We start from the raw sequence: 70,723 nt of genomic DNA, 5'->3' as shown, positions 1-70,723 counted from the left end.
GGCAAACGTACAATACAAACAATACTGAACGAAGTCTCAACTTACTCAGAAAATAGTGTCTCTAGATGAATGCCAAGGTTTTTTTATAGTCGTGTTTGTTAGCCTGCGACATTAGTATGCGGAAACAAAGTGTAGGAGAAGGGAAAATGCGAACGCGCATGGACGTCAGAGTATCGAGCTCAGGTTTGATTCATTACTGGGTAGTGTCATAGCCAGCTGCCCGCATAGTCCCTGACCGAATGAGAAAGGCGAGGTGTGTCTTTCGAACGCCTGGTTCAAACGCCCGGCTGCACGCGGGCGGTCAAGGTGCTGATACGAGACGCCGAAACGCTGAAGGCCGGATTCCTAAAGGACATCCCTGCCGTTCTCAAGTTGTTTGAGACTATACACCTTACAAGTGCGCTCATTTTACACCGAAGCTATATACGGGGCTTGTTGGTCCTGTTTTTTTCATGTCTGTCGACAGAGCAGTAGTCGACAGAATTATCAACACAATTTTCGACAGAAAACAATCGCGATCACCTTAGCACCGCTCGCGGGTGCCTTACCTGTTATCATGTGGATTGGACACTTGTTTCAATAAGAAAACCACAAAACAAGTGTCAAACCAACGTGTAAGATGATAAGCACACACAGCTTCCCGCTTGCGTTTCGCGGCAACGTTTGCGGTTTCATATGCTGCCGCGGCAACGTCAGCCGTACCAGGTCGTTCCTATATAAAAACAAAATTTTTGTACAGTGCATTTTTTTTTGCCAACTATTTGGTATAGACCCTTTTGCTCTTTACATAACTGAATTGCCGCTCGCGTCCCAAGCTACTTCCGGTCGCACCGTCCACGCAAGCCAGTTGATCTCGCTTATGTCACCAGTGCTAGAAAGCATTATTGCTACGCGGACCACAAAGTTAGAGATTTACTGAGGACCTTAGGCTGTACCATAGTACATCTTGGAGGAGGCAAGGTGGGTTACAAGAATACTTGCAAGTTTTTAAGAGATCTCACACTTCTTCGTTCTTTTGGCGTTCGCCTGGACTATTGGTGGTTAAACGTTTTATCAACATTTCAAGCAGCAGTGTTAAGGTGGCTTTATTAATTCTTTTTATAAACCGGAAGTTCTCTGGGACGGCTAAGACTGTACCACCTGGTGGCGTTTGTCTCAAGAAAGGCCTATAGTGCATTAAGCAATCGTTAGAGGTGATACCACAGCTTGGTTGTCCCACCACCTTCACAGCGTGGGTTGGAGTCTTAATGTTTTGTCTTCTGCGCATGGGAAAGGAGACGCGAAGGCGACAGAGGAGCTTGATGATTCTGACTAGGCTCCGCTCTCGCACATGTCGGGAGGGAGGCTGTCGGTAAACGAACACCGGCCTCCGTAATGGCGGCTGTGCCGTAGCAGCGTCCGGGAGCCTTTTGTTTATTTTAGCCCTGTTAAAAGTTGCCGAATTCACAAGATCAAGCCGCTTTGTCCACCTTACGATTCCTCCGTCATATGCTCCAGGAACTTCGAATATTTCAGTATAAAAACGAAGAAGAGCATAAAAAAGAATGCATTTGCCAAGCCTAGCGATTGAAACGCCGGTTCCACCGGTGGCTACAAGACCGTTCTCTGATTCTGCAGGTCATCTGCCTTTTATCAGGTGCTTAGCTTAAAACCACAACGCATTTTGACTTCCAGCAGGGCCTTGTAAATCTCGCATCACGCAGTCAATTGGGTCTTACTTGTACAACAGCTCAGAAGGCGGATTTTTGCGATACTACAAGCCCCATGTTCGCATGTTATATTTTATAATACTCTCAATTTTGACTCGCAACTGCACGGATGCTGCTTAAACCATACTCCGTTTCATTTTAAATACGACCGAAGTCAAACTACGTGTGCGTGTCCCGACCTTTGATCACAGCTGCGATGCTTGTGCGTTCGTGCAGTGCAAGCGCTGTTCGCACCCTCTCATATCTAATTTTCGCTTCGTTATCACTTAGGTTAGACGCAGTATAGTTAAACATCGTACGTTGTATAGTAGTTGCACTCCACGGTTGTAATCATAGCACTAAAAGAGCGGAGAGCTCAAACTTTGCCACAAAAGCATGATCGTTTTTGTCCTAAGGTAAGGAGGGCTGGCAGTCGAACTTCGCGTACGGGTTCCAACCTTTTTACACATGCTTGCGCGCTTGCCAGGTTCACAATTTTGTAGTGCACATAAATTTTATTAAGATTATCAGTATTAACGTGTTTCTTTAGGTTTTACTTTAAGAATGAAATCTGAATGGCGTTACGTGAAATACAGTGAACCAACTCCGCGAGTGCAATTTGGCGTTTCATATTACCTAGTGCGAGTGATCTGCCAAAGAATTACCGATGCCGTCTTTCGTGCAAAATCTGTCTCGCAGTGTATCTTCAAACCAGCCATATCCAGCTAACCATTTGGGGATTGCGCACTGTCTATGCCTAGCCCAAGCCTATAGCTAATGAGTGCCCCATGGAATTGGCATGGTAGTAAACAATGACTTACATGTCTGTACAAGATATCTGGGAAAATATCTGCAGTACTTTTAATATTGTAAAAATAACTACGCATTGCCGAAAGCTTGATCTCCGCCAAAAGGTAGTGCTGGAGGTCAGAACCAAATGCCAACGTTTCAGCACCGAGCGATATATTATTCAATAGTTATTAGTGATTGTCTGAAAATTTCCCTGAGAAAATGGGGCCGATTTTCGTCCCTTTTCGGTTTGTGGTGCCACAGAGCTCCACCCATTGGAAAGCTTTGTCTGGCGTCATTTTCCCAATAAACATTTCATAAAACCACGATTAATTTTAATATATGACATCGGTTCGTGCTAAAACTCTGGCGCCTAGTTCGGAGATCTAGCGCTATTTTTGGGCGGATAATGAGCGTTCGGCGATAAGTAGTTTACTGTTGTGCTAAAACAAAACTCTGTAACATTATTGGGGGACATTAAATATTTTTTTTTGTTGTTTGTTCAGCAGACTCTGTGAAACAAAATCCAGTCTACAATTGACGAACACTAACTTTCCAATGTCGTTCGTCACTTCTAGGTCCCAGATGGGCAGTTGAAATCCAGAAACACACTCCAGCAGATTGTGGCTACCAGGGTTATAAAAGTTACTTCAAAATCTACCGAAGAGAGAGTTACAGTTACTCATAAAAACAAGCACCTTGGTACTCGCTTAAACCGCACCTAGGTACAGGCACAGTTACTTCAAAGATACTTTTTTTATTTATTTTCCCATATTTGGTACAATATTTTGGAAGGAAAGCTTTTCATACTAAGGATACACACAAGAACGAGTTCGATAAAAGTGCTTTATTGGTTTCGATCCGATAAAAAGAAAATCCGCATTCCCATGAGCGTTCCAGGACACTCTATATTTTTTTAATGCAATGCTCTATTTGAGTTTAGAATCAGGAAACTCCTCAAAATTTTTATCTGACAACTTCGATCGCAGTTTAGTAGGGATTGTTTCTCCTGCGCTAAAAGTGGGTTCTACCGCCGCATTTCATGGAATCCCACATTTTCCAGAGACAGGAATTTTAACCGAAACTGCTCCACATCTTTAAGTTATCTCCTCCCTTGTATAGTTGTCAGAGGAGCTTAAAACACGCAATGAATTCGATTACGCTTTGGGATGATGGAAGCAAGTCGGTATTGTCACCTAAACGGAGTTCCGAAGCGATTCGATAGAGTGGTGTCGCTTTAACGGCATCGCTAGACCACCGTTCGATCAAATGAACACCGCCATTCGCTAAAGTGTCGTTCAGTGAAACATCACGGGTGGGGCTTCGTTCGCTAAAATGTCGTTCAATCAAGTCAGTGCCTCCCAAATCGTATCCAGATCAACGTTAATCACGGCACATGGTAGTGTGTTAATGCTCGAAGCTTTACAGTTTTTACCATTTTAACGGAGCGAATAGAAAAGTACCTGTAAAAAGTAACCTTACTTAGTCACAACGTACAAAGAAAATGTACTTAAGATACAGATACGGATAGCGAGAAATGAAAGTGCTTAGATTAGTACCTCAGGTACAACAGAAGTACCTATACCGAGTTCCTGTTACTTTTACCTAGGTACTTACAGCCCTGGTGCTCACTCAGGTATCTTGAAGAATACCGAGAGACAATCTCATATCGATCCATATTTCTAACCCACTGATTGAGGATCTTTTCTGGCTTCATAAACGCCTGAGTATGCCAACGACTGAGTTACTACTCGCAATATGTGTTAGTGACGTTACATGTGAGGTTTCAGTATTGTCGCTGCAGGGCTCACCCTCACACCAAAGCTCGTCGTGCTATGCCTTTTTATGGAAGAATTTGGTTGATTCCAATTTCCTAGAAACTACAATATTTCTTTTGGTGCGCTTAGCGGCTACAGTGGATTTGTGAAGGGTGTTTCATCTCTTTTCCGGGGGGTGGTACCACCTCAGTACGAACCACTTAGAAGCTGCCTGGACCTCTGTGAACATCTGAAATTAACCATACCTTCCTTATATTGCCATGTCCTTTCTAGTGCTATAATGTAACAAGTCCACTGAGCCTATTTTTACTAATAAACAAACACAATGCGTAGAAAGGTTTAATAGCTTTTTGTTTTCCCAGTCTTTTCTTTGTTTCATCAATAATACATGACGCTGCCACAGCTACTTGAACCAACCCACAACTTAGACTGGAGTCCTACCTGCGCACGCTATAAAACAAATGAGCTGCCAGGTGTAGCCGCTTTCAGAGCAGTAACCTTTATATTACTGCTTTATGTGGTTCGTATGGAACAGTATTTAATGGTACAAATTTAGATTTTAAATGAAAACAGTTTACATACCCTAATCTAATGTTTTGCATTGTAGTACTTTATGGAAATAAAAGCACCAATCCTGAACACCAACATGTGCCTCTAAATTATTCTTTGCCAAAATGGCAAATCAATGCACAGTGTACGTGAATCCCTACAATGTCAAACAGGTTTAAGAAGAGACATAAATATAAAAAAAATATTTCACTGTAATACAGAATCTTGAAAGCAAAAAAGTTTGTGTTATTCGTCGTTACTAACTCAGAGCTCCCGGCAGCTTCTTTTCAGGACGCCATGTTTATTTACAATGCTTCGTCTTCCTCCTCTACCAGCAAAGCCCAAAAGTGCAACTCACCTTTTTAAGACTGAAGTTTATTTACGGGTTTCAATCGTCGTTCACTGCGTGTAGTGTACGCAGTTGACTCGATGATGAGTACCGAAGTTTCTTTCATGACTTCAGTATCTCGCATCGGCCTGAGATGAAAGCTCTTTCTTCGAAGTGTAGTTGTGTCGGTGTCCACTAAGTACGATCTCAGAATCTCAGTAGGACACAGTACAATGCCTCATTTTTCGTTGATCGGTAGCCCAGAAAACGTCACCTCTTCTCAGTGGCTTGCGCTGTCGTACACCACGTCGTCTGTCGTAGTTAGTGTTCTGTCCATCTATTCTTCCCTTACCCAATTTTCGGAGTCGTTGGGTATCCACAAATCTTGGTTCCAAACAAGAAGAAACCGTTGGCAGTGACGTCCTCAACTTGCGGCCCATAAGCAATTCTGTGGGACTATATCCATTGCCTAATGGTGTTGCACGATAAGACTGCAACGCAATGTAGCTCTCTGATGTCTTCTTAAGGTTTTCCCTAATAATCCCGATAGCAACTTCCACAAATCCGTTACTCTACAGATATCTTGGACTGGACGTTTTATGCTCGAAACCCCATTCTTGGGCAAACTGGTAAAACTCACTTCCGACAATTCTCTGGAATTGTGTTCCGTTGTCGCTGAACAAAACTTCAGGAGTTTCATGTCGTGCGAAAATTGACTTTAGGTGTGTTATGACACGAGTATCAGTCACACTGGTAAGAAGTGCCATTTCTGGATATCTCGAGTAATAATCTATCACCAGACTTAATTCTTTCCTGACAGTAGAACCGATCCTTTGCAACTTTCAGCCACGGACGCTCCGGGAACTTTGGTGGGGCATCAACGGTTTATGATGGTTGGAGGTTTCCTTGGTGCATTCAGGACACCTGCGTACCCTGCTTTCGATGGCCACTGAAATTCCTGGCCACAATACGGATTCCCGTGCTCAAGCTCTGCACTTCGTTATTCCATGGTGTCCTTGGTAGACCCTCTGTACAATATTAGAGCGCATGGAACTTGGGATAATAAGCCTTGATACTTTCATGAGTAGTCCAGCTTGAACTGCAATATCTGACCGGTGTTGCAAGTACCCTTTACAGTTCGTAAAGGCTTCTTTTTGATTGGGCCAGCCCTCTTTGCTGTACCATACAAACTGGTTACATGTGGTGTCCTCGGCCTGTTTTTCTCTGACCTCTTCTAATTACTCTTCAGCCGCTGGAAGATCAGCAATCATCTCCTTGACGTATACAACCACTTCTTGTTCTAGGTCTTCGTCTCCTGTTTCTTTCAGAGGCTGTCTGTGTCAGCTGCAATCAGCGCCTTTTCTAGGATGTGTTTTATCACGTAAGAGAAGCGCATCATTCTCATTTTTATTCTTTGAAGTCTAGGAGTGATATTGGCCAGGTTCCTCGACATGAAAATTGGTACAAGCGGCTTGTGGTCGGGTTTGATTTTCGTGTGAAGACCACTAACAAAATCTTGAAATATCTTGCATGCCCAAACTACTGCTAGGCCTTCTTTTTCTACCTGTACATACACCCTTTCCGTGTCTGTTAGTGTCCGTGATGCCTTCGCAACCAGTTTGAGGGTTCCATCTTCCTGATGTTGACGAAGCACAGCTCCCAAACCGTAAGATGACGCATCGGCTGGGACTACTGTGTGCTTTTTAGGGTTAAACAGTTAAGTCACGACCCTGTTGGGAGCGCACCCTTGAGCTGATAAAGCTTCGCTGTTGGTCCGTAGCCAAATCCAGTGGCTCTTCGCACTCAATAGAAAATTAAGCGGATAGGCGATGTGTGATATGTTCGGTATAAACTTTGTCTCCTTTGAAGCTCTCTGAGCTCAAACTCATTCAAACACTGCCATCATATAAGATTATCGAGAACAGCTCACTAAACGCGGAGATTACATGCTTGTCTCTTTATTCTTCCTACTCCTGGCTTTTGAACCTTGCAAGTTATGGCTTTGGTTTTTGTTATCGCTTGGTTTCTGGAGGAAGCTCATACTATTACTCTGAAGCGTCAAGTTTAGAAATTTAGCACTAACTTGCATTAATTTTTGGATTATGAAGCTAGATTTGTCACTTCAAGGTGGTTTGCAACAGGTAGTTTTCAGTGTTTCGAGCAACCTTGTTGAAATCACATGACACTTTCTTGTCAAGGCCTGCAAAATAGAGATTCATACCCCATAAAATAACTAAAAATGTAATTTTTGCTTGAGATATCACTATCTGTATTCGGCTTCCACTACTTCTGAACGCCGTATCTAAATGAATGAAGTGGTTTCTTTCTTAACGTTACACCGATGGAGAACTTCTCAGCTGGTGAAGGGTTATGAAACGCAGAACCTCTAGAAGCCGCAGGGGGGCAGGACCGTTACAGAGGGTCTAACAAAGGGCTTGCAGCATGCACTCCTAGCAAAGGGCGTTTTCAGTAACCCGGCAGCCGGTGAATACTGTTAGAATGATGGGGTAAGGGGAACTGAAGCACTTGAAAATATGGAACCAAGAAAACTTGTATGCTGGTACGAAAACATACTGTTCGCCCCAGCATCGTCTACCTCACTTTCCTTTTAGGCTGAAAAAAATCGGCAACGAGCGACTGATGAAACACAGGTGAGAATAAAAGTGCGTATCGAGTTTAACACCTTAAAACTGTGCTGGATTGCGCCTGATCGCCAGCTTCAAAAAATGTTTGGGAATGGTTTTAGTATACATCGCAACCAATATTGAACAATGACGTGGAGTTTGATGGTGGTGTTTTATTAATATGGATCGTGGCGAACGTTAGACCAACTCAATTTGACTTGGCAGGGGCACATCTGACGTGACTGCCGAAGTCGTCAAAATTGAAGCGAACGAAACTCTACTCTGCTTTGCTGAAGTCGAGTCCCTGTTACAGCAAAGGACCAAAATCCATGTTTTGAACAGCTGGGTAATCATGAGATATCTGACACCCGCTTATATAGGATCACATTAGAGCGGTGTTCATGATTTTATCCAACAATGGCATGCCGGTAAACGAAACTCCCCGCGGAAAGTTTCTGCATCCGTTTACACTGCAAAGCCCCATATTAGTATTGGGAATGCCATGCACTTTCGTTTACTCAAACTGCTCAGCGGGCTCGACCTTACACAGTGGTTCATCGTTGCCCATCAGGGTCTCTCCGATATCGCTTTCACGCCGGACGGAGAGGAGGCCGTTGTTGTTGTTACAACATTTTTTTTTTATTTTCTTGTTTTATAGATATATACGGACCACTGCTTCCTGCATCTGTGCGGACCTCAGGTTCCACCATTCTCGTCAAGGTGGTCTGTGTGGGTGTTGGTCAGAGCGCCCTCGGCTGCTGCCGAGTCGTCCGCCGGGGCCGTCGTTGTCGTAGACGAACTCCGCCAGCTTTGTCCACAGCAGGGAGACGGTCGCCTTGTCACGATTGGTAGGCAGAATCCAATCGACATATGTTGCCGGACGGACTCCGTCTGCTAGTTCTTCCAGCTTAATTTTTAGAAGGCGCTCGCACTACCAGCCAACATGGGCAGCCGTCGCTGATCCTGTCGCTCAGTCGACACGCCTCCTCGTCGGGGTCGTCGCTGAAGAACCTATGGCGCAGCGCCAGGGATAGGACAATTTTGGTCGCGAGGCGGAGGACGACGGTCTGAGTGCTCCTTGGTAGGTCATTCGGCATCGGAGGAACGGGACGCAACTGTTCGTCCGGGCGTACCTCCCGTTCCTCACGGAGGTGCCGTAGGGTTCTTTGCCTTCTCTGGTTAGCAATTTCCTTGACGGCAGACGGGTCGGCCGGGCCGGCTACATTGCCAACTGAGTTCTGGAATGCGTTCGGCGCGGATGCCATCTGGCGAATTGCTGCTCGCGCCTTGCTATGGGCCCCCCTCGTTGGCGTCAATGCCCGCATGCGCGGGCACCCAGGAAACAATAGCTTGGATGTTGGGCCTGTTTCGAAGTTCTAGCAACGTAGCGAGCAACCCGCCCACTACTCCCGTGTACGCTGAGGGGCTCCCCCTTGTCCGCCTGCAAGTTTTGTACGCGCGGGTTTAGTCGGTGAACAGTAGGATATATGTGTTAGTGCATCAGTTTGCGAAACCAACTGGAATGCTCGGAGGAGGGCCGCGAGTTCCGCTTGCGCAGTGTCGACGTCTTCAGTGGTCGAAAGATCAGCAGCGTTCGGAATTCCATGGGCGGCGTTGACACACGCGAACGCCTGAACGTGCTTGGTGGTTCTGTCCTCTCTTTTGCCGTGGTCGCCGGCAGTCGACAACAAGGTCTCTGCCATGTCAGTGTAGATGATGGTGTGCGTAGCCGGTGATTTGTTCGCGACGCTATGTGCGTGCGCTTTGGTAAAGCGTATGCGTCGTTCTGAGGTGCTTGATCCAGTTCCCATATTTCGTGTCAGGAGTTTTTCATTTGGTAAGCGTGACCGGGGCGGCCCATGGAGGGGACGAGAGCGCGTCTGCCGGGCGGACGTCATCGCTGGGAGACTCGCAGAGCACTTCCAATATGAAGAGGACAGATGTCGAGCTGCTGAAGCGGTCTCTCTAGGCGAGGAGTGCGTGTTCGGCGAATTCCTACAGGAGGTTCATGCCGCCTTGTGCTAGAACTCCTGGAGGGAGCGTGTGCTTAGGCAATCCGGTAACGATGGGCGGATGTCTTCGAGATTCAGTTTCTCGAGTTTTTCCGCCTGCCTGGGCGTGACGACGTGATAGTTATAGCCGTAGAGGATACGAGATTCAAGGAGTGCAGTGACGAGCTGGCGCGTTTCTCTCTCCCGCTTGCCCCACTGGAGGTGTGTCAGTCTACGCTTGAGTTGGAGGAGGGATCTTCACTGCGAGGCGACGTTCGTCAACCAGGTGGTGCCTTTTCCACCTTGATCTATGTAGGCTGTCAGGATCGGAACGTACGGTTTTTGTCATATTCTTTGGCCAGCCATGCTGAGGGCCCGACGCGCAAAGCTGGCACATCCCGCACCGCGTCCGCTCCTCGAGTGTTGTTTTAGCAAAACTTACGGGGCGCTCTATGAAACGCGATGAGATGCTGATCGCAGTCCGTCGTTTGCTTTGTCTGCTCCTCGGGGTCACGCCGCCTCCGCCTCAAACAGCCTCACCTTTTCTTCTCTAACGTAACACCTACCGGGTGGAAGCGAGCGCAATGCTACGGTCACATTGTATATAACAAACCACCCAACTCGCATATGACAGGATCACGTGCACCGCTCGTGGGTGGAAGTATTGTTTAAACGTTTCATGGCTGGGCATCAAAAAAGTCACGTGGTGCCAGCCCCGTGAGCGCGACGATAGCACGCGGCGACGAAAGACCAGTCTTGTACACGTTATTTGATAAAAAGTATAATATTACAATTACAATTAAATTTCTTTCAGAAGTACCCAATGGAAATAATTTATTACAGGAGAAAAAAAGTACTTGGCCTTTACTTGAAAAAGTAACGGTTACTTTGTCGATTACTTAAACTTTTTTTTTCAAATCGACTGGTTTCTCGCCGGTTCGATAAATGAACTTTCGTACCGTTCATTCTTGGACTAGGATCGCCGAATTACGAACTACTTATCATCTAGATCTCCCCGAAAATTTCGGTAAACCACCTTCATGACGGAGATAATTCAATCGATGATTTCTTGCAGTCAACATGTACAACCAAAATCAGGGTGATAAATATTGTAACGGTTACAAATTATTTAAGTGGTTTCTAAAGTTACAAGATTACTCTCGTGATTACTTCCTATTAAATGCATTCAGATATTTACATAACCGCTTACAAAAAGGTTAAAGCTTCAATCCACGCAGTAAAGGTGGTTGGAAAGTGAAACCGTAGTATCACCTGCAACCACTGCCCTGCTGTACTATAGACCCTTTTTATGACAAACGCCACCATGTGGTACTGCAGTCTGTGACGTCCCAGAGAACATACGGTTTATAAAAAAAGAATGAACAAAGGCCACCTTAGCACCCCTGCCTGAAATGTAGATGAAACATTCAACTGTCGATTCTCCAGGTGAACTTCAAAAAAAAAAGGAATGCGAGACCCTTTTAAATGTTTCGAGTATTCTTCAACTTGCCTCATCAAAAATGTAGTATTGTGCAGCTCAAGGCCATCGTTAAATCTCCAAGTTTGTTGTCCGTGTTGCATTTATGCTTTGTAGCACTGGTGACATAAGCATGCTCTACAGGCTTGCAAAAACTGTGCGAGCGAATGTCGCTTAGAACGCAAGCGGCAGTTCATGTCAGTAAACAGCAAAATGGTATATACCAAATGGTTTACGAAAAGAAGGTAAATGCACTGCATCAAAACTTGTTTTTAATGAAAGACTTCGTACGTTGCCTTTGCGACGGCAGCTTATGCAACGGCAATTTTCATCGAAAAACATATGCGGGCAGCGGTACGTGCTGATCATCTATCACATGGTCTGGACGCTTGTTTAGTGGTTTTCTTATTGAAATAAGTGTCAAAACCGCATGATAAAAGATAAGGCACGCGAGAACGGTGATAGGGCGAGCGCGATGTTTTTCGTCCACTATTTCGACGAGTACTGTTCTGTCGACGGACACACAAAAAAAAAAAAAGACCAATTAGTACTATATGGCTTGTCTGTTTTAATGAAAGGTTACATGTAATTTGATTACCTGTATAGAGCACCGTACACGCGTGCGCCACACGCGCGCTTCTGCTGTATAATGATCTGATCCCCGATCCACGCCAAGCAAAAGAGAGAACGACGAGAGTACCGCGCAAACCCGCAGACGCATTCAGCTGGCGTCGCCGGGTGCTCTCGACGCTCTCGTTGTGACGTTGGTCGTGACGCTGACGCAATCTAGGTGAAGCAGCCTGGATCCTCTGGTGATGATCTTTGAAAGGACAAAGGCGGACTTTCTGTTTTCTAATGCTGTATTCTTGACGTGCTTCCTTTTGGGGTCCCGTAAAACACCCCGAACGTGAAACTCCTTTGCGATCGCGGAAGCCACAATTTCCGCAAATTCATGTAAGCTTGCAAAATACAGCGTTCCACCCTTATCTCCTGTCTGGAGGCACGAATTTCGTAAGTTCTCTTTACTAAAGGGACCATGAAGTGGATGTATATAGGGCTGGGATATCTGTGATTTTACTAATCACATATCGCTTTGAAGCTAAGAGCAGACTATACGCCTCGCAAGTGGGCTCATTTATGTCTTCTGCGCATGAGAAAGGAAGTAGCGGTGACATCAGAACGCCGAGCCCCGATTGGCTGATCGCGACCCCCTATCTGAGCGTCGTCTGCTCCTTTGCAACGTCGTCTGCTCGCAACGTCGTCTGCGTCTGTCTTACCTTTCCTGCGACTTTCGGAAGCGAAATGATCTTACGCCAAAAATGTGCGTAAGACAAAACTTAAAAACAAGTTCGTATTCACGAAACGAAATTTTCGTAAGTTTTGCGCAGGTTACGATGAAATCCTACGGCAGCTCCGAAGCTAGCTCTCTTACGCACTTCTTACGATCAAATCGGCATGGCCGACAGCGTCGCGGTCGCGACGACCCACGGACGTTTATTTTCTACCTGCGCTTCTGACGCGTCCCGACTTTAAGCAGCAAGAAAAAATTAAGAAGTGCTTGAAACAGACCACGACGAACAAAAACGCTGGATCCACAAACACCCGGGAAAAGCTCCAACGGCCAGGATTCCACCGAACGCGACCGAACGAGCTTCGGCAGTTAGGCCTAGCAGGTACTCCGCGACTCGGCGACCGTCTGCCCACGACCGGCTGGCGTGCTGAATGGAATATGCCCGCGCGACCCTTGTGAACCCTTCCCGTATTATACTTTGATCGCTGACCTCAATTTTAGATTAAGAGGTCAATTTCTTCCTCTTGTTATCTCCTTGTTTCCCGAGGCAACGGTGACTCTCGCCGGTGAAAGAGCGGTGAATCTCCGGCAGACGCAAAGAAGGTAAAGCAGTCATCGCTTTGACTAGCAGACGTAAAGCAGACGACGTTAACTGCGCCAACCCGCCGACGCCGTTAAAGAATGAGGGGTCTCTCTGCACACGAAAGGAGGGAAAAAGTATTTGGGAGGGAACTTGCGGACACTAGCACGCTCACTCTCGGTTCTTAGCAAAGAAACCTCGGCGCCTCAGGACACCTCGCCAGTGAGTCCTTTGACTTCCCTCCTTGATGCGTGTCTGCTAGTTGTTAGACAAAAACAACGTACCGCTCGAGTTATTTCGTCTGCCCTCTCTGAAAGGCGAAGTTGAGCTCGCTCGTAAAGACCTGCACTTCCGAAAGTCGCAGGAAAGGTAAGACAGACGCAGACGACATTGCAAAGGAGCAGACGACGTTGTAGAGGAGCAGACGACGCTCAGATAGGGGGTCGCGATCAGCCAATCAGGGCTCGGCGTTCTGACGTCACCGCTACCCCCTGCGCAAGAAGCAGACGAACTTGCCCTCCGCATTAAACGATGGTAGAATGCCAAAAACCTACTTTTCAGAACCAAATTAAAAAAAAAAATAGCGGATTCTTTAAAATCATTTTTTGGGGAATTGTTTTTGCCTGTTCACAGTGATTCATCCTAGGTGCTGAAGGATGTCAGCCGAATGCAGCTCACGCATTGGCCACGACCATTGCGTCAATCTGACGTATGCACTCGTGAACAGCCTACCCGTCAACGAATATTTGAATTCGCGTTCGTGGCAAATACATGCGTTGACAGCACTTATCATCACTTTCGAATGACGAGTTTCATGGTGTGCTTAAAATGCAATGTCGAAGCTAGTAGTCCTCATGTTCGGTGCCCAAGGATGCCACAACCACGTTATTTCTCATCTAGCTTTTCGGTTATGGGTTAAAGCTAAGGAGTAAGAAGTTGAAATATTATTTTGTGCTTCCTCTAAGTGAACATAAAAAATATATAATTAAAACCATTTTAAGATAAATACCATTATTAAGAGCGAAACGGCAAGTTACAAGGAATACCTCCAACAGCTCGGTATTTACAAATGACAAAACGCCAAGGTTTGGACCACAACTTCAGCAGCGTTCGAATAAGCTCAACTAAGAATCGAGTTCTTCTGAGAGGAACAAAAAGCCCGCTTAGAACAGCGTTTTTGTTCGTCACAATCATCATTAGGTATCGCTGTTATAATACATGACCAGGCCAAGCTATATAATTACTGCAAACGTGTCGGTCATTTTGCCCGAGCAACTTAGGGTCATCGACAGGATAAGAACGACAAGGTCTCTCGCGGATGCCCGGCCTCGTTTCTTGCCTTCCGCAGTGCTTCCGCTGCGCCTGCACGTTTGGGGATCTCACGACACCGAATTGTTTCTAAATAAAGATACCTCGTTACCGGAGCTGGGAAAACTTAAGGGCCGTCCTTCCATTCGCATTGCGTTAGAGACTGCAGAAAACAATGCAGGAATCTTTCCTCCTCTAATGGCGAAATCGCGTGGTCATTTCCCGGCAAAATATTTTGCCATATCTAGGCCAAGGGCGTTCGCGTGGTCAAAGGCTGGCGAGTGCGCGCCGTTCGGGTGGCAGTTCTCAGGCGTGTGCTGGCAATTTACCGGCACAATTTTTGCCCGAGCTCCAAGAGGTCGGGCAGCTTGTCTGCCAGACTGTATCCGGTATCGTCATATCCGAATCGGGAAAGGGAACCAAACGAAACAATGGTCGCCGAGAGCGTGTTCTAGTAGAAAACGAAGCCACTGAGACAGACACCCCTCTGTGGTCCGAGAAAGACAGCAAAAACAACGGAGATAAAGATAAAATATTTTAAAGGAAGCTTCCGCAAGATCAGCTTCCTATGGGACACAGCGTGTTATTACACCGCTGTAAAAAATGTGTTGATAGTGCTGCAGCGCGACACTTGAACGCGCATTACTATTTTAGAGGGCTGGGTCAAATCAAAATGCTGAAGATTCCAGCAAAAAGGTAATAACAAGAAAATGGAATATAAAATGGCGACGCTGGTGAGCCTTCTGGGATCCTTGTAAGATGGCAACAGTTCCTCGAGAATCTAAACAAAATATATTACAATTTGTTTACCCACATCTCAGAGTCCGAATATATGTTGCTGATGCCTACAGCGTGCCTATTATATCATAAAATAATCGAGGAAGAAGTTAACGAAGTTCACGCGCGACCCAGGCAGACGAAAACGCCAGTTGCAGGCGCTTTGTGTTCGGGTGGAGAGGGTCACGTGGTGCGCCGCTGGCGCGGTTTTCGTTGCCTGTGCCGCCGGCGTGAGCTCGCCGGCGATTGACCACCCGAATTTGCCATAGGGCCCGCTTCAGACGGGGCAATTTCTCCCACCAATTTTACGTCGCAAGAGCAGCAACACGGGCCGCCCGCGCTCAAACGCAGCAACAAATTGCTGCAACTTGCCATCATTAATATTACATTTTAGTTTTTCGTGCACTACTTATACATAGTGCTACACATTATAAACGTGTTTTTATATATTTAATTGGCATTAAGCTTACTAACTCATCTTTCTGTAACGGTTTATCTCCAGAAATGATTTTTTTTATTTATTTCAAATACTCCCAGGGCCCGAGTGCATTTCAGAGGGAAGTGGGTTACAAGGAGACATTAAAAGCAAACAAACAATCCTAAGAATGAAAAAATACATAATAATGAAATACTAAAAGTTAACACTGTTAAGGCATTGTTTAAAAGCGATGGAATCGGATATGGATGCCACAGACGCTGGAAGGTGGTTCCATAAGACCGTGGTCTGAGGTATAAATGAATTACAAAAAAATTGTAGTGTTACATTGAAGAATGCCTATCTTCTGTAGATGATCGAGAGGTGTTGATATATAAAGGGGGGTGTTAGTAACTTGTCACGTAGCAGGGCATTATGATAATAAAGTTTGTAGAACAGACAGAAACTGTTAAGATTTCGACGTAATGCAAGGTTAGGAAGGTTCAAAATTAATTTTCATTGATGTTACTCTGGCAGTGCGCTGATAATTAGTAAGAGTGAAACGAGCACATCTGTTCTGAATTGCTTCAAGAGCCGATATCAATGCGTTAGTGGCCGGGTTCCAAATTGAACAGGCATATTCCAGCTGAGAGCCCACGAGCGTTTTGTAAAAAAAAAGCAGCTTGAGAGATAAGGGAGAGGATAAAAAGATTCGTATCATGAACCCTAACGAACGATTAGCATTATTCGGTATATACTGAATATGAGTTTCCCAAGATAAGTTAGAGGAAATATTAACGCTCAAATATTCGTAAGACGATACTTGTTCTAGAGAAGTGTGATAAAGGTAGTAGGATGAGACATTAGCAGTCATTCGGGAGACCCTCATTACTTTACATTCGCTAGTGTTAAGCTTCATATTTCACTTGTTACACCATTCAGATATCCGGTTAAAATCAGATTGAACACAAGACACATCATGATCAGTAGTCCCTTCACGATATAAAACACAGTCATCGGCGAACAAACTAATCGAAGGTGTAACACAGGAGGGTAAGTCGTTGATAAATATCAGAAAAAGAAGAGGGCCCAATGCAGATCATTGTGGGAGTCCGGATGTTACAGGTACTAAAGGGGAGGAACAGTCGTTTACATATACATATTGGGAGCGATTAGATAAGAAAACACGAATCCAGAAAGTAACGAAGGATCATTGTTAAGGGTACTTAACTTATGAAGTATATGCTTTATGCGATTCTTGATCAAATGCTTTGGCGAAATCCAAGAATATACCATCAGCACGTGAACTACGATCAAGAATAAGGTGAAGATAATGACTGAACGTTAGTAACTGCGTTTCACACGAAGCGAATTTACGAAAACCGTGTTGCTCGGCTGAAAAAAAGGTATTTGATTCCAGGAATTTTACAAGTTGTGAATAAATGATATGCTCAAGAATTTGGCATGGGATACTTGTTAAGGATATGGGACGATAGTTAAGAGGACAGTGTTTATTTCCAGCGTTTAGTATCGGTATTATTTTCACCACCTTCCAGTCGTCGGGTAAACATCCTTGTTCAAGAGATTGCTGAAATATTTTAGCCAGTATTATAAAAGAATATTCTTTAGTGTTTTTCAGAAATTTTAAATTAATAGCGTCTACCCCAGATGAGCAAGATGCTTTTAGGTTATCAATTGCAGAAACAATGCCATTAACATAAATAAAAATAGGGTTTATTTAAATAGTCATATTGCTCTAATGAAGGTGAGGGTAAGGTTGTTGATAAAACGTCTGAAAATGACGAGACGAATGTGGAATTCAAAATAGATGCACATTCACTAAGAAGCACAGGGTCGTCAGAGGAGGTACACAATGCTATAGGGGCCTTTTCTTCGTTAGTAACTACTTTCCAAAACTGTTTCGGGTTGTTTGTTAGTAGTGAGGGTAGAGTTACCGAAAAATAGGTAGCTTTTGCAACATGAATAGCAGTTTTTTTTTAATTTTGTAAGTAATATAGTAATCATCCCATTTTTCAGGGAGGTTTGTAAATATCGCTACACGAAATTTACGCTTCTTTTTGTTGGAAAGCCTTTTTAATGTGGCGTTATACCAGGGAGAGTCAAAGAACACCGAAATGTTACGTAATGGTATATATACGTTTGTAAGATATGTCACCTGGTTTTTAAATGATTTCCAATTTTCATTGTTAGAGCGACCTTCAAATTTTTGTAAAAAGTCGTCTAGAAAAATGCGAAGTTCAATGTTTATTGCCTCAATTTACCCTTTAGCATAATCACGTAATTCTTTAGTATACTTTGGTGAGATTCTAACAGGCACATCGATAAAAAATGTACTAAGGAATGGTCACTGAGATCCTGCATGTAGCTCATTGACGAGATTAAAGCAGGTGACGTTGTGAGGATTAAATCTAATATGTTAACGGAGGTTGTAGTGACTCTCGTGGGAACTCTGACCAACTGAGTGAAACTAAAGTCGCTGCACAAATCTATAAACTCAAGCGCGTCTCACAAGAATGGTTGACTGTGGGAATTAACATTTGTGCATACCATATTAAAATAGTTGAAATCGCCAAGAAGGATAATTGGAGAAGATGGAAACCGCACTAGCAAGGAGTTAATGGCGTCATAAAGATTCGCAACGAAAGAAGTGTTACAAGACGGTGCACGGTAACCCCCATACGCCCAAAACAATCTTATAGTGGTTCAAATGCAAACAAACGCACACTATTTCTAAGTCGCAACTCAAACGCACACAAAATGATTCGATATGATTTGCTACACCTATCAGTACACCACCACCTGATTTTTCACCCCTATCGCAACGCTAAATATTAAACCTTTTTTCACAACAAAAAACTTCAGAATTTCTAAAGGCCCGTTCACACTCTTGCGACCGAGTAAGACCGAAAGAAACCAGACCGGTTTTTAAGCCTTTTGCAACTTCTTAGGACCGGATGCGCTGCAGCGGAGCTGGTCCTAAGAAGTCACACAAGGCTTAAAAACCGGTCTGCTCTCTCTCGGTCTTACTCGGTCGCAAGAGTGTGAACGGGCCTTAACGCTCAAAGATAACCACGTTTCTGTTAAGACAACGATATCAGCAAAACAAGAATCAATTACAGAACTCAAGTCATCCTTGTGACGTACAACACTTCTTATATTAGTAAAAAGTAGGGACACGTGTCGGCCATTATCAGAACAGCCGTCACCCCTCACGACTTGTTACGATGATAGTGATGTTTGCTGTTGATTAGAAAGAGGTTCCATATTGCCGTCAGCCACGCGCTCATCGGAGCCGCTACTAAGCTCAAATACAGGATCAGTTGTTGCGTTGTATATATAGCACCTTTGACTGACGTACAGTTTGCTGTATTGTAATTGATAAAGACTATTTATAGTTCTTTCGAAATCGACCAGTTTCCTTCTTGCGAGGTGCGTTGCCGGTGAGAATATTTCGCTGATATACGTTTGGCTCCCTTGTAACTTCACCCCTGAATAGTATATTTTATCTTTTACCTTTGATGACGAAATTTTAATACGATGGGCCGACATTTGGTGGCACTAAAAGAGCCGATGCGATGCGCGTTCAATGCACTTGGGGGGATTTGAAGCTGCAGAGAATTCTAGACCAGATCGAGCGCTTTCTTTTCGCTTCCCGTCCAAGTTTCAGAAGAGGCATCAAGAATACCATTGATGATCAAATTGTCTCTCCGTGAACGATCTTTGAACTCATTGAGCTGACTATGTAAATGTGTGTTGTCGTTTCGCAAAGCATCAGTAAGGTCGCGAGACATTTGCGGCTGGTGGTTAGCCACCTCAAGGGCGGAAACCTTAGTTTCGACTGGTGCAAGACGATTGCCTATTGTGTTAATTTTTGTTTAAATATTTTGCTGAGTTTGTTTTATTTCGTTCACTGTTTTGATTATGTCATTTTGACCTTCCTCAGATTTCAGAAATCGCGCATTGAGGCTTTGCAAACGTTGAAACATCTCCGGGAACAGTCTGGCTTGGGTACTAGACATGGGGCTGTGGTTGGTCTCTATGTCGCCCGACAGTAGCAGCAGTGCCCCCAAAACATCAAAACACTCGACAAGTACATCCGCAATAACACTTGGGCACGGAAGCATCCGAAGAAAAAAATTGTTACTTTTTCTTGCGTATAAGGATCAACCAGCACCAACCTGCACAAAAATGCACGCAGCATGGTTAGATGAAGGCATTCTTAGGCTGCTACCGTTCCCACTGAAGAGAAGGCAGTCGCTCCCAGGTTTTAAAGCCAGGCAACGTTACTAAAACACTCAGTTGGGAAACTCGCCGTCGAAACCAGGGCCGCTGGCGTCCACCGAGACCGAGCTAAATGCGACAACAGCGCCACTCTTTTTCGTTTGTCCGTACTATGGTCACCTCGAGCTTTTTGAAAGCCTGTTTTTGCGTAAAAACAAACGGAAAAGACTCTTTTTGTATTAAATTCATTGGAGTTTAGTACCAAATGATGGGCGCGTGATGCTTTTATCATCTTTAGTTCGCAAGATTTTGCGGAACAATTAATATTGTTTTTATACAACCATGCCTCAGCGGGCCTTTCAGGTAGCGTGTCCCGACCTAGGTGCATTTTAACTTCGCTAGTTGAACGCGGCGCGTCCGCTGGGGAGACGGGGGTGGCATCCCTGTAACCTCTACCGCTGTATCTGCTCTTAAAGCCATAATGGAAGTCACGTGCAGTTTCTCGAGTGGCCGCTGCGGGAGAAATGGTGGCGTTGTGTTCGTCATTGGGCGCGTTAAGTTAGTGAGCTCCAGACTCCGCACATATGCGCTCGAGCGCGCGTGTTCGGAGCGTAGCTTAACGACGCACTTTGGTACCGAGGCGACATCTAACGCCTATTTTTTTAACGTTTCCGGTCCCGGCTTTCCGGCGCGCGCTTAAACATGGCTCCAGTCTCGTCGAAACGTCGAAGAAGTGTTTGTTCGTCGAAGAAGTGCTTGTTCGACGACGACTTCGATGAAATAACTGCGCAAAGACTGCAGCAACAGCAAGAGCTTGTATTTGTGCTGCACGCTGTTGGTGAGGCGATTAAAAGTACGCCGAACGCCTTCTAAATACCCAAAAGCCTTAAAGAATGACGGCTGAATGGCCGAATTTATGGACTCGCCTTATCCTGAAATTGCGGAAAGGTCCAGGAAGAACTTTGACAAGCATTTGAAGGATGTATGCATACCTTTCTACACCAGCACCATGCTTTTTTTATTTTCCACGATGACCGAACGATCGCACGAGTTGCCCAGCGATCGCCGTCGAAGTATCCACGCATCCAAGCAGCGCGACTTGCGCGTCCGAGGGAGTCGCTAAAGGCTTCGGCACAAGCACGAACGACGCCGAGAGCTCCGAGCACTGCATGGCAGCGCAGAACGAGCAGCTCCTACCCATGACCGGCCTATTTCGGTGCCGTTCCTGGCTATGCCGGAGCCTTTCGGCCGCGAGGATTGGTTGGTGCGGTCGCGGTCGGCGAGGTTTGGCGAAGCGAGCACGGTGGCATCTTCGGAGCGTTCGGAAGCGAACTCGCTCGCCGGATATTGCTCACACCCGACGCCTCTGGTCCAGAGTGGCCCGGCGGCCCGGCCCGGAGCCCAAAACGCTTGGGTTTTGATGATTCTTCCGTCTCGTGCGAGACCACCGCACCACCACAACCACCGTTCGAAACGGTGAAACCACCGCGTGTAACCGCGAGACTGGCCGCGAGAGCGGAAACGCCGTCATCTCACCGGAAACCAACCTGTGCGAGCTCTCGCGCACCATCTCCGACGACGGAGCGCGCGGAGCGCGCTCCGCCACCGTGCACCGGAAGTGAGAAAGTGTCGTTTAGTTTAGCTCAAGTGCACTCTGACCGCTGGAGCGCGCTCGAGCGCGTTAACTTAACGCGCCCATTAGCTCGGTGTTCGGAGACAGATTGGGGACATTTTTTTAAAGCTGTCTCTATGGGAGTTTCCCAACTGAGTGTTTTAGTAACGTTGAAGCCAGGCCACAGACGAATGACAATGGCGATGTTGATCCTGTTGCCTTCTCAAACGGTGTGGTGAAGACCCGCTGAGTCCTATCGGCGGGACCGCCGAAACGCCCAGGCATTTCTTTCGGAATGACATATACCTGCTGGACGATCGGTGCACGCGTGGCGATGACCGGGGACGATAGCTGATGTGGCGAGACGAGAAGACATGCCGGAATCTGCACAAAGATGCACGCAGCATGGTTAGAGGAAGGCAACCTTAGGCTGCTTCCGCGCCCACTTCTCGAAATGATCAATTTCAAATCAGAACCAATTTATTGGTTATCATCATCACTGGAATTCGGTATCACGTGAACACATCACCCCCCTGATTGACTGCTGCCGCTTCAAACGTCTTCCGATTGCTCCGAGTTGCTCGCTTGTTTCGAGCCAGACCCGATCTTATCAGTTCTTATTGATCTAGGGAAAGCTATGGAACGAACAGCCGGACCCGATCTACTCAGGTTTATCGATCTAGGGAAAGCTAAGGTACGAACCGCTAGCAACCCCAAAATTACTGAAAGAGTTTCCCCGCCTAAAGCGGGACTAACATTGTCGCTAGGAAATCCGAGCAGCATCCCCTACATTGCGACTGCATGAACGTGAGCGTGTGTTGCAGCGTGTCACAATGAGCAAGAGGCTAGGGCACGGCGACGCCAAGATGCACGCGCGTACCGAGTCTACCGCTTTGTTGCCTACTCACGTTCAGCACCAGCATTCTTGCCGCGTGGGCGAACCTACAAAATATCACTGCGATCCCTGAAACGCGTTTTCGGCTGTCGTGTTCACCCATCTCATCCCGCCCATTTATCAAAAGTGGTCCCACAGTGTGAACATATTATGTCACAGGAGCCGATGTATCGTGCTGTCGGATGTTCATAACCATGTGATTGGTCGCAGAAGGCAATTGGACGCACTGGTCGCTGTCCAATCGTTACGTCCCCATCGCGTGTTTTCTGCACTATCCTTTGACTCTGGTTGAAGTGCAACTCTACAGCAGGAGAGGCGTCCATTCCATCGGCTTCTGCTGCTGTGCCGCCTCCAGCATGGCGTCAGGCGACAGCGGGACACTTTTACGACGTCATCTGGCAGAAATTGAGGGATCACATTTGAGGACGTGGTAGGTGCAGCAGTTGGAGGCGCGCTCCAGGCAGCAATGAACGCTGCTTCCACGAGCAGTACCCCTCTCCCCCCCTCCTCCTCCCCCTCTTCTCCCCACAGACCGGCTCCCGTCGTTCGACGCGTCAGCATTCTGGGGTCAAGTGCTTTGGAAATCGCAGTGCGTTCTACGGAATAATTGCGCTAGGAAGATTCTCGATGCGACATGACGCAACATAGGTGAAGCCGGTAAAGATTTCCAGCTTGAAGGGACACCCCAACCAGCACGGAACTTGGCCAAGCACTGGCGAATGACTGGTTATGGTCTTTTGGCCAAAGGCAAAAAAATGGCCATTCATCGGCCAATGCTTGGCCGATGGCTGATGGGAAGTGGTCATTGGCGAATGGCCAGAGAAAAGCCAGTCGTTAACTAATCGCTGGCCACTGTATGGCCACTGGCCAAAGGACCATTTCCGGCCATTGGCCAATGCTTGGCCAAATCTGTGCTGCTTGGGACGCCTGCAACGATAACCGAAAAGAAAAACGCTATAAGACAGAAAGGGCACACTAAAGCCGTGCTCCCACTGCTTATACATCATACAAAGGAAATTCAGCATGCAAATTCGAACGCGAGTCAACACGAGATCCATGCTTCGAATGCCACACGGCAATCAGTTCGAGGTTTAAATTTCGCACATGGCATTCGAATCACAAATACTGAGGTGACACGTGTTTGCATACTGTTTTTTGTACGGTGTTTGAGCAGTATGACCCCGGCGTTAGGCACCCTTGGTGAGGCTGCCGCCGACCACGACCTCTACTTCCGGCTTCAGTTGGGATTTTCTCACTTGGCTGGCTTGGGCCGGTATGTCCCCTCTTCTTTTCATTTTTATGTGCCGAATATATATGTCTTTAGGTGCAGCATCTAGATGGGGTTGCACCGTACCCTATGGAGCACACAGTTTTACAACGATAAATTAGATGGCATTTTATATAATGGGAGGAGGACTGAAGGGAGTTGGAGATAATATCCCTACGCTGAAAGTTCTACAATTGAGCTAAACTAGTAACCTTGGCTGAAGACATCATAACGATGAAGTAATTCCCATGCAGTCCTTACCTTGTGTACTAAGTGGTATAGCAGAACGAACTCGCAGATGCACGATTGCTTGAACGTGTTTTATCTTTTCTTTCTATGACCTCAGATTGCTCGGCGACCGTCTAGTACTTTCTATGGGTGATTTCCTCAAGCAGACTTGGGACATTCGATGGCTCGTCCTAAAGGAAGTGCCAGCGACGTTTGACCGTTCATTCGCCCGGTTCGGCAAAGTTCGTCTGGCTGAGATAAACAATGCAACCGCTCAGACAGTCGGCCAAATATTGACGACTATCACCTCAATTCCTTTCGGCGATCTCAATATGAATTTGAGTACCAACTCGGTAAATACACAACTTTGATTTTCTTAGTCCTTGAATGGCTACATCAAATATGCTTGATTCATTCCGCCATAAATGGGAGAACAGTTATATAATGGAATATTAATACTTTATTTAAGATAATGTCGGACTTTGAGAAATTCGAGAGGCCTCGTTGCCGACAGCTTTTTTGTAGTTGGAATGGCCGAAAACGCACGATGAATGCCGCCATCTATTCTCGTGGAGAGCCTTGGAGACATCCAAGACAGCCGTGTCCACAGTCTTGGCGAATTCGGTCTCTCAGTGCATCGGCGGCAACCCTCCCTCTCTGCCCGATGTGAAAGCGTGGACAACGTGACCGAGCTAAGAGTTAGTGCAGTGTAAAGTGCAGCCTGTGTGCACACATGCTCCCAGACAGGACTGCCAACAAGGGAAGTCAAAATTCCCATTTTTCTTCCTACATTCCCTATTTATTATATAATAAAAATATTTGTTGTGTTCTGTATAACCTTTATTTTAATTATGAGAAATAAAATTATATCTCAAGTGCAAGTTTGTTTGCCTCTTCCGGTAGGGTTGCGATGATGGCAGAGCGCAAAGCTCTTATTGCCTGATTGAAAACCGATAGTGGGTAGACCTCAAGTCATCTAGCATTGAGGTCTATGCACTTTCCTTTCAACAAAAGTCAATCAGAGCCCGGCATCTTTCTGACCTCATTGCAACTTCTGCGCAAGAAGCACACGACTTGCTCTACGCATAACCTCTACCCAGGGCCGGATAAAAAAATATAGGGGCCCTGGGCTAATGACTACGTTGCCCCCCCCCCCCCCCCCCCCCCCGATGTATCTATTCCCCTCCTTATGTAATGTGTGCCAATTGGGATACCTTTGAGGAAAATAAATCTGACCTGATCTGCTCTTTCGCGCCTTCGCTTCGGCAAAATCTTAAATAGTTTGTTCAAAATATAAATTGTGGAGAATATCACTCTCAACTGATATGATAAGGAGAGAGATCAGCTTCCCATCCGGAATGTTAGAACGAAGCCGATTCTTTATCAGGGACAACTTTGAAAACGATCGCTCGCCTTCACAATTTGCCATGAGCATGCTTAGGTATATTCGCAATGCAATCGAAAAGTTTGGAAACATATGAATAAGTTTTTTTTTTTTTTTGTGCAGCAATTGCATTAATCATTGAGCACTCGTGCCCCGCATGCAGAACGTTGCAGAGAATTTGAAAACTGAATTACCTCGGCTGAAAATGCTGGCTCTAAATAATTTTGGTAGGTTTTCACCAACTTCTCGGTCTGCTGTGCCAGAGACAACTTGCTCCCAACTTCTGTCATCAATTTTAAAAACCCGATCTTTTCGCAGATTTCAGCTTAGAACCTTTAGCACCCGCAAATTAGAGCACAGACTGTCAGGCACGACAATGCAAGTCTCTATAAGGAACCTTTCCCTACCGTGGAGCCTACAGTCGCTTTTTCCGTCTGGGTACCTTCTCGAAACGATATGTTTGCCGTCATACTGATAGCCCTGACTCGCACTCAAAATTCGTTCTCTCGCCTCAAAGGTATCAACGAGAGGTCGCAACGAATTAACAAACCCCTCCAGAGAGCTCAAAAGATCAACAGCAGTCGAAATGTCTAAGCCAGGCTTCTGGAGTTTTCCACTTAGTGTTTTGTCAAAACGCTCCAAGATTTCACTCCAGAAAATGATCATAAACGCGGTCTGAGCTTTGTCATTTTCTCAAAAAGAGAGCGCGCTTCATTCCGGGTGCCACTGTTTTCTTCTCCGTTCTTTGAGACAGATTCAAACCAACACTGAACCGCCTTGAAATTTTTACAAATGGCCTCGCATGATTCGGCATGTCTTGACCACCTGGTTTCAGAGAGGCTTTTTAGAGCATGGTGTTCACCAGTTTCACTCATGCTGTCTAAAAGATATTTCCACCGCTTAGGGACGGCAACAAAGAATGTGTACAGTTTGAGGTACACAAACAAATTTGACGGCCTTCAGGCAACTGGCAACTGGCAACACTACACGCGCCAACTACGTTTAGTGAATGGCCTGCGCACGGGACGTAAACGGCGAACTTGTTGAGGTGTTTAACTTGCGCTTGCAGTACTTTGTACTTCCCCGACATATCACTTGCGTTGTCATACGCCTAGCCCCTGCAGTCGTCAATCTAGATGCCGTTGCTTGTCAACAGAGACATCACCTTATCGAAGACATACAACCCTGTATGCGATTCAACCGGAACAAATCCAAGGAAGCCTTCATGCACTTCTTACTCTAAACAGTAGCGTAAAACAACAGACAGCTGGTCAACGTGGATAGGTCTGGAGTCAAATCAATTAAGAGAAATATTCTGCCCGTTTAACCTCGTCAACAAGACGTTCTTTCACGGCCTTTGCCATAAGCACAATAAATTTGTCACAAATTATTTTGACAGGTATAAGCTAGATAAATTCGTCACGAATTGTTTTGACCCGTATGATATGTGGCCTCTGCCCTTGTTTCCATGGCGCATAATGTGTTGACTCAAAAAGAGATCAAACTGGGCAATGGTTTGAGGCACTCCCATATAATTTCCATTTTGCGGGGATCCCAAAACCATACCACTTCCACTAAACGCTGGGCTTCGTTCACCTAAAAGCTTGACCACGACGACCGGCGTTTCAATACCACTGTCTAGTATGCGGTCTGAGTGAAGAGGCGCTTGACGAGCTCCTCGTCAACGGTACAGCCCGAATTAGAGCGGGATAGCCATGCCGCCACAGAGGTCCTGTGTTCGAAACTGTTTTCATGTGCGCAAACCTTTTGCTCTCCTCTTTACGAGCCCCAAAATCTATGCCTGTTGAAGGAACTCGGGTTGCTTCGCACATGAAACAATAAACGGAACCTTTTGACTTCAAGTACAATAACTAGTGCCTCTCACACACTTCCCCATTTACAGCCTTTCCCGCAAAAAGAGCAGGTGACATATAGCGTTCTTGATTTTTGTATTATCTTTCAGAAGACAGAAAAGGCTCTGCTCGATTTTGAAAATACATCGCTTTCTTCTCGATACATGCACACCCAAAACCGGTTAGTAGTAACAGCCGGCCAGTTAGCTGGGTCACGGGCAGTCACGGAGCCTACCTCATGATGCTTGTGAGCTGCCAGGTTTCCGTCAAAACAGGAAGGCAGCTGATCTTTTTCTTCGAGGCCCACGCCGTGGGTGGCAGGAGAAAAATCTATACTCCCAGGGAACAGGTGAAATGACTCTTGGAGTGTCTTTTGAAGGCGCTCGTCAGAAGCAGGAACCTGACCGGGGAGGATTAGTGCTCGCTGATAAGCAGCAGAGGAGATCGGATAGGGGAAAACGGACGCGTGGAGCTGGGCGGTAGGGGCTGGGCCAGGTAAAATCGACGTCTGTTGCACAACATTAAGGATTGGTGAAGAACTGGTTTTCAGGATTCGGATGACCAGGAAGAGTGGACGCTTGCCGCTCATCAAGAAGTAGAGGAGAGGGTGGCCTAGGCGAGTGTTTTGGAATCGCCGTCTGTTGCTCAGCAGTAGGAATTTGTGAGGTGGGTATGTTTTGTTCAGGATTAGGAGTACCAAGAAAAGTTAATGCTTGCCGCTCATCAGGAAGTCAAGGGCAGGTGGAGTAGACGAGTCTTTCGCAGGAGCGCTGTCTGTACTAATGCTACTTGGGATTTTAAAATGACAACTCACGGAGGAGGAATCCAACAACTCCGTGGAAGCTGCATTCATATATATATTTTGTCATTTTTGGTAGTTTCTTCTCGTGCTTTTTACTCGCTAACTTTGCCTTTTGTTTAGGCACGCCAATTTGGTGCTTCCGACCGGAAATTTTGAATTTTTATAGACACCTCACTCAACATGGATGCTTTAGCCAGACGGTGTTCATCGCTGTCGTAGTTTTTTTTTCTCTCTTTCCACATTAACGACGTCACAGGTGATGGAAAGAGTTGACCAAGCAAATGTAGAATGCATATATTCTATACTACTGCGTCGCATCTGCACGCCCTTAACAGAGTAGAGCCAATCAGGGTCCTGAAGGTGGAGATTTATTATCATAACGAACATCATGATAACAAACACGACGCTCCGTGCGGCAATAATATATCGAGAATTATTTCCATATGCCCGCCATCTGGGGAAGAGTAAAATTCTCCACCTTAATTGAAAAACGCTACGTAGGCTGCGAATGAGAGCTACGTGTGCATTCTCGTGAATAGGGACATGGCTTTTACAGTAGTATAAAGAAGAGATGTTCGGGACACATCTGGTTCTAACCAGAAAACTTTTCCATGAGAGGATCCCGTGGCAAAGACAACCTGCAACGCGGTACTGTGCTGACACACCAGGGCCCGTTTGCTCGAAGCTGGTTAACTAACCGCGGTTAACCGGATTTCCCTACGAGGGGGAATTTTGGGTCACGTGACCTTTCAGAGTGAGGACGGCGGGGAAACATGGCGGTGCCCCGGTGAGTGAGCGCCGCTCGCTTTGGAACTAATACGTCGTAGTATCGGCAGTAGCGGGCGAGTTAGTGAGCAATGAATGGTGCAGGAGGTTTTCGCGTTGCCTTACCTCACTTAAAAAGTAAAACATGAGAAATGACCTCGCCGCATTTTTTAGATAGACTTTCGACTCTGGCCATTCCTAAGCCTAAATGAACGCGATAGTTGTCGGCATGGCAACGTCTTTGGAAAGTGGATTGCCTTGACCCAAACACAAAAGCAGAGAGCGTTCCCATAGACCTTTTGCTAAATTTAAAAAGCACCGAGGTGCATGCTACGAGTGTTGTTACACGCGCTGCACCTGCTAGCGTCTGCAGTAATAACTGTTCTGAAGCAAAACACCTAAAACAAATTTTGTCGTGCACGCGCGTTCTACAAAGATTTATTATGATTGTTTACTTCAAATCTTTTATAAGTGGAAGGCGAGAGCGCGCGGATCGTAGAATTACACTTTCAGCGTTCTCCTCGACGTTCAGGTAATTTACTACTAGGTCAATTTTCAGTGGAGCCGAGTTACAGGCTTTTCATTTTATGACGGTTATATATACGGTTCCTACATGCTGGCCAACCATGCTGCCGGTGTACCGCCCGCCTTTCACTGCTCACTTCTTTCTCATTGTTTCTAAGACTCAACTTCGTCGTCCTCTTTCGAACTCGAAAGAAAATTTCAACGAGGCTGTTCTTCACTTCATATAGACAAATATTTAGAAAATTTCCAAACAAGGGTTAATTTAGTTTTACCTTGCCGATTATTTGTACCACGAGCAATAAAAATTGTTTCTTAAGCCCAAATGTATGCCGCGCTGCGTCGCGAAAACCAGGCAGCGCGCATTTTTTGGGTCCCCCCATTTCGGGAACCTTTCCACGGAAGCCACATATATTCGCTACAGCCAGTAGATGACACCAGCTACCACCCCATAATAAAACACGGAGCTATCGCTCATCCAGGCCTCGTCAAACTTGGCTAGGTACTTGTAGGTACCTAGTAGGGAGGGGCTTAACCGCGGTTAAAGTTAACCGGCTTCGAGCAAACGGGCCCAGGTGGCAAGGGAACACTTAGAGTGCTGAGTACTCCAAGCTGCGTCCCCCCAAACGTTTCTTATTTTTTTTTTTATCAAAGTAAAGATTTGAGGTTTCAAAAGCCCTCGGTAATGACAATAGCAGCCTGGAAACTATACAGACGCCCAGCACACCGGCATTTGATTCTGTTTCTCGAAGAGCGGCTCAAGTTTTCGGTGTTCAACTTAACCCTGCCAATAGAAAAATAAAATTGTCAGTATTTTGCGTCGCTGACATCTGTGCAAGCTGATGCGACAACTGAGAACACATGACGATGCAGTGTTTCTGCACTTGTTCGGCTATCGATGGCGCAGCCGGAGGGCCTTCCACTCCAGTTGAGACGAGGGGGTAATCAGGGACTTTTCCCAACAACCACAAAAGACTCCGCGACAATCCACCAGCAAACACGGACTTCATAGTAGGACGGGGCAAAGGATGGGGGACTGGATGGGGGACCCTCCTGAGAGGCAGAGGTATCGCTTCTGTAAGTGCTGACAAGGTCACTCGAAGTAAACAAGCTACAGGAAGTGACATTAAGCGGGGGCCCCGACCTCTCCCTTTGCTTGAAGTTCTATTCTCTGGAGTTACATTGAATTGAAGGTGGCAGAAAGCTGTCAGGCTTCCCGTCTTTTTCTCTTCCTCCTCCGCAATTGTTATCCGGGAATAATAATAAAAAAAAATACGCCAAGGCAAGGTGCCCCCCTTTCTCTGCTCTTAGGGCTGCGGCCCTGGACTACAACTTCCTCTGCCCCCCCCCCAATCCAGCGCTGCCTTTACGCGTTGAGTACGTTTCGCAATAAATTAGTTTATAGCACGAAAACTGTGGTCAAAGCAAATCTGGCGAAACGAAGTGTAGCAAAAGATTAAAACTGACGAGTGGAACTATACCTTCGCTTTAGGTTTGATGCACGTCATCACAACATGCTACCACTTTAAGAACTATGTTACGGATTTTTTTTATAATTGTAAAAAAAAAGTGGAAAGCATAAAGAGTTTTCAAACTCGAGCATGCACTCACGACGGCAATTACAAAATATGGCATGTCATCGCAGGTCTATGTCACCAGACATTGCAGAATTTCTTTTTGTACTCAAGCCTGTTTTTTCTTGCGAGTAGGGACTACCCTATTGAAAAAACCAGCATGAAAGTCTAGCTGGGCAAGCTGGCAACTAAGCTGGTTAAACTGGTCAATGTGGTAGTCAAACTGGTTTAATTGGCAATCAAGCTGGTTTTAGCATGGCAAGCTAGAATTTGAGCTGGTCAGTCTGGTTTAAGTAAAAACCAGCATGGTCTCACTAGAATCTGGTTATAGACTCAATCTGGTGTATATGGGAGTCAGTCTGGTAATGACTGGTCAAACTGGTCAATCTGGTTTTCCATGGAGCCAATGTGGTCAAGCTGAGAGACAAGCTGGTGAAGCTGGTCGAACTCATAATCGTGGTGGTCAAGCTTGCCTTGCGAGGAGCGCACACGCGAAGGTCGGCTAGAGATCGTCGAACTGGCATTGCTGGGAGGGTGCGCCAAGGTCGCCTAAGGCTGGGACGAGGCCACGTCCTGTTCTTTGTCCTCTCGTTTTTCGTAGACGACCGGGCGTTTTCTCGCAGCCAGCTGCTTTTGTGTGCGAGGAACCGGAGAGAGGGTGGTAGGAACGAAGAATTGAAGACACGTTTGGCTATCTTGGGCAGATTTTTGAAGGGACGGCTCTGTGCGGGTTGTTTGGAGACTACTTAAATGGCAGTGCAACCGATGCGGGATTTGAGGAGACAGCGAGCGGCAGTCTGTTCAGCGCTGGAAGAAGTCGGATGCTCCAACTAGGGCGTCGCTTTGTGTCTTTGAACGTGTGTGTGCTCGTTCATGACAGTGGTGCCGAGGCGTTTTGCCAATGCCATCCAAGCTACACGAATATCCTCGCCTCTGCCGACTACGCAAGAGGCCGCTTCGCCCCCATCACTGGCGGGAACCAGGCTCGCTTCTCACAGCCGTGTAGTACTATCTGTTGTTTTTAGAGCGCAGCTCTTAGGCGCCCGTTTCCGGCTTGAGCGGCGTCGGCGTCGCCGTTGGCGTCGCCGTCGCTGTCGGCGTAACCAAGGTCACCCCAAGGTCACGTGACCCCAGGTCACTTGACCTTGGGATGTGACCTGGGGTCACATTTAAAGGTCACATCCTTAGGGGGTCATGTGACCCCCCAAGGTCACGTGACCCCTCCCAAAGTCACCCCCAGGTCACCTCAAGGTCACGTGACCCCCAAGGTCACCCCCAAAGGTCACCCCAAAGTCACGTGACCCCTCCCAAGGTCACCTCAAGGTCACGTGACCCCCCCCAAGGCGACCCCCACTTGACCCCCAAGGTCACCCCAAAGTCACGTGACCCCCCAGGTCACGTGATCCCCCTCCCCCCGAAATCACGTGACACCCCCCCCGAGGTCACGTGACCCCCTCCTCCGGAGGTCAGGTGACCCCCCGGAGCATATTAAAGAATGAGGAGAGGAGGAGGAGGAGGGGTCTACCCTCCCCTCAGTACCCTTCCCTCCTCCTCCTCAAGAGCTGCGCTCCAATTCGGCGTTACAGGGAGTTGTAAACGGCTTTCGCTTTTTGTTCTGTTTTTTGGCGTTTCTAGTATTTTTGTGTAGAGAAATAAGCAATCTAGTTTTAATACTTTTGCACCGAGAACCACTGTCTGTGCCTCCGTTGTGCTTTGTCAGTGCCTATTATATGTAGCATCTGAGCTCATGTGAGCAGGCCACAAGTACAAAAATCACAAATTAGATTCCGACTTGGCTTCTTTGGAGGCCTTGGCTTGTTTATTCTGTGTAATAATTTTAACAGGTTAAACTGTTTGGGAAGTCCACCAGCAGGACCAGTTTAACCAGCAGGACCTGCATGCCGAACTGGGCATGCTGGGGTAACAACCCAGCTTGAAGCTGGGACCAGATCAAACAGCATGACCAGTATCCCAAACTGGGCATGCTGGGGCCATAGCCCAGCTTGAAGCTGGGACCAGCTCAACCAGCATGACCAGTATCCCAAACTGGGCATGCTGGGGCCATAGCCCAGCTTGAAGCTGGGACAAGATCAACCAGCATGACCAGTATAACCAGATGAGCGAGCATGATCAGCATGACCAGATCAACCAGCATGACCAGCATGTCAAACTGGGCATGATGGGGCAATAACCCAGCTTAAAGCTGGGACAAGCTTACAGGGGCTGTGCAACGACATTGGGTAGGAATATTCCTTAGTTCACACCAGCTTCCTGGCACTAGTGAGGCCCAAGAATACTCGAACGAAACACCACTGACCAAGAAGCGTCTTCGTCGGGGCGGAATTCAAAGGTTGAAAGCGGAGCTTTTCTTTCAGCCTCTCCATCCAAAGTCGCCTTTTGTTCCTTCGCAAAATTTGATGACGGAGCTGTGGGGACATTGGCAACATTACGATCCCTGTGAATGAGTCATCGAGCTTTGCGGTGACGATATTCAAATGCTCCTAACACAGTGGACGCGAAAACTGTGTACGCATTCGATCTGGGCTCGTGACAATGGATGCCTCGACATGCATTTGGGTAGTGGCCCATGTCCAATCACTGCACCGACGACAATAGCCGAGCCATAACAATGTCTGGAAATCAAAGCGTGTTCTGTGCTTTGCCAACCCCAGCGCGTGACTATGATCAACATTGGTGGTATATAATTGGCTCCAGATCACGTAGCCGCTTGTTCTGGCTGCGAGTTGAGGGAGTGAACGGTGCTCGTTTTCCTTTTTTCATTTTTTTCTGGAACTTCTATTGCGTGGGGTGAAAAACGAACGGGTGTATCATAGGTCATTAACGTCAGGGATCTGTTTTAAAGGGCAACTCCGGCCAAAACTCAAAATGATATAAACTACTGGTATCGCTGTAGTGACACAAAATACGAACCCAGCCAAAATACCACATCCGTGGGACGCCGCATTCTCAACTAATGCCGATAATAAAAATGCGACCCGCCGCGAGCCGCTGCTCCTTAGCTTTCGCAGCGGGTTGCCGATCGCTAAAGCAACATTCGGCCGAGACGTCAATATCGTTCTCTTTTTTTACCTCCGGTCCGGGCGTTGCGCCGAGTGCACTTCTTTGAGCCGCTACCACCACTACTTCGGCTTGTGATTGGCGTGTTTAGCCGTTGCTTTTATCTGTAGCCAGTGGAGCTTCGGTATAGCCTTTTGTATATTTGCCCTTGTGAGGACTCCAAGACTCTCTTTAGCGAACAACTCGGTGCGCCCAACACTGTCCAGCTGCACCTCGAAAGATGTCGAGTGCAACTTCTAGCGCTGTGGGCTGCTCAAACAACCCGCCCCGCAACACGGAGGTGCTTTTTCACAAGTTTCCAACGCACCGGATATCGGAGAAGGTGTGGGTGAACGCTGCTCAACGAGTGGACTTTGGACTTCGGCTTTTACGAGCCCGAGGAAAAAAGAACGGAAAAACAGACGTGTACAACCCAGCACACGTGTGTTCGGGCGTCGCGGTCCGCGCCGGAGAGCCTCAAAGTTTCGTGTCTGGGACTGACCTGCAGCGCGAAAGCGAGAGGACCCTTAGTACTGTATGTCACTGGCAGCGTGGCGTAGAGCAACGCCGCTACATCCAGGGAGCCACGATGACAATTTAGGCCTAGCGACGAGTACGGAAGACCGCAAACGCAGACAGCCGCCGAGTATGAAACCGAACGAGTTCACTCGTTTTCCAGTCGCTAGCTTTTGCGTATACAAGCGACGAGTATGGCATGACGCACGCACGGCGGCGGCCGCCGAGTACGGCACTGTACGAGTTCACGGGTTTTCCGGTCGCTAGCCTTTGGGTATACGCACTAACTCTTGCTACATATGCTGGATAACTACCACGTATACACAATTAAAACAAAGTCAGCTTACCTCCTATCTTTAGACGGCTAGCGCAACAGAGGTAGGTGCCGCTCGGCCTGCGTACTCGTTAAACGAGAACGATCCTGACGTTACGTTCACATAGCGGCTGATTTCCAGTGTTGCCGGGGCCTCGAGCGGCTAGTTTCGGTTTTGTTGGCCGTGCCCCAAACAAAGCTTTGAGGCGTTGATGTCATTAAAACTGCGCACAATGACGAGAAAAAATTACAACTTGCAATTCAGGATCGCTGACTGCACCAAAAACAGTCATAATCCCAAAATCTAAAGTACGGACAAGAGTTGCCCTTTAAGCGGCATTTGCGCAAAGTACAAAAATTGTTGCATCGCCCCTTCAAAGGTTTGACGACCAGACTCAAGATTCTGCAAGGCATAGGATGCTCCTCACCATAGGGAAAGAGGAAAAAGGCAGCGGTGGACAGGGTAGAAGGGAAAAGAGGAGGAAGCGAGGGAAAAGTGGAAAGCGCGAACTGGTCGTCGGCCTTTAAGCTGTTTTCTTTAGTAGGGTAGGCACAGCCGCGCTCTAAAAATCTTCGACTTGGCTAGTACCTTCCTCCATATTTTTCAGGGGGCGATGAAAATTGTTTTTGCTGAAAAAGTTGGAATAATGGATGGATGCTAACGGCTGTCTCCTCTAAAACGGTAGGTGGCTTGCGCCACCTAGCCTAGTATTCCTCAGTATTGGCCAGATGGTCACACCACAAACCGCCAAACGGCTGGAGGAAATAACCCAAACGAAGCCAAGGTTGCTGAAATTCGATGTTATTTGGAAAAAAAAGTCCTACAAGAAAACGTATGAAATACCAGATATCTATGGTGCCCAAACTTCCCCTCAAACTAGCAAGATTTCCCTTTAACCCCCGTGGGCCCGAATGTTAGTTTAATCTGGGAAACTTATTTAGCTTGGCAGCCCTACCCCCACACTACACTGTACACTGCGAAAACAGATAGGGGCAGCGCCTGGCCACCGGCGTTCAAAAGCCACAGCTGCTCGAGGAGCACACGATGATTTGTTTGCTCTGCCTGGAAAAAGACACTGGTTAGAGACCGTGGAGCCAGGAAGAAGAGGAGGCGACGGGACGCAGTCAATGGGAACGTCCCAAGGGTGACCAAAAAAGTTGTTGGCGTCAAATCAGCTCCTCTTTCCGCCCAAAAGCCTGTTTTGGTTTTGGTCACCGTTGGGGGCGTGTACCTTGAAACCGGAAGTCTCCCCCGGCTTCATTTCTGGTGAAGTCATGTCGCCTTCAGAAGCTTCCTACCTCCATGGCAGATACAAATGCAGCTATTATTTTGGTCTACCCACTGTATCTTTCCAATCTGAGCTCGGCACTCTGGCATTGCATCACGCTCTCAAGTCCTTCTCTCCCTCACCTTCTCTCCGCATTGCCGGTTGACATTGCGGCCTCATTGGTTGCGCAGCTATTAAAAGATGCTCGAGACATGCTACGCCTTGCGTTTTTTATGATTTCAATGACTTCATATGGTATTCACTAAGGTCAATGGATCCCGGGAAAGTAGAGCACCAACGTTGTATGGTCGCCATTTCAACCTAAGCACTGACCAGTACCAGCTTGAACGCCCCATTCTTAGTGAGCCGACCTATATTCATGGTGACTGGTGACCCAATAAAGGCATTTCTTTATACCGTGTTTTTTTGTTGTTGTTTTTTTGTCCACACACCGGCCAAGCTAGCCTACATCTTCGCACCGTCTTTACAGGGGGTGTCGGTGCTTGGCGGCATTAAGAATTTTTCTTCCTTGAAATATGCAAGGACAGTATAATTGCAATATATATGTATGAAGATAAACGTGGGTAATAAGCTGATTCTGTACATAGTGCCAAAGACGCTTTTGTTGGTGAGAAACCCTTTCCACGCAGTACGGATTTCGGCCAGGCAGTGGCCACTAGCTGGGGATGGACTTGTGGCCAGTGGCCAAAGAGTGGCCATTCATTGCCCAATGCTTGGCCGATGGCTGATGGCCGGTGGCCATTGGTCAATGACCAGAGAAAGGCCAGTCATCGGCCAATCTCCGGCCACTGTCTGGCCACTGGCGAAAGGACCATTGCCAGCCATTGGCCACTGCTTGGCCAACTCTGTGCTGCTTGGGTTTATTATTGTAACACTCCATAGCGATCTTAAAGCGGCCGGTTTGGGATGACCCTTTTAAAGCTTCCAAGATCAGAAAGGAAAGATATGACGATTACCATGACAACATATGCAGAGCAGCCACTCGCCCTGCGAGGGTTTGGTCAACTGTATCTTAGCGTATGTATTTCGCTAGCAGGCAGAGAAAGCAATGGCGCTACTTTCCCGAGATCTGGTGACTTTAATATTCACTGGTAACAAGGTTGAGTCTGTGGCTGTTCAGCGTGAGCTTACGATAAGCTACCACAATTTTTCCGCGAAGTGAATTGCACATTACCAAGATTTTCCCACATATATACAAGCAGGGACCAGTGCTGAAGTAGTTCACGACGCGATCTAGGTGGCAGCAACACTAAACTGCTTCACTACATTTCAGATGAACGAGCTTAAAGCTATGTTCGAGCTTGCCATGAATAAAACACGTGACGCCTTCATAAAGTTGGATAATCTGACAAAAAAGGTACGTGTTCTTTGATTGTTTATTTGGCCCCGGTGTGCCGGTATTTTATATGACAATGAGAAACAGCATGTATCCAACCGCATTTCCCTCCTAGATATGACTATTAAAGCGATACCACCTGTAAAACGAGGTTTGCGCATTTTTTCTTCTGACACCATCACTCATAGGTTCCGCAGCGGCACTTATCTTACGTCCGCGTCACCTTGAATGTGTTTAACAGAAAGTCTCTAATGCGCGATGCTAGTTTGCAGCAACGTCTTTACGCACGGGTCTCCCTGTTTGTTGCATACTCTCGTAAAGCTTCAGCGTATTTGCCGCCAGGTTTGGGCTGGAAATCTTCTAAATTGTACATAATGCGCACTACCATCGTAGAGTGCATAATCATAGCCTTAGTAAAGAAGGTAAAAAAGGCACAAGATGAACTAATGTAAAATTCTATGACCTGAGTACTCAAAAGACAAACGCAATAGTCAAATCAAGAATGAACAAGTGCTGGCAGTGTTGAAGAATACTATCCTTTAACTTCGCTCAAGTACGAGTCGTTGTAAAGGAAAGCAATTGCGAAGCAAAGGCATTACTCTAAAAGTAATTTATACGTGAAAATTATTAATCTTTATGAACTAGTAACCCAAATTCAAAGTTAATTCATCTTGATAATGATAATATTACTAATAATCTTTGTTGGCTCAGCAAAGTCGAGAAAAGTAGATATAATTTACTTCAAATTACAATTCTCCAGAAGTGATATACTTATGTGTGCCGCGCTGGAAGCCTTCGGAAATCACAAAACACCCTTTCACCCTAATATCGCCTCGTCTTATGTCCTTTGAACCCGTGAGCCTTCAATGCCTGCGTTTCGAATCTATTCAAGCGAAGCCAGTCGGCATCTTGGCGCTTCATAGAATGGGCGCCAGGGCAGCGCTAATGTATTTGGAAATGGGAAAAAATAAATAATTCCCCGTTCCCAGCGGTGTCTTGCCAATCAAGTACGGAAACATTCGTAATGATGTACGCACACGGACTACCGATCACGCTGCACACCAATTCTCTACGTCACGTGTGACCGTCTGAAACTTGAGTGGAAAATTGTTTGCACTAAATTTAGTGAAAAAATCTTCCCTCTGAAATTATTTGGAGAGCGTTTCCATTATTAGCCCCGAGGACATAGACTGACGCCACCTCACGGCTTCTCGTTGCGATCTTGTAGAAAGAATCACCTGACCGCTTTTGCGCTCCGTTGTTAGCATGTAGGTTGAAGTGTATCCTTCAAAATTTATGTTTAATTGGCTATTTCAACGAGAGCTTAGCGTTGCTTTTGACCTAATATATTCGTTGTACTTCTCCTCGAAATTAAGCTTAACCAGCGCGACTACGGTGGTGTCCCGGCGTACGGAGCTGGACCCAGTCACCCAGCTTAGTGTTATTGTATACAAACCACGACCTAGTGTGTCGTGGTCGCAGATTCGGAGGCTTGTCAAGTGACCAAACAGGTAGATTTTGAAAGAACATGGTTTCCGGGCGAGATAATTTTTGCAGCTTTGTGTAAACAAAAAGAGCAAACCGAAATCATTCGCGATGAAGGCAGTGCAGGCGTCTAACTCGGCATCCCGATCGCCGGTTTGCTCGCAGTTTACTCGAGCGGCTTTGAGGCTGCCGTTTCCTCTGAAAGCTAATCGAATGTTCCTATATCACGCATTACCAAGGCATTACCTTCCGCGGTAACTTTTAGGGCTTTATACTGAGGTGACGAATCGGGAAAGGAAGCGTTGTTCAGGTATTGTGTAACTAGCTTAGCTACCGAGGCATGTTCTAGCTCAATTCGTGTTGACGTTTGTACCACGCAGACCTCGGAACAAAAGAAATATTCACGAAACATAAAGAGTACGTACCACTTGATCCGAGAGCAATCTTTGACACCTGTTTGTCCAGAGGTCAGCGCAAAAAGTGAAAGCCGTTTACAAATCCCTGTAACGCCGAATTGGAGCGCAGCTCTTGAGGAGGAGGAGTGAAGGGTACTGAGGGGAGGGTAGACCCCTCCCCCTTCTCCTCCTCCTCCCCTCATTCTTTAATATGCTCGGGGGGGGGTGTCACGTGACTTCGGGGAGGGGGTCACGTGACCTCGGGGAGGCGTGACCTGGGGGTCACCTCAAGGTCACGTGACCCCCAAGGTGACCCCCACGTGACCTTGGGGGTCACGTGACCTGGAGGGGTCACGTGACCTGGAGGGGTCACGTGACCTCAGAGGGGTCACCTTGGGGTCACGTGACCTTGAGATGACCTTGGAAGGGGTCACGTGACCTTGGGGAGGAGACTACGTGACCTCAGAGGGGTCACGTGACTTGGGGGTCACGTGACCTTCAAAGGGTCACGTGGGGTCATCTTGGGGTCACGTGACCTTGAGATGACCTTGGAAGGGGTCACGTGACTTCGAGGCGTCACGTGACCTTGGGGGTCACGTGATCCCAAGATGACCCCACGTAACCCCTAAGGACACGTGACCTTGAGATGACCTTGGGAGGGGTCACGTGACCTTGGGGGTCACGTGACCTTGGGATGACCTTGGTTACGCCGACGGCGACGCCGACGCCGCTCAAGCCGGGAACCGGCCCCTAAGAGCTGCGCTCTAAAATGATTGAATTATGAGACGTTTCCTTCGTTACTCACCGAAGAAACAAAGAGAAAAGCAGTCGCCGGCACAGACTAGCACGGCAAAAAGTTTCTTTACATCAAGTGACTCCTCTCTCGTAATCGTATTCGCCCCCCTCAGCGTTACTTGGTATACGCCCTGTCTGTACCTACATTCCCTACGCAAATCCAGCGTATAGCTAGGGGCGAGTCTGTAAACCCGAGTTAATAGGGGCTTTTAGAAAACCATTACCGTGACCGCGTACTACACTAGCGGAGACTTTAGAGCATGCTTATAAGCGCGCCTGTGTGATACCGTGATTACGGGGCCTGTACCCAAAGGCATGCCTCAAAGGCTCCGGTATAGAGGTACGCAGAGCACAGTAACAGTTTGAAAAAGTTTCTAATGCTGGTGCAACAGGAAATTAACTTTTTCATGGGTGGTGGTATATTTATATCCCACTTACGCTTAATCTGTACTCGGCTCTTGGGATGTCAAATTCTTACCATTGTACTATCTCGCTATTTAGCGGAAGTCATCTCAGAAAAGAAAATAATACACTGGTGCCACCAGGCGGTGCAAAAACAATTTCCGAGACATTCCTGCAAGAGCGTTCGCAGGAATTTGTACTTGTGAGGCTGGCTTTTCTTATCTTCCGATGATCAGACCTTTACAAGCAATGTAACCTTCGAAGTTAAAAATCAGGTGCTTCGAGCAAACGGATGAATCGGAATATTTTAAAAGCACATGTGCCGCAAGCAATTTTCTCTGTAATTGCCGAAGTCAGATGTGTAGTCTCCGTGGCCTAGGAGCAACTCTCCGAGGAATTTTGCGGAGCATCTGTTCCTAAAATAAAGAAATAATTTCGTTTCTAGGTGGCTTTGAGAATAAAAAAAAAAAAAAAGAAACAAACTACATTGAGTTGCAGAAACGTGATCTTCATCTCCTGCAGTTTCTCTCTTCAGCAATAAAATTAATTGTTTGCTTATTTCTTCAGCAGCTGCTTGGCCATGGGAAGCATATTTCCCAAAGAAGTATTTTTTTGTGCTTTCCGGAAAAAGAAATTGTACTTGTAGCAGGGCTCTTATTAAAATATCTTCACATGAAAGAGAAAAAACAGTTCCCCGCGGTGTCTACCAAAGTCTCCCATGAAAGGGTAAAACCCGTGCTTAGCCTAGTTCGGTTTAAAACGCAAAGCTAACTTAGAACAAAGCCGCTTTAAACAAAGGTAAGCGATGTTGGTGCAACCGTCCCTAAGTGTTACCTCTCCTAGAGATCTGTCCTGCATGCGTGCCTTTATATTATCATATTTGTTTGGTTTCTTAGCTTTTTTATTATTGCAAATATGCATGGTGTGATTGTAGTCTACTTCATCCTTTTGGTTCTCTTTATATGCATGAACGTCGTTTTCCTTTTTCTTATCAATATCAGTTGCGAGTCAACGCTTGTGTGGCCTTTGTTTCTCTCTTCTGTTGTTCTGTCCATTGTGTGCTGTTTTACACCATGCCCTCATTAAGTACGGTCACAAAAAAATCATCACGTGACGCCACAGCGTACATGACGTTGTGACACTTAATGTTTTCTAGACTTAAAGAATCGATGGAATGATTTTCATACTTTGCGCAAGTACCGCTTAGATCGGATCCCTGTCGTTAATGAGCTGTGAAGCACCCGTTCGTTTTTCGACATACGCGATCGAATTCGATTTTAGCTCGCTCTCTGAACAAGCGGCCACGTAATGCGAAGGTGATTATATGCCTCCACTTTTGATCATAGCCACGCCCTGGGGTCGGCAAGGCAGAAGACAGGCGCTGAGTTTCAGACGTTGTTATGATTCCACTATTGTCGACATTGCAGCGATTGGACACGGGCCACAACCCAAACGCGTCTACAGCTATCGATTATCACGAGCCCTAATCGAGTGCCCACGCAGTGCTCGGGTCCAATCTATGAGCAGCATTCAAACATCATAATTGGGCGGTACGTGACCTCCCAGCTACGCCATCAAGTTTTGCGAAGGAGAGATGCAATGAAAACACTCCCTTTTGTCTTTGAAATTACACCGCTATCAAGAAATTTTTTGTCCAGTGCCGTTTCTTGCAAGCACCCTTGAGACCCACTAATGCCAGTAAGGTCATATAAAGTGAAAAACATTCCAATTGAATATCGTTGCACCGCCCCTTCAACATTCGAAATCACCTAACATCGTGAAAAAGCTGGGCAATGTGACACCCGGATGCCAGAGTTACACAATGCCACGTGACCCTCTTACGTAACGGCGTCACGTGGCATAGCTCTATGACGTCATTATGTCGCTCGATATCACGATGTCCCGTGAAATTGTGACGTCATGTTACTCTGACTTTATGAAATCGCGTGACGCCCTAATGTCGCGTGACGTTCAGTCATGTGAACACGTGACGCCACGTTATCTCCCACACACAATATGTGCCCAGCTCATTCACAGTTACATATTTAGTGCTCTCCGGGCTTTTTTAGACTTGGTCAAATTAGCGTAATCTCTTCAGACCGATTATGAATATGGAAACATTTTCTATAAGTTTCGACTCCGCCGTTTTGTAAGGCTGCCTAAAAATGTTCCGTTGAATTCTGTCTTGCACGATTATTCCCAGGTTGACCCTGCAATGATTCTGGTCCACAACCTTTCTTATTTTTTGAATGACACCAGCAAAGTTTTGTCCGTCCTGGTAAACAACGCAAGCAGCTTGCTCACCTTAACTGTGAGTAGGCTTTCATATTTGTTGGATGCATTCTATATTAAAACACATTTTACAAAAAAAAAAGACGAAGAAACATTATAATTATGGAAAAACTTGCCCCTAATAGGCACCTTTTAAAATTAGAATAAGCAACACTGGCGGTCGCCCTTTCTTGGGCACGCATCACGGGATTTAATCAGAGATCTTGCCGAACGCTGTCGCGAGCAGAGCCTATTTCACGCCGAACACTCACGTGGCCCTCGTATGCATTACACGTTCAGAATGTGCTCCCAAGCAATGGCGGGCCTGGATAATTGGTGCATTAGGAACTATACGGCTCGCATTTTTGAAAAGGGTCTGCTACAATACAAAGCCTTTCAACATAGAACACCCATGAAGAACCGAGATGAAATAGCAAGGACCTTCTTTGCTAAATGAAAAGTAGTCCATTTGTTGTACGAGTGTGGCAAAACCAGTGGTAACACAGAACGTGATGTGTTAGTGTGGAGAAACTGTGTACAGATGTGGAGACTAGATGACAAGAAGCGCCCCTGTGGCGTGCAAAGTAAGCGCGTGAGCACTTCGTGGATGTCGTAAGGCCCATACGCACATTTCCGTTTGAACGCGGTGGGTTGAGTAGCGGCAAGCGGATGCGTAACGTGGCGAAGAGCGCTTGCGCAAAGCTTATACGCACAGTTGCGTTGACACGCTGTCCGACCACAGTCGAGAACGAATAAGAACGCGCTATCGTCACTGGCGGCTCACTACTAGTGAGCGAAATCCACGGCAACATGGTGGCGCCCAGTGACTGTGTCGAAGTGGTCGATCTTGGCAGATGTCACTACATTTCAACCGGGTTTCCCGACATTTCGTCAGGCTCGAATTTTTGAGCCTTGGGCAAACTTGCTCCCGCAGTCCCCGCCACTCCCCTAAACGAAAAAAGCAAGTTCCACGAATCGAGAACCGGATACTCATCGCCGAGTGGCACAGCGGTAACGTGACCCTTTTTTCATTTTTTGGTGTCTGCTTTGACTATCGTGACGCGCACCCGCTTCAAACTTCAGCATGCTCAGAGCGCGCCGTTGCACGACATCGTGCTTCGTAGCGCTAGTCACCGCTTCCTGCCTCAAAGACGCCGGTCCGCGCTCAAAACCGTTAAACGCGAATGTGCCTATGGGTCTTATTTATTCGGAGGTGCCATCTTCTGCGATTGCGGTGTAAACGGGACTTCTTTAGAGCCTGTCGGAATGTCTGCCGCAGTAGACGGAGTCTGCGGAAAACATGATTATAGAAACGCGACTGCGCCGAACATAAGCCGTGTCTCTAGCTCGCGGCGAAAGAGAAACCAATACTCGGAACTAGCTGAGCTCGTTGCGGCAAAGGAGTTGATTTTTTTTTCTCCGGATCTCCCTCGCTCTGTCTTGCGGTCTTTCATTGCAGACTATAACGAAAGGGTAGCCCAATGTTTATGCTCCCGTCAGCACGCAATTGCATCGCGCTGGTGTACCGCGTTGCATTGATTTTTATGCCGCCTACTATTATGCATGAAAAAAGAGACATGCAAAAGAACGAAATACGAGCATATATAGGGGCTGACAATGTTAGTTGTGCGCAACCGGGCCCTCCGAAACTCGCGACAATGGGAAGCAAGTTTTAGTCGAGAAGAGGATTATCGGAAAAAGGTTCAGTATGGCGTGTTGTATGACGTCAAGGGTGACGATTTGCCCCTTCCGCTATCCGCCTTCTGGTTTGACCCTTCAGCCTGATGTGCTATTAGACTCTCTCAGCCTTTTAATCCTCTTCAGCCTCCCTGGCCCTTCAGCCCTTGCAGCCTTTCAGAGCCTTCCAACCCTTGAGCCGCCGAAATACTTTGAACCATGCCCAAAATATCAGTTATTTAATACGTAATCAGAAGTTTATTTTATACATTGAGTTTTACATGAGTGTTGCAACTTAAAAAGGTAAAAAAACCAACGAGTTAGAAACCTGGGTACATGCTGTTCTAGACAGCAGCCGAGTTTTTTGTCGCCAAAAATATGTTTCGAAAGCACTGATTTTGACTTGCCCATCATAAGGGCGGGGATGATGCGGGGGTCCGGGGAGTGGAGGTGCGCTACGAGTTCTTTTTTGTGTGTGTGTGGGGGGGGGGGGGGGGGCAGGGGGGGGGAGGGCAGACACACCGTGGACGAGGCCGTTGCGCAAGTATAGCATGGGTTAATTATCTTGCTGAAGTCAAAGGGTTTGAAGTTGGACCAGTTTTTTTCGGGCCGAAACGAAATGGGTCGATGACTGCGAAGTTTTGCGTAGGCCGAAGCTTCAGTATGGTCTCTCGGATTTCCATAGGGGTGAAGTTGGCTGCTTGCATGACGGCTTCTGTGAAGGTCGATGGGCGTACGGACGTGAGATCGAACCCATTCTGCGGCTTGAGGATGACGGTGTAATTTTGTATTGTGGGTTTGGTGCTCGGATAGACCGCAGTCCATTTGGTGAGGTCGCGGGGCGGTGGGCAGGACTGAAGTGATGGGGAGGCCCCGGCCATGCTGGAAGCAGGCCAGCGCTGAGCCTGAGGTAGACGTAGCAAGGAGTACAGCAGCGGGTGCGGCGGGAGCCCGTTCCTCTCGGGAAACGAGGGGTGCGGTGGCGCGGTGGCGCTAGTGTCGCTTCAAAAGGGGCCGTACTCGTCGATGGCCCGGTACGGTTAGAGCAGGGGACGTCGGAGAAGGTTTTTCAGTTGCCGAACAATGAAGGTTTGCGGCTCAACTGGGCTCAAAAAGTCGCCCAACAGGTCCTTCCTTGACCATGCAGGAGACAGTATCACACCATATTTGTTGCGAGGGTGATGGTTCCTCTGGTGAGATGGGGATCAACAGGAGCTGATACGAGGGACGTCCAACATGGTTGACGGCATATGGCGCCTCCCTGCCACGGAGAGCGTGATTCTCCTTAAGACACGCGCTGACACACGCCAGTTTCCGCTGATAGCCCCTACATTCGCAAATTTTGTTTGAAGCGCCATCGTGCTTGCTCGTGGCGGCCGTGTTTTAAACTGCTGTTGCAAGACGCGCTGCAGCGAGAAAGAAGGTTGGCTCTTCAATCAGCGTTAGCCCGGCTGAGTGGTATGAGAAGGGATCAGCTCTCCATGGGAGTTTTTCAACTCATTTGATCGAGTAACACTGAGAAAACCTGCACGTCGTGACGTCCATTTTTCACCCTGAACCGTCTCGCCGACAAGATTGGCAGTACTGTTACAGCTATCTCGCCATCCGGTGTCCAGAAGAGGAAGAATAACACCAAGATAACTCTCGTGTGTTTAAGTCATATAGAATTCTAAGACTATTCCAGCAGTGCAGCTGAATTGTACATATTCAAAATAAACGTCGATCGCTAAATTCATCTCAACTTACAGCGGGAATTTGTGGCAACCTGAACTTCTACGGATTATGTACAACTAATGTTGATCATTGACCTCTGCTGTTAGAAAAACACGGGCACGCGCTGAGTGTAATTTCTCATGAGTGAGAATTCCTGAAGGTCGTTCAACTTCCCGCTCCTGCTTTTAAAGTTTTAAGTTCAAAGACTCAAATGACTGATTTATAAAATATTTATTTTACAGGATGGCATCAAAACAAACATCGACACTCTATTCAAGCTCACGGGACCGGATGGAAAAATCCTCAAGGTAAATTTGATGTCTTTCGTTTGAGTAAGGGAGCCCGGCCGAGTCTTTGTAACGTTTTTCTCGTACATTAAACCGACAATGTATGTATCACGGAAGGAAGGTTGCCATGTATTTGATAAAAGAGGGGCTCCATCTCACAGTGAACTATTACTTTGTTGCTTAGAACACGAGAACTAACTAAACATGCGGGCTATAATTACTGCACATTGAATTTAAGAAAACTAAAGATTTATAGGCGTCCTCAATGGTCTACGACTGCTTCAAAAAAATGTATTCAGTGCCGCGGTCTTTGCGAAATTTCTCAAACATACTTATTAAATTCTCGTGGCCAGGATATCGTCAATGCGGAAGTGCAAAAGTTTAATCTTCAACTCAATAAAACCTACTATCTTATCAAAAAGTTCGGAAACGAGCCCAACTTTTCCTTCAAGAGTCGGCTGAAGGGCTTGTATGAAGCCTACGTAAATCATGTCAGAGGCGAGGTAAGCGGCATTTTTATGTCATTAGATTGGCCTAATGCCTGCTCAAGTAGCTGCATAACGTCCTTTTTAATTATTGTGTTTTTGTTATTACGAGACAAGTTAATTTTAGATGAAAATCTTTTAATAATACGTGTTATCTGTATTAAGTATTTGTTCTAACTATTGCTCAATCTGGCCGCTTGCACATAAGTAATTTTGGCTCCAATTTTTTTTAACACGTTGAGTGTTCATTTGGCGGTTTCAGCACGTAGAAGCCATACTGCGACTGTTCAGGAAAGGGTCCAATAAAGTCTTAGCTCTTTTATTTACTCTCAACTACATGCCTCACGCATGTGCGTATAATGCAACGAGGTAGAGGGCCTTAGAGTGATAAACTAGTATACCGTTCATCAGGCAAAAGTGACCCCCGATTGGCCGCCGCCATGTTGTACAATTTTGACCACTAGACACGTGACCAGGCCAAATCTATGACGTAACCAGACCAAATCTCTGGCGTCAACGAAAAGATGGCAGCGCCCAGTGCGTGTCGGAAGCGTTGTGGGCGTTGATCGGAGTGTGTGGATTTCGTGAGCGGAATTCGGTTTTTGAGGGTTTTGTGTGCTGTCCCGCGTAGGAATAATGTGAAGTACGAGGGAATGAGGCTTTTCTTTTTTATTTAATTCAGAGTAAGCCAGATTCGGTCCCGTGCTTCTCGTACGGGCTCGAATCACTACCTCGGACATCGCTCGGTCGTTCGAGTTTAATTAAAATATCCGCAATCGTTAACCACGGGAGCTCCTCCATAATCGCTGAGTCGAAGGATACGTCGAACCCATCCGGAACGCGGAGTCTAAAGGTATGTAGGACGTAACCAGAACGCGGAGTTCTAACGGTACGGCGGACGTGCCCGGGCAATTTTCTTAGCTCGACCGTCAAGATTCGCATTTGAAGCAGCGAGAGAAGTGTTGAAATCTCCGAACTGCTCGGTGCTGAGCTAACTACGGACCACTTCACTATGTGATCCGTAGTGACGTGAAAAAGACCGACGGCGGTCACTCCGGGCGGACGGCGGCTCCCGGCCGCCTGCCGGGTGCCTTCTGTGAAGGGGCGACAGTCGTGTAAGCAGTACCGTACCAGCTTCTCTTGTAGTTATGTTGTTCTCAAGCAGCTTCCCGATCACTAAACCCCGCAAACGCGTGCCGAAATTTCAAAAGGTGTCTGCCAACCTGGAAAGCCTTAAACTCCCAGGGAATTTCGGATCATCTGGGAAAGTCAGGGAATCATTCCAAAAAGTGGGCTAAATAAGGGAAGACGACTAGTGAAAGCGGCATGGCGGTTGCTCGTCGGCACGGCCATGCTGAATGACATTGCCGAAATGTCATCCTTCGACTCAAAAACTCAAGGAATTTGATCAAAATAGTCAGGGAAAAACTTGAAAAAGTCGGGGAATTTGAAATCAGTAGTTTGTTAGACACAATGTTTGATTTTCTTGGCACTCCACGCGTTTTTACACACGACAGGCACACGCCCGTGTATCACACGGCAGCCAGGCCAAGCGGCTGCCAGCCACTTATGCAAGGTCGATAAGACGCAAGCGTGGAACGCTTTCGGACTGCTGTAAATACACCAGCGGGAGCGTCCGGCCGCAGTCCGACTGCCCACGCTAGGACACCCGACACAGACTCCGCGTCCTGGGTACGTCTGACGCATCTTTAGGTTTTGCATCCTAGGTACGTCAGACCTATCTTTAGACACAGCGCCTGGTAATAGTAGTGAATAGGGTCACGTTCAGTGCGCAAGTCACTTTATTACACTCGGAGAGCGGAATTCCATTCCCGTTGCGCAGGTAGTTCCCGAGCTAGGCATGCACTTGAAGACTATGTTTCACTCTTTCATAAAGCAAGCTTTGCGGGACCCCTCCGCCCTTGTGCACCCATTCGCAGGTCGTGTCGCCTTTCCTCACGTAACTCCCGCAGGTTCAGTGAGTTGCCGAGCCACTGCAGCCCTGGCGTCGCTCGGTACATACAAGAGGCGGCTCACGTCGGTCGTCCAGCAGCGTACTGGAGGGACGCAAAGCTAGCAGCCTCCTTGGTGCACGCAAGACGAGGCTGAACAGAGCTCCAAGCTCTTCTGACGCACATGTGCACTCCAATGAGACCGGTGTCGCACCCCGATTCCTAGAGATGTGGTCGCACTGGCAGTCTTGTCGGTCCCTGGGGGCCGTCGAGGAGTGCCAGAAAGCAAAATTCCATCCTTCTTGCGCAGGTAGTTCCCCAGCTAGTCACTTCCTTGACGACGTCGCACCCCCTCTGGAAGCAAGCTTCGGGATGCTCTTGTGCACCCATTTGCAGGTCGTGTCGCCTTTGCTCACGTAACTCCCGCAGGTCCAGCGAGTTGCCGAGCCGCTGTAGCCCCGGCGTCGCTGGTCGTGCATCCTGGTCCTGGTCGTGCATCAACCACCGCTGCCCATTTCCGCTGAGTGCTTGGGTGTGGTAGCTTGACGTGCTTTCGCAGAAGGCTGTATGCCTTTGCCGAGTAAAAATGGAGCGTGAGGGCAAACTTGCGCACATCCTCTGTACATGCGTTTTTGTTGCGCCTGACTCTTTTTAAGACGAGGTTGCGCATTGTGTTGGTGAATGCTGGCTTAGGAAGTCGTGTCCTCAGTTCACGGAGCAGCGTGTTCAGCTTCCTAATCCTGGCCGTCTTCCGATTGATCTTCTTCTTTGCCTGTTTCAACGGTTTCCTCGCCTTCTGCAGCTTTTGCCTACTCGTGGCCAGGACCCTGTGCAGTCGTGGTGACACAGCTGCGTACGAGTGGTCACCGAAGGAAGTGTTGCATCGCTTGAACACAGCTTCAGGGGGAGTCTCTGACGTCGTAGCCTGAGAGGGGGAAGTAACCAGCTTTACATTGCTTCCAGAACCAGCAGCAGCTTGGGCCTCTCCTGGGGTTGGCTGATCAGTCGTCGATCCAGGCTGCCTCTCTGGAGGGTGAGACCTGTCAGCAGAACAACGAGCGGTGACATTCAAGACTGCCTGTATTCCACAAGACTGTGTGCCGGGCATGCATTCTTGGCAGGTTATACTGTGCAGTGTGATATGTGACCACACCTTTTATGCGTTGGCCAGAACTGGCACTGACCCACAAAAAGGGGGTGCTGGGAGTTCTGGCTTATGAATAGGGTTCCATGTTTTGGGTGTTTTTTAATTTGTGAGTATTACCTGGCTCAGTGAGCAAAAGAAGAGCTGTGATCAAAGGGTGCAGCCAAAAGCTGTAACCAAAAGTTGTGTCCAAATGCCGTGACCAATGCGACGCAATCTAAGGAAAAAGAAAATAAGAGAAAAACAAACAGCTGTGCTCACGTTATCATTTTCGTCATGTGACTTAATTATTAATCACGTGATCAAACAAAAAATAAACCTAGAAATAAATTATCCCCTGCCCGGTTTCGAACCTAGACTCTCATGATCGCAAAACTAGTGTGCTATTCATTGGGTCAACCTTGCTCATTGACGTCAATATAGCTCGGCCAAAGGTAATGCTCACGCATTCTCACATCATGAAAGAAAGCTGAGGTGCTCTCGTAGTTTTATTTTTTTAAAAATGGGGGTGATTTTTTGGTGCTTATTTGTTCTCTCGAATTTTGAGCTTATCAGTGTCTTTTTTTTGATATTGACTAAAACTCGGAGTGTCACGGTACTTATGTGGTAAAAGGAAATGCATATCTGTGGCGTTTCTAGGAGACACAACATGATATGCACTACTCATTGCTAAATGGAGCACATAAAAACAATTCCCAAAGAAAAAGAGCAGCCTCGCAGACAGTTCAGTGCGGTCGGTGTTGTGGTTCAACAAAAGTACAGACGTTTATCAAGGTTCCCTGCCGTGGAAAGTGCAATTTCTCTTCAAAGCAAGCTCAATTCGGGTTCTTTCGGTTTTTGCAGATTTCAAGAAAAATCGTTTGGAGGTCATATTTTTATGTATATCAGTATATACTGAAAACACGTAACCCACTTATGATTGAATGATTGTAAAAAGCATACAGCATGCCATGGAATTATTATAATGGTGGTGGTTAAAAGTGTTGCAAAGAACCTGAATGTTTTACTCGAACCTATCAACTTGATCCCAAAGATGCCACTTTTCTAGTGATTCGTTGACCACCACTTTCAGATACAAGAGACACACCTTTGCAAGTTGTGCAACTAGTCGCCCGAAGTACCTGAAAACTGGAGCTTGTTACTTCCCCCTCTCAGGCTACGACGTCAGAGACTCCCCCTGAAGCTGTGTTCAAGCGACGCAACACTTCCTTCGGTGACCACTCGTACGCAGCTGTGTCACCACGACTGCTCAGGGTCCTGGCCACGAGTAGGCAAAAGCTGCAGAAGGCGAGGAAACCGTTGAAACAGGCAAAGAAGAAGATCAATCGGAAGACGGCCAGGATTAGGAAGCTGAACACGCTGCTCCGTGAACTGAGGACACGACTTCCTAAGCCAGCATTCACCAACACAATGCGCAACCTCGTCTTAAAAAGAGTCAGGCGCAACAAAAACGCATGTACAGAGGATGTGCGCAAGTTTGCCCTCACGCTCCATTTTTACTCGGCAAAGGCATACAGCCTTCTGCGAAAGCACGTCAAGCTACCACACCCAAGCACTCAGCGGAAATGGGCAGCGGTGGTTGATGCACGACCAGGACCAGGATGCACGACCAGCGACGCCGGGGCTACAGCGGCTCGGCAACTCGCTGGACCTGAGGGAGTTACGTGAGCAAAGGCGACACGACCTGCAAATGGGTGCACAAGAGCATCCCGAAGCTTGCTTCCAGAGAGGGTGCGACGTCGTCAAGGAAGTGACTAGCTGGGGAACTACCTGCGCAAGAAGGATGGAATTTTGCTTTCTGGCACTCCTCGACGGCCCCCAGGGACCGACAAGACTGCCAGTGCGACCACATCTCTAGGAATCGGGGTGCGACACCGGTCTCATTGGAGTGCACATGTGCGTCAGAAGAGCTTGGAGCTCTGTTCAGCCTCGTCTTGCATGCACCAAGGAGGCTGCTAGCTTTGCGTCCCTCCAGTACGCTGCTGGACGACCGACGTGAGCCGCCTCTTGTATGTACCGAGCGACGCCAGGGCTGCAGTGGCTCGGCAACTCACTGAACCTGCGGGAGTTACGTGAGGAAAGGCGACACGACCTGCGAATGGGTGCACAAGGGCGGAGGGGTCCCGCAAAGCTTGCTTTATGAAAGAGTGAAACATAGTCTTCAAGTGCATGCCTAGCTCGGGAACTACCTGCGCAACGGGAATGGAATTCCGCTCTCCGAGTGTAATAAAGTGACTTGCGCACTGAACGTGACCCTATTCACTACTATTACCAGGCGCTGTGTCTAAAGATAGGTCTGACGTACCTAGGATGCAAAATCTAAAGATGCGTCAGACGTACCCAGGACGCGGAGTCTGTGTCGGGTGTCCTAGCGTGGGCAGTCGGACTGCGGCCGGACGCTCCCGCTGGTGTATTTACAGCAGTCCGAAAGCGTTCCACGCTTGCGTCTTATCGACCTTGCATAAGTGGCTGGCAGCCGCTTGGCCTGGCTGCCGTGTGATACACGGGCGTGTGCCTGTCCTGTGTAAAAACGCGTGGAGTGCCAAGAAAATCAAACATTGTGCTAACAAACTACTGATTTCAAATTCCCCGAATTTTTCAAGTTTTTCCCTGACTATTTTGATCAAATTCCTTGAGTTTTTGAGTCGAAGGATGACATTTCGGCAATGTCATTCAGCATGGCCATGCCGACGAGCAACCGCCATGCCGCTTTCACTAGTCGTCTTCCCTTATTTAGCCCACTTTTTGAATGATTCCCTGACTTTCCCAGATGATCCGAAATTCCCTGGGAGTTCAAGGCTTTCCAGGTTGGCAGACACCTTTTGAAATTTCGGCACGCGTTTGCGGGGTTTAGTGATCGGGAAGCTGCTCGAGAACAACATAACTATAAGAGAAGCTGGTACAGTACTGCTTACACGACTGTCGCCCCTTCACAGAAGGCACCCGGCAGGCGGCCGGGAGCCGCCGTCCGCCCGGAGTGACCGCCGTCGGTCTTTTTCACGTCACTACGGATCACATAGTGAAGTGGTCCGTAGTTAGCTCAGCACCGAGCAGTTCGGAGATTTCAACACTTCTCTCGCTGCTTCAAATGCGAATCTTGACGGTCAAGCTAAGAAAATTGCCCGGGCACGTCCGCCGTAGCGTTAGAACTCCGCGTTCTGGTTACGTCCTACATACCTTTAGACTCCGCGTTCCGGATGGGTTCGACGTATCCTTCGACTCAGCGATTATGGAGGAGCTCCCGTGGTTAACGATTGCGGATATTTTAATTAAACTCGAACGACCGAGCGATGTCCGAGGTAGTGATCCGAGCCCGTACGAGAAGCACGGGACCGAATCTGGCTTACTCTGAATTAAATAAAAAAGAAAAGCCTCATTCCCTCGTACTTCACGTTATTCCTACGCGGGAGAGCACACAAAACCCTCAAAAACCGAATTCCGCTCACGAAATCCACACACTCCGATCAACGCCCACAACGCTTCCGACACGCACTGGGCGCTGCCATCTTTTCGTTGACGCCAGAGATTTGGTCTGGTTACGTCATAGATTTGGCCTGGTCACGTGTCTAGTGGTCAAAATTGTACAACATGGCGGCGGTCAATTGGGGGTCACTTTCAGCTGCCAGTTTATCACTCTAATGCCCTATACCTCGTTGGTATAATGCCACCGATCCCTCTTACCCGTGAGTATAATTATTGAGTTTGGTTTTAGAACTGTGCTTCAAGTGACTTCCAGTATGCTAGAATATGCCGTTTTCAAAATAAGAGCCTTCTAGTAGCTGCTGTGCCGAATCTCATGGTCCACCATTGCTTGGGCAAACACTGTGAGCATGTAGTGGTCACGAGGGTTGCATCAACATTTGACGCGAAATTAGCTCCGTTCGAATCAAAAAGACACTTCACAACCAAGAAATGGCGGCCGCCGATGTTGCTTGTTCAGATCCGTGATGTGCTAGCGCTGTCGCTGTAATGTGCTACCGCCAGACAGGTTATGTGGAGCTAGCCACCGTCCAATAGGTAGAGTTCAGACGTATGCATCCAGCCATCTATCCGTGGGAATATTGTATGCTTGTAAACGCTTGCGCAGCCTCGTGATATTTTGTTTCCTCGCCATCCCCAGGTCAAAGAGCGTGTTGGAGACTTGAAGCCACTCTATGATGTATTCCATGCATTCGTTGACGCCCTTTGTCCCGGTCTAGTGGGACCTGTGGTGAGAAGTCTTCGCCGGATAATACGACTAGTTACTGTTTTTTTTTTAAATTATGTTATGCATGTCGATGTTGGGAGCTTAATTGTACATCCCAGTGTTTTTTCGCGGTATTTGTTCGTGCCGAGAGATGCTAAAAGAAACAGCGTTCAATGATTGCACTCCTTCTCTAGAGAACACAAACAAACAAACAAACAAGGAATATCCCATTGTTACATTTAGATCGATGTCAATGTACCAAGAGCTCGTTACATTGTTTAGTAAAACAGAGATCGAGGCCAAGATTGTATTCTCGCTTAGGTGTACCTTGCATATTTTAACTTTATTTTACGCACAAACTTTCAACCCCAAAATGTTTACCACAAGCTGAGCCTTAAAAACAATTCTCGCTAAATTCCAGTCTTGATTGCTCCTGGTTTCAGCTGACTACAGGAGAAATATACTTGAAGCACAATATTAAAACTACAGAGGAAACGCTCTCCATATTGAACTTTGCTGACAGAGGTTTCTCAGTTAACGTCGCATCTGAGCAAGCTGACCCCGTAGTGCATGATTCATTTGAGCTTCCACCAAGAGTGATTATATTACTAGGATATTTCAATTAAATTATACTTCCAATTACTTTCCTGAAAATTTCTATACCATAATTGAATAACATTACGAACTACCGGAAGCTAGAAGTAGACTTAAGAAGAAATCCGTGTCAAGTCAAGGATTACATGCAATCCGTTACTTTTTCAAGTAAACTTATAACTAGCACGTTCTTTTTTTTTTTCGGCAGTGATTTGTAATTTTGTTTGATTACTAATATTAGAAACGAATTCATTTAATTGCTTCATTCTTCTTTAAAAAATGAGCATAATAAAGAAACTGGTGTTTCATGAGCCGACAATTCAGCAACGTAATGATAATAAGTTCAACAAACTAGAAAACATTGCGAAGAAGAAAATAACCGAAAAGAAAACACGCTTTTTCAATGAACGGTCACTAGAAACACTAGAAAAACGTGCAAGGCAAATTCAAAAATCCGAAAGACGAATATCAAGACGACAATGCCGAGTAGGCGTTACCTTCTTGATCTTCTGGTGGAGCTAGACGCTGTTAGTGAGCATGCACATCGCAAGTTTGGTTTTTAAAATTCCAGAGATACCTTCCGGTCGCCATAACCTAGCGGGTCGGTGGCTGTGATTGCAGCTTTTGCTGCCTTGTCAGCTTTCAGGTGATCGCAGTGCACCTACACTCTTTCTCTTAAAAACAACCTTTTTTTTTCTTTCAAGAACTACCATAATCAGGGCGTATCAAAACAGGAAAATAGTGTTGGACAACATTTTCGAAAACATTAGATTTGTTTCAAGTATTTTCTTGATAAGTGTACGGGAAAAGTAACTTAGAATTATTTGTAACGTAACGAGTAAAGTAATCCAGGGCATTTCAGTGAAACTAACGTGTAAGATAAATCCATGAGATCTGAGGCTCCGTAATTTGCAATTGTAATTCCTTGCATTTTTTAAGTAATGGGTACAAGGCTGGCTAAAAGTAATGAAATTGCAATTACGATACTGAGTAAATATTTACTGTAAGGTTGCATTGCTACTTCTTCGCGCGTGAACATGGCGGAGCAATTCTTTTTTCATTACAATGCATACTGCTCGGCCAAGCTAGCGCGAACATGGCGTAAGCGTTTTATCGCACTTTGGGGAGCCGGGGTAATTATAGCAAATTACATTTTTTATTCGACTGAGCGTTTGACGCAAATCAGCAAATTACAGCATACTATAGTAACATACAGCTTTGAAAAGGCGAGAGTGGCGAGTTGCAACCATCGACCCCGCAGCCACTGAAATTACCCAATATAATTGAATTCAGCCCAAGGTTCATTCTTTCTCCTGACTACAAACAGCTCAAAGACGTACCTTTCCGGAAAAAGACCACATAAAAATAAACACAATGGTAAAAGTACTCATGGCAAACTTTATACACCTGCCTAAATTAGTAACATTGATTAAACTTTGAATGATATCTTACCCAAGCAAAATGATTTGTTGGCCTAGTTGGTTAAACATTATGAAAATTAAAAAGCGTTCTCCCTCTTGTCCTTGTCTTTTGCGCTTTTTAATTTTCGTAATATCTTACTCAATCATAGCTAAGCTCTCATACGGTAAGAACGTCAACCCGAAAATTAAGATGCAAAAAAACGTTCGTGATTCAAATGCGTTGCACTTTGAGTTCTTGAGTTGTCACTGAGATTTGACTAGACCATTTAGTTGGAAGAGGACATACAAAAAAAAAACACTTCGATTGCTTCTCGGTGTTAACTGCGTCGCGCTTTGTACATAGTATAAAAACCAAAGGTTCAACAAGATTTTCCACGCGAGCATTGTTGTGGTTTCAGCTCTCTGACAACCGGGTGGCTTAGCATAGGCTTGATGAAGTCAATTGAGTTCTGTGTGCGTTTAGACAAACGGCGAGTTATTCCGCACAAAGGGGTACCTCATCTACTCCGTTGCAGATAAGCAATTTACCCCGTACAGTAACACTTCTGGCTTAGAACATTTTAAGTACATCAGGTGGTGATACACAATCGCACAGCGGTTCAGTACTCATCGAGATTGAAATGGGCTAGAACAGGAATCAAATCGGGGATAATTAACTTTGATCATAAGTCGTTATCCTCGAGCCTAGACCTGGGGGACAAAGAAGTTTGGTTAGATGTATAGCGCCATCTTATGCGTTGCAACTGTGATAGGCTCAGCGTCAGCAATCAATGCAGGCCCAAGCAGTAATTTCGCCTTCACCCCAGAAATGAATAAACGAAGTGGAGACAATTTTATTCTCGCGCATCCGAGTGCCCTGCCGAACAGTGACGCAACGCTCGTGTTCAATTGCTCGGCAGCATGCACTTCCCAGTATTGTCTTCTTTCGGCCACCAGTGACGGTGACAAGAACTCGTATGTGGCGCCTTCTGTTCTCTGCGAAAGGCTTTACGAGGATAAGTAGAGCGAGGGGAGGGAATGAGACCACGTGGGCCGTCAAGACGTCGAGATCTGATTGGAATAATTAGAAGAAGACGCAAAGACTACCGTCCTTTGCAGCTATCCACTCACTCCTTTCAGTCAGGGCAAACACGAGCGTCATGTGCTCCCCACGCAGTGTCTCATGGTCGAACGCCGGCGTTCGGCGGTCGAACGGGTTTGAGCAGTGGGTAGAGGTAAGGGCAACTAGCGTTTGCAGTTACCATCTATCTTTCCAATCATAGCTGAACTCTCAGACGTCCCCGCGTGGCCTCATCTCCCCATACCTCTCGCATTCTCGGAGTTTACCCATATTGTTTAGGTCACACCACCAGATTTATTCTCTAGCAGTTACTCTATGCCCGGTTGTCAGGAGACTGGTATATAGAAAGTAATTATGTCTCTTTTAAAAATGCACGCAATTAAAGAATTAAATATCTACTAAATTGCTTTCTTCATAACGTAATCATGGCAATGAAACATTGCCATTACTGTGATAAATTAAGTACTCGTAGATTCCACCCAGGACTACAACCCACATGGCGCAAAATGCACATTGAAAAATGTCGGCGAAGAGTCGTCGTCAGTACAAGCTGGTCACATCAACTCAGCGGATGCCGCCAATCAATAGATACTGGATGGCATGAACTTTTTTCGAAACTTGAAAACGTTCAGAGTATTCGACGATGTTGGATTCCTCCAATACATTTGCCCAATTTCTACACGAAAAAACATAATGCTGTCAGGAAATACGTGTACTCTTCAATGTTGAAGAATATATTACGTAGTTATTAGATATTTTATATGTTAGAACATATCCACGTATGTTTATACAAAATTAAAACAAATATATGACCCGTTAACGATTTAATTAATTCGTTAATGTGAAACAATCTAAACAGTATCGGTATTTAATATGTTTAAAATTTTCACGCGTGAAAATAATAGTCAAACTCCTGTCAAACTCTAACCCAGGGAGATTTCAGACATCTCTCGGTATTTCTTTAGCGAAGTGACTGTTTTTCTTTTGTGTTTCAGAACGCATTTTGGCTAAGTATTACAGTGTACCTGCTCTTAAGCATACCGGCAATAATCATGGCATTGAAGTTAGCGGCGGTCTACTCCAAAGTCAAAGCACCTGGGGAGGTGCCGGTTGCTACAGATGAACTTATGAGCCAGCCCTTGGTGTGAGCATGTTGTTTTGGGTTTTATTTTGCGTGAGGTTAGCTCCGATAACGTTTCCTAGCGCTCCTTGCTACGAGCTGACTTTTCTAGAAGGGAACTGTACCGACACGCCTCAAGTACGCGTTTGACAGCGCTACACTTTCAAGAACAAGTCTTGTAGCCTTGTGAAAAAAGAAATTCACACTTCGAAGCAGGACAACAGCTTGGCAACCGTGAGCGCGGCTTAGCTGCAAGCTTGAAGGTTGGACGATCTCGTCACACCAGGAGCTCAAAGTCGGCGCCTCCGCCGTGCTACCAAACAGCATATTTAATCTACTGTCGGTGACAGGTTTAGAACCGATCAGATGCTTCTTTTATGATTATATTGCAATTAAATGCAACGGTGCAACCGAGCTGTTCACCTTCCCCCGGGATTATTTTCGTCAGATGTTCTTTGTCTTCCGCCTTTTTTTGAATTTGCATGCGACGAAGTCTTATCAAAGGCAAGATAAGTGTTACATTGGTTTCGTTTTAACGCTGAATAACATTTTAGGAGGGGGTACCTTGGTTAAAGCGTAATGCGCAGGAGCGAAATGCAAAAAGGTTACGAAAATTAATCCTGATGTTCCGTGGCTTGTGACGTTATTAGTCAGATAACTGAGAACGCATACACCTTTCCCCTCTTCGACCGTGGTCAGAATGTGGTCTATCGCAATCTAACGCAAAAATACCAGACTGTGAGCCAGCCTTAAGCTGGTCACATTGTTTCCCTCTCCTCAGGCCCAAAGGGATGCACGCGGTTCCACCACGACGGTCGCACGACGAGGAAACTTCTCAACTGCCTAAAGCGTCCGAGGATTTTCTCTCGAGCGGGTGGCACGCCACCATTCCCAGTACGACGACCTTTAGCCATATGAGGAGCACAGAATCCGGTATAAGGAGCAGCGCGTAAGTTTTTGTTTTTATTAAATATTTTATAACACAGTTCATTTAGTGGTAGTGTTTTATAAAAACATTAAAGCCCGGTCACGCTGGAAATACACCACACAAATACCAGTCTGCAAACATGTATGTGTTCTAGTATGACGGTCCGTCAGATTGGCCGTGAAACTCTGTCTGTAGATATGTCGAAAGTGCACATGTGTGAAGAAAGCATGCTTTGAACATGGTTGAGGCGTGTCCTCAGACACTTCTGTCATCATGGCTGCAGCCAACACTGCGTCTCTTGTTTCATGAACTAGGGACTTCCTTAGCGCGAAATGTATTGCCGTACATTCATATGCGGAGCCTAAATTGGCACGCTACGTCCCGCTCAATATGGCTAAATTAAGCGACACTTTGGAACTCAGTAAGGCTCCCAAAGTTGCACACGGCTCATCTCAAAACATGGGGCGCATTCTGCCCCCGACCTAATGCATTAGATTAGAAGAAAAAAAAATTTACAGACGCTTTGCACATAAAATAGTGGGTCAAGAATCTCTATACCTATTTTCACCTCAAGAAAAAAGTAAGTTTTGCACATTGTTCATAAGCGGTGTGAAGTTGTTCTTGTGAGATTCGGCTATTGAAGGAAAAAGCGGTCCTTTTGTTGTTTGGAACGTGTACTTATCAATAATATAACGTATATATAATCTAGACTTTACTTACATGAACCTTATTTCTCTAGGTAAAAGGGAAAATCAATAATAGTCCAGGAAGAGTCGAATTTGTTTACTACGCTTCTTGAGGCGAAAACGGGTATAGATATAAAGAAGAAACCTTTAAGAAGTCCTGTAACAAAAACAATATATGAAATCCTCTTGAAATTATTTTTTTATGAGAAAGATGCAAACATTCCAGTTTTTTTTTATTCAGAAACATCTCAAATGTGCGAAGTGTCTCTTTATTTTGGCGAGCTCCGAAATATTATTTTGAAAAGAGGGATTAATTTATTTAGAAACTAAGTGAAAAAAAAGTGGGCCCTCTTTTATCAAGTGCAAGGTTAAACTCTGGAGGCATTTTAAGGAAGAAACAACCATGTAGTGCATAGCTTCAAAATAATAATTTTAGTTTGGTGGGAACAGCGCGAAAAACGACGTAGGACTAGGACGAAGATACACTCAGACAGGGCGCTGATTCACAGAAGTAGGAACCACCAACTAGTCCAACTGCATGGCTTGTTGCATAATTTTAGTTTAAAAAAAGAAACGGAAGTTAAATTATCGTAAATGCGTCTGTTTTCGTTCGAATGATGATGTTGATGTAAACTCTACTTCAAACGATTAGTGGGTATTAAAGGGTAATTCAGGTCGAAAATTGAACCGAAATAAATGACTGATATCTATTTATGGAAACTAAATACGTGCACCTCCACATTACCACACTAACGAGAAAACCTGAACCACTCGAAGACCGTTATTGAAAATCCTACCACCTGCCTCTCGGCGGGTATTCAGCGTGTTGGCTGTTTGTCAAGCAATTTCGTGCCCGATGTCATGTTTGTACTCAAGATTACTTGATCATACTGCGACTTCTTTCGCCGTGTTTTTCCGCAACTTATTTAATCGTCCGAATGGACTATTTATGCTTGTTATGGATATTTTTTAGCTACCGCCGTTTGTCAGTCCACCTCAGCGATCGCGCACGGAGGTTATTGACTCCCTGCTCGCTCGAGAACGCTGTGGTGACGATGGTGGTATTCACTGCCGACAATAGTTTAGTTCACGTTTGCTCAACGTGGGCTTACGATTGGCCTCCACAACTCTTCTGCAATGTGCCTTGCACATATCGAGATTGTAGCCCTTAGAGTATTAATGGGGACGCGCTCTGAGCCTGCGCTAAGCCCACTTTTATCCTGGCGAACTCGCTATTCGGCCGGCAGTTTGATGACTTTGTATTAATGTTCGCTGCGGAGGACGCTATCTACAGAGCAAAGCACTAAAACAGGCATAGCATCTTACCTGACTGAACGAAACTGCTCTTGCGGCTAGGCCTGTTGTATGTTTTGCGGTACTGTGGTACGAACCTTGCGACCCATGATGGCTATGCCGCTAATCACAAGGGTTGCCATCATGCTTCATCCGATAGTTTCAGTCATTACAGCCAAACGCCTCCGAAACAAAACTTTGAGGTATGCTATCTGCGAAACTACACGAGGCACCAAAAAAGAAACTATACCTCGCAATGCAGAAACATTCCTGTCACTAAAAACAGCCGTAATCCGGAAATAAAGAAAAATGTTCCGGAGTTATCTTTTAACTTACCATTAATGAAACTGCACCTTTAAACGCACATGAAGGATGCTCCATGGCGGAATCTGTAAGTAATCAGGAGTGTGGGACAACTTAAGAAGCATAGAGACTGACTTGGTATGTTCATGCTTGTTGATTAGTGAATCATTAATCAATGTTCTTATGGGCGATTGCCATTATATTATTGGCAGCGGAGTGACAACGAGGTGCCCGAGGCTGCTCACACCTCGCGGTCTTTAAACTGTCAGTAACTCTTTTGCCTCCTTGTCTCGGCATTTGTTTTGCTAAATTATCACTCTCTCATACTTTCGTTTCAGATATTCACCTTCTGACCTCGACTCGCAGCGGTATAAATCTTTTCCTATTAAGTAAGTTCGCAGCAATTCCTCTGATTTGATTTGTAGCGGAATTATTTCAATATTTGAAGCCTGCAAGCCACTGAGAAAAGAACTGCCATATAAAACGTTTTTTTTGTGTGTGTGTGTCTTTTCGGAAGTAGGATTCGATTTTAAGGAAAGAGCGCCTCAGCTAAAACGCTCCTAAACAGGCATCTTGGGTTTTGATATTAATGGCAGTCACATTGAATTTAGTAAATTATTCTCCTAATTTTTTTTTTTTTGCTTTTTCATTTTTTTTAATTGTTCGTGCGCCGCCGTTTATGTCTTATGGTTGAAATATCGAATAACAGGGCTTCCGGTACTTGGTGTAAACCTTGTTTGTTTCACTTCCCCATTTGTTCTTTTAACCAGAAAGCTGCCAGAATTTGTTTTGAAAACCAACTCTGTTGTGGGCGGTTTTTATCGATCACTGCTCTGAGCCACGAAGACAGAAATAATCATCATTAGAAAATAAATGGCTCTTGACAAAGTACTGCTAGTACGGTTTAGAAATGAACAGTTAAAAGGAAAATGTGATTTCGTCGGAAGGGCATTACTTAGAGCGGCGAATGTCAGGTTGGTAGTGCAAACGGATAATGAGCAAATTAACTGTTGTAGACCTACTGACTAACATTAAAAAAATAAGGTTAATTTTCACATCGGAATTTTAAACAGTGTAGCCCTTCATCAAAATATTCCACGGCTGTTAGAATTCCTACGACTAAACTCTTGTGCACAGAGTTGCCGGTGACTGACTAGCAGCCAATGTAGCTCGTGGAGAGAGGTAGGTTCACACGGTAGACAGGGAAACTCCGTGCCAGTGTTGTAGGCGTTACAGAAACAAAGTAAAAAAAAAAAAACGTCACTTGTTACTTGCAAATAAGTTTAATGCGTCACCAACCTACGTTACCTAAAAATAAAAGGAACGCGTCACCGCTACCCAGACCGATAAAAACAATTACGGACGTAACTTTTGCGTGACTTTCTTTAATTATGGATGAACACGTTTTACTGTTTTTACGGTACGGTATGCGTACGCGCCATATTTCGAGAAACATTACGTTCATGCAAAAACTGAACCTAAATATATTATCGTTTTTTCTTTTTTTTTGCGGTTTCGCCTAAAACTTAAAAGAAAATAAAAGAAAACGAAAAAAAATCTCCACACTTGACATGGCAATTGGCGACAATAACACACAAAAAAAATTTAAGTGCAATTTTGTTAAGTCTTGGGAATAAGAAGTAACGAGTAATGTAGCACGTTACACGTTATCTGAAGTAAGTAACGAAAGTACATTACCCGTTAGTGTTTTGAAAAATTAACGAGTACGCTACTACGTTACCAAAAAAAAAGCAATGCGTTACCGATAACGCCGTTACTTCTAATGCGTTACCGCCAACACTGCTCCACCCTCTCCACTTCCGCCACATTTTTCCCCTTATTTCGGCAATTCTAACCCCGCCCCTGTATTTAGCGTCTCCCGTCGACACGGAAAGTTTGAGTTCGCTTCCGGTAGGCTCTGAGAAATATGAAGGGTCCATTTTTCCACAGAAAACTTTAGGAGACTGTAGCGCCTTAGGTATTTCCAGACTCGACTCGGATGTTGAACTGGTCTGGAATGGTCGGTAAAAACACTAACGTTTTATTTAGTTCAGATAGGGCTGAATTCAGAATAATGATGAAGACGCGTTGTCGGCGTCCGTCCAGGCCGCTGGTCCCAAGTCGACTCGTCTCTCTATTTCTACTCTACTTGTCTCCCTTTGTCGTCCTGCGCCGCATTCCTTTGTACCCCTGTGGCGAGGATACAAAGGACGAAAGACAAAGGCATCACTTCACGCCCCCTCGCGGTGGGGTCAAGTGGTGCAACCGCGAGGAAATACGGCAGTCGGACAAGAGAGTAGTGTCCGGCGGTCCGCTGTGGATGGTGAGATTGCTAGGATATTAACCAACGTTATGCAACGGATATTGCGCGGAGCCGCTGTAAGCGCGCGGTAAGGTCTGCTGACGACGCTGTACTTGAGCCGGGTAAAGTAATCTTAAGCTCTCAGGGGCTGCTCTGTCGAACGGAGAAAAGCTATCTCGGGAGCCGCTGTGTGGGTGCGTGCGTACGTGACCACAAGTATATTGACGCAAACCACGGAGAGAGCTAAACGAATTGCGAGGCCTATATATATCTATATATATAAAAACATTAGTCCGCACTTTTACACAGATCATGGCGAACCGGCATACTCACGGCCACTGCACCAACTGATTAGTTGTTGGCCAAAAATTTCCAGGATGTTGCGTCGTGGCGGTGTTTCGCGTAAACCACAACCGATCACACACCAAACAACAGGTTCTCGAGAAAGTGCTGCACAAACTGTTTGATCGCACCCGCGTTTCAATTCTTTGCTCGCTAACTTTCTCTTTGATACTCATTGACGTCAAATGCGTTCCACCCCAACACTCATGGCGAGATCGTAGGCGCGAAACCATCGACGAAGTTTTCTCTCGTGGGTGCGTTTCCACCGTCGAGCAGCCGCTGCTTGCACCTGAGTTCTTGACTGCCCCATTCTCGCGCGGAAAGGCTTAGGGCCCTGTCAAACTGAGGCAACAATTGGACAACTCTATCCGGCAATACGAAGAAATCGTGTATATGGAGACCATGTCTAATCGCGGCAACGACAACAGTCGGACAAGATGTTGCTGCGGCCCCGCAATCGTGTTGGCCAATTTTGATGTCGGACCACCCTGTCACACCGCGCTGACGGCGGGGACAACAGGTGGAATACTACACCATCTTGATTGTTTACCTTTGTTCTTGTGAGACACTGAGTCGCTGGAATGGGGATTCCACAAAGCGCTAGTGTGTGCGAAGGGCCGCAAACTACCACAGACGACTTCACCCAGTGACTGTGATTGGACAAATGCGAATGAAGAAAATGATCTTCATTCGCAGGCAAAACAGATAGCCCTAACCGAGTAAAGTGGGATTGCTGATATATGTTCGGGATTTGCGCCGCCGTTTGAAGCGTTTTTGTCCGGCTCTTTCTCTGATGTAATTCATATTTTTACAGTAAAATTGAGTTAGCACCGACAGTACTCCCAAGCGCCTTTTGTCGCGTGGTGTTTAGCTGAACTGACAGTGCTTAAGAGCGGCGGCACCGAAACTATTGGCCTTCGTAAAACCGTCGGAATAAATATTTTCAAGGCTGTCTATGTGTCTCCAGCCTGCTATGTGATTGCTTACTTTCCCAAAATGGCATGGGTATTTTGACACAAATCAGGTGTCTGGTTGTGGCTGTTTCCATGTTTCAAGCATCAACAATCATGATCAGAGTGGTCGTTTTTATGCTTAGATTTTTAATGTTTGCTTTTCTGAATTGTTTTTGTTATACTTTATCAGCGGGTGAGTAGCCATGCAATTTTATTTCACTAGAAAGAACATCAGCTGGTCTCTGGGCAGTTATAATTTCAACACCAGTCTGAACATTCACGACCGTAGCTGTGATCATATTGACAATAATTTTCCGTAATTCCGGAATAAAAATATCATCCAATTATTTTAGCTGCACGCCAGCCTTAATTTTTTGCTAAATAACGTTTTTTAAGCCTTTATTTGACCAAGCAATTGAAAAATATATTGATGGAAAACTAGCTCTGACATCAAAGCTTTGTTGTTGTGTTGCCGGCCTTTAATTAGGCACAGTTCAGCGAAACACACGTTGTCCAAAGCAAGTTGCCGCTGCTCTTGCTGCCGAAAGCTGCCATATTGAGGCAACATTTTTGTTGTTGCCTACGTTGTGCTGCTGTTGCCGCGGTTTGACAGGTTTATCAGACAACACGGGGAGCGAGCAACAAGTTGCCCGACTTTTAGAAACCGTGTTGTGTTGCTGTTGCCTTCTTGTTGTCTCGGTGTGATAGGGCCTTCAGAGCGCCGAGCGAAATATCCATTTAGGCCTGGGTAGAGATGCTCAAAAACGTATTCCGGGATAGAAATACTGAGATACATTTCTTTTTGCGGTATGCGGATATTTCGGAGATACTTTGCAAAAAGAGAAAAAAAAATGTATAAAGAATACAGAGATACAAATACTGAAATACCTTTATTCCTCGAATGACGTCATGTTCCGTAAAAAAATATTTAACAATGAACTATAAGCTAGGTAATGACCGATAAAATGCGAGTCCCAAATGTGGTGCAAGAAACGAACAAACATTAATTTTCAATTGAGAAAAACATCTCTCTTTATTCATGAAAGGTTCTCGCAAACAAAGGAGAATGAAATTAATGGCACTTGAGTAGCAGAAGCTTTTCAAACAGTTCGTCGAAAGACAGCGACGGTTCGGTTTTAGTACAAGACTTACGAACGAGAAAAGTCTCTACAGCGCTGCAGAGGAGCATATAGTTCGTATTAAGGCGAGAAAGAGCAGATGGCGATAACGTTCCCCATATGATACCTAAGCAATCGCGAATGAGCGAACGCACTGCGCCTCAACCGCGAATATGCTCCGAGAGTCTGCGGGAAAAGAAAAGGCGAGAGAACGCGGGGACGCCGGGACACCGAGTTCTGATCAGAAGAATTAGTGGGTAGTCCTAAATATGGCTGCCTTTCCGCCCACTGGGGTTGTCAAGCGCGTTAAGGCTCTGTTATACTCCCACGTTGAACGCAGCGACCGCAGCGTCGTTCAAAAGATGGGCCTTTTGTTGGACGGCTAAGAGGAATTCGATATTTGCGACGGATCAATGTATGTGTGCCCTGCGCTACGCCACGTTTGCAACGCTCGACGTCGGTGTGTAACAGAGCTTCTAGAACGCGGAACACCGGCGGCCCGTTAAGGCCCGTTCACACACTTGCGTTCGACTACAGCCGACTTAGACAATGCCGATTTTCAAGCTTCCTGAGATGACTTACGACAAGCTTCCCAGCAGTGCATATCCGGTCGTAAAGCGTCGCAAGAGGCTTGAAATCCGGTCTTGTCTCGGTTAGCCGTACTCGGTTGCAAGGGTGCGAATGGGCCTTAAGCTTGCGAATTCCAACGCGTTCGACGAGTGCAGTTCACACAAAATCAGCTCTTGTATCCACTGCAATTGTTGAACGCGTTAAAACACAAAAAGCCGGCGTCCGCCATTTTGCTCTCGCATTCGGACGCGTTCGAGGAGTGCAGAGGAGGCAAAGGCAGCCATGGTGCAGTTTTAGATCTGCCCACTAACCATTCGAATCTCGGCTCGGCGTTCTGTCTCTTACTGTTTGTCGGTCTCTCGGCGCATTAGCAGCGAATCGATGAGGATATTGCTGTAGTCGCCATCTACAGGCACCAACGCCACATATGTGAAAGATAAATGTGCACTTGCTCTGTTCGTTCATAGCAGCATGACCTTCGCTCAGTACTACAAGCCCAGTGCAGCTGACGGTGTTAACGTGCCTTGGATACGTTCCGCTTCGACTGAAGCAAGTGTATCTGAAACGCAACTCCGCCTGGTATTTTTAACGTTCTACACCACTTGTTTATCCGAGCTGATTCACACTTTTTAACATAGTGCATCAAAGAACCTGGCGCGTCACGCTGTCGCGAACCTGGTAGTGAGTTTAAGACATGCTGGAGGAGTTGGCGAACAAACGTAAGCGTCGTTGGGGTCGCGGCGTCCGAGAATGGCTGCCGTAGTATCCGGCAACTGCACGGTGAACAGCCTGTGCGCCAAGTTGGCGGGTATTGCAAAGCAGTCGTCTGTCACATCGATCCCCTCTGCTATGCCACCGCCAGGATTGCGGCATGCGACAATATGACGCAGTCGTAACGCTAAGGGGCCGGAATTTAGCGGTTTAGAAGTAAAGGTGGGGTAGACGCACCAGGCGGAGAGGCGTTCGAAAGAAAAAGTTACCCAAAATTTATAGTTTGAAACATAATGGTTTTTTCCTTTTTTTTTTTTTTTTTTTTTTTGCAGTTCGACAGTTGATGACCAACAAGACGCCGTCGAGTTTCACAGGAGAGCTGGATACCAGTTCGCAACAAAGTGAAACCCATACATCGAGAAGCTTTTTTGCTTACAGTGATAAACTTGTTAATAGTAAAATTGTTCTAAATATCTCGACCACTTGTTTGTATCTAATGGAGTATTTATGGTCTCAAATAGAAATTTTGGTTGGTTCTGACTCGCTATCTCGCGGTCTTGGATGCAGTGATTTGGTGATGGCGTCAGGACGCCGAGACGGAAGCGGTAGATGGTCGCCGATCATCACAAATTATAATAAGGTGAACAGCAATTCAAAAAAGAGAAGTTAGAAAAAGATTCATTTACAAGCCCGGCAAGTTTGGAAGTGCTCACATGGTGGGCTGGAAGAGGGAGGTGTGACGATCGGACATGCGAAAGTGACTCAATAGTTCAGCATGCGTAGCTGTGGTGGATTTTAGCGGGGCGGAGAGCAATCGATAAGCGGATAGCAGCGCCACCCTCCACTGCAGTGAATTGCTGAACATCCTTGCCATTTTCTCCCGCTAGACGAAGCAAGCCATCGTCCCACCTCCCCTTCTAGCCCACCATTACCCAACTGAACGCCAAAGCAGTACGCGTCCCCAATCTGAGCTCCGCAAAGGCCAGCAGTAGAGAACGTAGGAAGTCTTACATCACTTCCTCCTTATCCGGGATGTGTCTGCAAATGTCACAGGCCCCACACGCGTGGAAATGTAGGAGAGAGACAGAGAGAGGTTCTAGGAACAGGGTGAAAACGGCACTGACAACCCCATGTTTTTTTCTTGTATTTCAATTTATTATGATGTCAGCAGACTACCCAATAAATATTTTGCTACAGAATCACGTAAATTTATTAGGAAAAAATTTTAACTGCTCGAAAGCGAAACCGAAATATTAGCGCGGACGCTCATGCCTGTTGAACATGGACGATATGTGCTGAGTTGGAGGGAGAAACGTTGAGGAGGAAAGCGATGCCGGAAGTCACGTGGCAACACCCAACCGCGTTTTTTTCCTTAGTTTTTTTTTTACTACGACTATCTCATCTCCCTTCCACTTGATGTTCTGCGCTGGAAGATCGAGTGGCCGGTACTACGAACAGTTCCAAAGTAGCGGCCCCACATCCGTCGGAACGTTGGTTGATCGTGTGCCTCCATCGCGCCATCCTGCCCGATGTACCTCGCCGTATTGAAAATGACGGGCGCATGTACTTCCCCTAATGTGAGCAACGTTTTGTTTTCGATTGAAGAATTTCCAGATTTTCTGAGGTCACAAAAAAAAAAGGCTTCGTGCTCTTTACTATTTTAATATTAATTATGTGCCTTAGATGAACCACAACCTTAAATATATTGGGAACACGTAGTTTGAACCCTACGTGACTATGGAAAAGAGAGCGGAACTGAAACCGCCCAAATTTCAACCGTCTGTGTTCGGGCGGAGAGAAAATGAATATCAACCCTTAAATTTCGTTGTGATTAGTTGGGCTCTTCCAGGTAAAGTTTAAATAAAAACCTCGGTGAACGTGAATACCAGTCAGTGTCCTTTTAATGCCTTCTCGCGACTCCTAAACGCATTTTGAGTAAAACTAGTTCCAAACCCTTGGGACGATCACGGTCTTTTTCTTCTGCCTAATGTTCTCTTGTTGCGTGACATGCATGCAGTAGTACTGATGTTCTCTGTAATGAAGAATTAGAGCTCAGCTCTTTAGGAGGAGGTGGGAAGGGTACAGAAGGGAATTTACTCTGCAATTGGGGGACAATTTCCAGGTTACTTTCCCCACTAAATTTAGCAGGAAAATTTCCGAGATAAATTTGTCGGTAAAATTTTAGCCAGAAAACTTCCCCGCTAAATTTGGTGTAAAAATTTCCGCGCTGAATTCAGCGAGAAAATTGCCCGTTAAATTTGGCGGAAAAATTTTCCCGCTTATTGTAGTGGGGAAAGTTTCCCGCTAAATTTAGTTGGGATATACACTCGCTCAATGTGGCAGAAGAATTTTCTGCCAAATTTAATGGGAAAATTTCCTAGCTAAATTTAGCGGGAAAGTATTCTACCAATTACATGCCGTGTGACGTCACCAGGATGGCGTCACTTGTAACTCTCGTGACGTGATCATGACGTCAGTGTGACATTATTATGGGAAGCGTTCCATAAGCAACGCGCGGTTACGCCTTGGAGACGTCGCTCAAACCGGAAACGGGCGCCTAAGGCTGGGTGTGGGCTAAAGCGCACACCCAGCTCGACGTGCGTGGAGCGAAAGCTCGCGCTGCAGAACCCAGGGATCCTGGGTTCGAGCCCCACCCCTGCCCGTTTCGATCTGGGTGAGCATCGTACCGGCGTGCGGTCGTGTATCACTACAGCGTGAGCACGTTCAAGACCCCAGGTTAGCAGTCGTACTGCACTGGCGACAATGCTCATCTACAGTGTTAGCCAGTGTCGCCCCTACTGGCAGACCAGGGTGTAAGATAGACCGGTGGGGAAACGAGAGCCAAATGAGCGACCGGATTGTGTAACCCTCGGTTTTCTCTTTTTTCCGTGGCGCCATCTATGTGGAGCACCGCGAACTCTCACTCCAAGTGGGCGACCGGTGGCGACCGGCTAAACTGACGGAGGTGGTTTCTCGTGGATTTTCAATAGAGGAATGTCGCGCTCTCGGTTTATTTTGCGCACTCTCCCATAAATTATCGTGCAAATCCGATTCCGATTTTTTTCCTCTCGCCGCAGCGCCATCTGTCGCAAATCAGGGGTACCCGCAAGCAGACGAGTACACAATCCGGTCACGGCGCTGCGGTAGGCTTCTATGGGCCGTTTCCTTACCTGCCTATCTTACGCCCTGTGCCAGACCGACCTTACGCTGTATAAATCACTAAAACCTCCTATTTGACTTTGATTTTTCCACACTAACGCCACATGGGGCCCGAGATTAA

The 70,723-nt window shown here is 46.4% G+C and overlaps 1 protein-coding gene and 1 long non-coding RNA gene across 2 annotated transcripts; both read left to right on the top strand.

Moving 5' to 3' along the window:
* Positions 1-27,317: 27,317 nt before the first annotated feature.
* LOC120839842 lies at positions 27,318-58,265 on the top strand. The gene is made up of 4 exons (XM_040210209.1): positions 27,318-27,425; positions 46,231-46,296; positions 53,977-54,066; positions 58,113-58,265. The coding sequence occupies exons 1-4, from the start codon at positions 27,318-27,320 to the stop codon at positions 58,263-58,265; spliced, it is 417 nt and encodes a 138-aa protein (XP_040066143.1).
* A 792-nt stretch (positions 58,266-59,057) lies between these two features.
* On the top strand, positions 59,058-67,875 carry LOC121838374. The gene is made up of 3 exons (XR_006078476.1): positions 59,058-59,186; positions 61,786-61,836; positions 67,776-67,875. It is a non-coding gene; the product is annotated as an uncharacterized LOC121838374 (long non-coding RNA).
* Positions 67,876-70,723: the final 2,848 nt, after the last annotated feature.

This window comes from Ixodes scapularis, unplaced genomic scaffold (assembly GCF_016920785.2).
Source record: "Ixodes scapularis isolate PalLabHiFi unplaced genomic scaffold, ASM1692078v2 PGA_scaffold6__148_contigs__length_123643588, whole genome shotgun sequence".
In the NCBI taxonomy this organism is placed as follows: domain Eukaryota; kingdom Metazoa; phylum Arthropoda; class Arachnida; order Ixodida; family Ixodidae; genus Ixodes; species Ixodes scapularis.
This window is presented reverse-complemented; position numbering and strand designations above follow the sequence as displayed.

Coding starts and splice junctions, on each gene's coding strand:
- LOC120839842 (XM_040210209.1), top strand. CDS start 27,318: ATGCTTGTGAGCTGCCAGGTTTCCGTCAAAACAGGAAGGCAGCTGATC. Junction 27,426..46,230: donor TCTATACTCCCAGGGAACAG/GTGAAATGACTC, acceptor TTTATTTTACAG/GATGGCATCAAAACAAACAT. Junction 54,067..58,112: donor CCGGTCTAGTGGGACCTGTG/GTGAGAAGTCTT, acceptor TTTGTGTTTCAG/AACGCATTTTGGCTAAGTAT.